This window comes from Dama dama, chromosome 2 (genome assembly GCF_033118175.1).
Source record: "Dama dama isolate Ldn47 chromosome 2, ASM3311817v1, whole genome shotgun sequence".
Lineage (NCBI taxonomy): Eukaryota > Metazoa > Chordata > Mammalia > Artiodactyla > Cervidae > Dama > Dama dama.
In genome coordinates, this window is record NC_083682.1 from 838,043 (window position 1) to 907,630 (window position 69,588).

Sequence of the window (69,588 nt, forward strand, 5' to 3'; positions counted from 1 at the left end):
AAACTCCTTTCCCAAATTTGAGCCAGTCCATTGTTCCATGTCTGGTTCTAACTGTTGCTTCTTGACCTGCATACAAGTTTCTCAGGAGGCAGGTAAGGTGGTCTGGTATTCCCACCTCTTAAAGAATTTTCCACAGTTTGTTGTGGTCTGCAAAGTCAAAGGCTTTAGTGTAGTCAGTGAAGCTGAAGTAGATGTTTTTCTGGAATTCCTTTGCTTTTTCTATAATCTAATGGATATTGGCAATTTGATCTGTGGTTCTTCTGCCTTTTCTAAATCCAGCTTGAACATCTGGAATTTCTTGGTTCACATACTGTTGAAGCTTAGCGTGGAGAATTTTGAGCATTACTTTGTTAGCATTTGAAATGAGTGCAGTTGTGTGGTAGTTTGAACATTCTTTGGCATTGCCCCTCTTTGGGATTAGAACAAAAACTGACCTTTTCCAGTCCTGTGGCCTTTGCTGAGTTTTCCAACTTTGCTGGCATATTGAGTGCAGCAGTTTAACAGCATCATCTTTTAGGAGAAAGGAGGAGCAACCCCACAAAAGACTGAACCAAGCTTACCTGTGAGTGTTTTGGAGTCTCCACTGGAGGTGTGGGTCAACGGCGGCCTGCAGTGGGGTAGGGGCGCTGACAACAGCAGTCCTGGGAGGTGCAGCATGCTGGCCTAAGTCCTTTTGCAGAAGGTTGCCGTCCGGACCCTAGTTTGGCCTCAAGCCAAACTACAGGGAAGGAACACAGCCCCACCCATCAGCAGAAAATTGGATTAAAGATTTAATGAGCATGACCTTGCCCACCAGAGCAAGACCCAGTCTTCCCAGCAGCCAGTCCCTCCCATCAGGAAGCTTGCACAAGCCTCCTATCCTCATCCACCAAAGGGCAGACAGAATGAAAACCACAATCACAGAAAACTAACCAAAATGATCACATGGACCATAGCCTTGTGTAACTCAATGAAACTATGAGCCATGCGGTGTGGGGCCACCCAAGATGGATGGGTCATGGTGGAGAGTTCTGACAAAACGTGGTCCCCTGGAGAAGGGAATGGCAAACCACTTCAGCATTCTTGCCTTGAGAACCCCATGAACAATATGACAAGCCACAAAGAAAGATCCTATACAAAGATACAAAGAGAATGTATCCACTGGGAGGGCATATTTGCAAACTTCATATTCACCAAAGGATTAGTATCTAGAATATAGAACAAACACTCGAAATTCAATTTTAAAAACCAAACAATCCAATTAGAAAATGGGAAAAAGATTTGCAGAACCGCTTCTCTGAAGAGGACACAGAGGCAGAGAAGCACACGAGAAGATGCTAAACATCATTGGCCCGGCTGCTGTCGTTGCTCAGTCGCTCAGGCGTGTCTGACTCTTTGTGACCCCACGGACTGCAGCATGCCAGGCTTCTCTGTCCTTCACTACACCCCAGAGTTTCCTCAAACTCATGTCCACTGAGTTGGTGATGCTGTCCAACCATCTCATCCTCTGTTGCCCCTTTCTGCTTCTGCCTTCAGTCTTTCCCAGCATCAGGGTCTTTTCTAATGATGGGCTTTTTGCATCAAATGGCCAAAGTATTGGAGCTTCAGCTTCAGTCCTTCCAATGAATATTCAGGACCGAGGTCCTTTAGGATTGACTGATTTGATCTCCTGGCAGTCCAAGGGACTCTCAAGAGTCTTCTCCAACACCACAGTTCAAAAGCATCAATTCTTTGGTGCTCAGCCTTCTTTATGGTCCAAGTCTTACATCCATACGTGACTACTGGGAACACTATAGCTTTGACTATATGGACCTTTGTTGGCAAAGTGATGTCTCTGCTTTTTAATACACTGTCTAGGTTTGTCATAGCTTTTCTTCCAGAGGGAAATGCAAATTAAAACCATACTTGTCAGCCTGGCTAAGAAAACCACCACACCAGATGCTGGTGAAGATGTAGAGAAGGTGGCTCACTCATTCATTGCTAGTGGGAATGAAAAATAATACAATTACTTTGATAACACTTTATTGCTGAGTTTTTAAAAATCTAAATATGTAACTGCTATTTAATGCAGAAATTGCACTCAGGCATTTATTTATCCCATAGAAATGAGAACAGATGTTCACACCAAAGCCTGTGTACATGTCTTCACCACAATGGATGGACACGCTATGGTCCAGCCAACCCCCGGAATCTCACTCGGCAGTGAAAAGCAGGGAACACAGAACAGTCTGAGTGAATCACCAGAGAATTATGTGGAGTGGAAACAGCCAGCCCACAAAGGTTGTGTCCTATCCTGGAAACAACAGAATTACAGAACTAGATGACGGATTTGTGGCTGTCAGGGGTTAAGTAGGAGGCAGGGGTGAGAGCAAAGGCAAGGGCAGGCTCCTGGAGGAGCTGGGGATGCTCTGTGTCTCGGCCACGTCAACGGCAGGCATTCTGCGAGATGTCACCCCTCAGGGAGGCTGGGAAACGGTGCCTGGAATCTTTCTGGGTTATCTCTTAGAGCTGCATGAGAATCTACAATTATCTCAAAATATGAAGCTTAGTTGAAAACAAAAAACAACACCTCATAGGGCTTCCCTGGTAGCTCAGTGGTAAAGAATCTGCCTGCCAGTGCAGGAGACACGGGTTTGATCCCCGATCCAGGAAGATCCCACATGCTGCGGAGCAGCTAAGCCCGTGCTCCACGGCTGCCGAGCCTGTGTTCTGGAGTCCGGGACCCACAGCTACCGAGCCCGCGCTCTGGAGTCTGGGACCCATAGCTACTGAGCTCACACGCCTCAACTGCTGAAGCCCGTGTGCCCTAGAGTCCGTGATCTGCAACAAGAGAAGCCACTGCAGGGAGAAGCCCTCTCACTGCAACAAGAGAATAGCTCCTGCTACAGCTGGAGAGACATTATTTTCTCGGGCTCCAACATCTCCTTTCAGGACTTGAAATAGCTCAGCTGAAATTCCATCATCTCCACTAGCTTTGTTTGTAGTGATGTGAACACCATCCTGGTTTATCTGTGTCATTAAGATCTTTTTTTTATATAGTTCTTCTGTGGTTTCTTGCCACCTCTTCTGAATATCTTCTCTTCTGTTAGGTCCATACCATTTTTGACCTTTATTGTGCCCATTTTTGAAAAGGCAAAAAGATAAGATACCAAATTATTTACCAATATTTTCTCAAGGTGAGAGTGGAAACTTTTGATTCATTTCTTCTCTCATTAAAAAAAACCGTGTTGTCCTCTCCTTTGGGGTTGGCCCACCCTCATGCCTCGGAGGGTGTACAATCATTTATTTACACGATAAAACTCTTGAGCTGTTAAAAAAAAAAAAAAAAAAAAAACTGTGTTACTATCTGTGTGACAAAGGGCTTCCCAGGTGGTGTAAACAGTAAAGAGTCCACCTGCCAATGCAAGGGCCATAAGAGACGCAAGTTCGATCCCCGGGTCGGGAAGATCCCCTGGAAGAGGGCATGGCAATCTACTCCAGGGCTCTTGCCTGGAGAATTCCACAGACAGAGGAGCCTGGTGGGCTATATAGTCCACGGGGTCAATAAGAGTCGGACACGACTGAAGCCACTTAGCGCGCATGCACACATGTGTATTTACCATGCTAACCACGTCGAAGTGAACAGCTCAGAGGCAGAAAGGGGCCCGCATCACTGTGCGTCTCGCCCACCGTCCACCTGCAGAATCTCAGTCTCCTGATGAGCCCTCACTGCCCTCCCCCACGGCCCCAGCCCCTGGCCACCTCCCGTGTCTGTGGATGCGATCCCTCCAGGGACCTCCTGTGGGGGGAGTCAGACAGCATCTGTGCTCTGCGACTGGCTTATCTCATCGAGCACCGTGTCCTGCAGGTTCCTCTTGTGCCAGATGTCCTTCCTGCTGAAGGCTGAGTGATGCCCACCGTGTGGACGGAGCTCCGTTCACGTCCCCCTCATCCGTCCGTGGGCCATGGACCCCTGGGCTGTCTCTCCCGGACTTGCTGTGAGCACAGGCTGCTCATATCTCGCTGAAATCCTGCTCTCATGTCTTTTGGGGATACGTCCAGAGGTGGTCTGGTTTACACTGTGAAAAACACCTTGAAATGTGCTGATGCGTTCACCCCCACCCCCCTCCAACTGCTGACTCCTTTGTCCTGGGCTCAGCAGCTGAGCTGGACAGCTGACCCTCAGCAGGCCCCCGGGGTCACAGTCAGAGCCGTTTGGATGGCCTCGCACTTGGCCGTGTCCTCCTGTCTTCCCGGAGGCTGACGGGGCGGTGATGGGGACGCTGCCTGACCTGTGCAGACCCCTGCCTGTGGACGGCGGTGCCCGGGGAGGGGCTGGCACATAGCTCTGAGGGCAGAGGAGGGGCTTCTTCGAGGGTCAGCTGCTCCCTGGCCCCTGGCTGCTGAGGGAGGCAGGTGCCTCCTTGGAATGGTCTCAGCGCTGGGAGGTGGGACATGACTGCTGAGCGGGCCTGGGGCACTGCGGAGGGAGGTGGGGAGGGGGCTGAGGCCTCTGGGCTTCCTGGGGCAGGCGGAGTGAGGAGGCAGGCAGGGCTGAGAAGCTGGGCTGGGCCCGGGGAGGTGAGCGACCCCAGGGCCCGCACTGCCCTCCCAGGCCCGGACGGAGCAGGGCCCGGCTGCGGGGCGCGGACGGGCAGGGGCATCTGGGGTCAGGACTGGCCAGAGCTGCGGGTCGGGGCTCAGGGCTGCAGCTTCCAGGCCAGCTCTCGGCAGGAATTCTGTTTGCCCAGTGACTCAGATGAACAAACACGTGCAGAAAGGTCCAAATCAGTGCAGCCCCACCGTGAAATCAAATTTACTCTCCTTCCGCCCCGCGGGCATCTCTTGGTGTCTCTGCCTCTCGGGCCCCAGGGCCGGGCATGAGGGTGAGGGCACCTTCCTCCTTATCAAGGAAGTCTCCGGGCTGGGAGAAACTCGGGGCTACCCTGCCCTTTCTGTCAACAGCGCGATAATTCCTGTAAGGCTATCGGAGGTTCCCAGCACCTCCAGCCAAGGTGGCACCCACTTCCTCTTCACGGGCTCGAGGGGCTCCATGTGTCTTTGTCCTGGGGTCATCCCCTGCCAGGCGGGAGACACGGCAACCTTTCCCCAGACTGCTGATTCCCCACCTGTGACATCAGGGCCCAGAGTGGCCCATCTGCTGCGTGGCCAAGGCCGCACCCTTGGCCCACAGGGTCCCCTGAGTCAGGCGCGGCTGCGGGTCCCGGATGCTGAGAATCTGGGTCAAGAGTTCAGACGCCGCCAGGCGAGGAAGGCGCGGCCCTTTTGACTGTCACAGTGCAATCTGGCCTGCGCCACACCGTGACTCCAGGCGTGCTAGAATGCACACAATCACAGGGGTTACACCGCGCGGCATCAGGAAGTCTCCTGGGGGGACCCCGTGAGGGTGGTGTGGGCTCTTCTGGGGGCTGGATGCAGCTCAGAAGATGCTCCCCTGAAGTCTGTTCTGTCCTGGGGGCAGCTCGGTCTGTGATCACTGATTTCCAGACGAGGCACAGGGAGGGTGATGTGCTGGCCGGGGGCACACAGCTGATGGGTGTCGGGGGCAGGATACACCTTTTCCCAGGGTCTGGAGCTCCTGGCCCTGGGTTCAGACCCTAGTTGGCCCCCTGAGGTCAGGTGCTTCCCACCTGTGTCACCCAGAAGTGGGGACACCCCGAGACCCTACCTCTCAGGAGTTGTTGGTGTCCTATGGACTGGATTACACGGTGAAGCCTCCGACAAGTGCACCTGGCCCACCAGGGCCCCCGTGATTGTGTCGGAGCAGCTGGCCCTGTACTCAGGGCGTCCGAGATGGGGTTGGCAGAGTGCCCGCAGGGGAGACAGCCGGCCACTCCACCATCTGGGCAGAAAACAGGAGCCGCAGCCGATTGTCTGCTTTACCATCTGTGGCTGGTCCAGGCCTGTCCTTTTCTTCAGGGGGTGGGGCTGGAGGGACCTGGCATTTGGGGTGCAGGCGTCCACCTCTGGGTTGGAGGTGCGCCCCAGGTGTGAGGATGGAAGTCAGGTCTCCCCACGGCGGCCCCTTGAGGGCACTGGGCTTGCGGAGGGTGGCCTGGCTCCCAGCCACCTGGCCACTCTGCTGTGCTCACCTCTCTGGCCTGGAGGGGCAGAGGCCAAGCCCCGAGTCCCACGTGGGAAGGGCCGTGAAGCTGCCCTCTTTTGCTGCCCCGAAGCTGCACCTGTGCCCCCAGACAGAGCATCCACCTTGGTGGGGAGCAGGGAGAGTCGGGGCTGAGGGCAGCTGATGGGACCGCTTGGCGCCCCAGGTCCCACAGCTCCCGCAGAGCAAACCCCAGGCACCTGCGCTGGGACTGCAGCCGCCCCCCAAAACTGGGAGGGGTCCCGGCACTGGGCAGGCAGTGCTGAAGCCGGGGTCCCCTGCCCTGGCCACTTCGGTCAGGAAGAGCTGGGCTGGGCTGGGCCAGGCCATAGTCGAGATCAGGGTTGGGGTCAGGCAGCCCCGGGTCCACAGGGGCGGACGGGTGGGCTGTGTGTCTGCCAAAGGAGAGAGCTGTGAGGACCATGCTGCCCCCGGGTGCCCGGGGTGCTGTCACCCCGGGAGGAAAGCACTGGGCCGGTTCCCTGGCCCCGCTCCTGCGGGATCCTGGCCCACCCATAGGGCCGGCTCCCTGCCCCTGCTCCTGCGGGCTCCTGGCCCACAGTGGGGTCTGGTTCTCGGCGGGCGGGCATTTCCCCATCATCTGAGTCAGTCACTTGTACGTGCAGGGTTGTCTGATGCTCGCCTCCCATCCCAAATCGGACCTGCCGGAGCGAGTCAGCGGCCTGCATCCTGGGCACGTCCCGCCACGGTCCTCTTGTTGCCATGGCAAGCCGTGGGCACTCCTGTCAGGGCGGGATCCCAGCCCTCCATCCACACAAGCACTGCCCTGCCGGACCCCAGTTGACCCACAGTTTATCAGGTCCAGGTGGGGCCGGCAACAGCCCAAGGTCAGCTGACCCTGAGGAAGCAAGGCCTCTGGGGCCACTGCCCTGTGCCAGCCATGTCCCCAGGCGTAGTGCCCTACGTGAGTCCTGGACATGCAGCCTTGCTCCTGCCATGGCTCTGTTCAGAGGGGTAAACTGAGGGCCGACACGTCCAGCTGGGCTCCTTCCCCTGTGTGGTCTCTCGCTGAGCATGGAGGCCCTGAGAGGAGGACGCTGGAGTTTAAGGGGTCCCCCTCCAGTCCCCATCCTTCCAGAGCCCCTAGTGGGCACGTGGGGAGGTCCCAGGGAAGAAGGCCCCTGGGTTCCTGGGCTGGGTCACTGGGCCACTCCGGCCCCGAAGCCAGGCCCTCTCCCCATGGGGTGCTTCTTATGGGGTTCCCCTGCAAAGCAGGCTGACCCTGGGGTGGGGCATACGCTGGTGGCTCAGACAGGGCAGGGGGCACGGGGGGCCCAGGCCTGTGCCCCACGCCAGCGGCGTGAATGCCGGTTGTCCTGCTGCCTCCCGGCCTGCCTGGGGTCACGAGGAGAGTGGGCTCATGTCACCGCAGCCTCCTGCCTCCTTCCCTGACCTGCGCTCCGGCCCCCAAGGCCGACCCTCAAACCTCCCCCAAGGCACGATTGCTCACGTCCGATATCCCAAACACAAAAGCCACAGCCCTTTGGAGCCAGACGTGACCCTTCGACTGTCCCCTAGGGACCCACTCTGCTCAGCACCAGGCTGCCTGTGGTCCAGCTCTAGAGCCCGGCAGCTGCGCAGGGACGATGGGGCCGCGAGGCGGCAGCCGGTGTGTGGGGCCGCTCCCACTGTACCCCTCAGCCCGGCCTGTGTGCGCGGCCACCAGCGCTCATCACTCACCCTCACTCACTCATTCACTCACTCATTCATTCATTCCCTCACTCATTCATTCACTCACTCACTCATTCATTCATTCCCTCACTCATTCATTCACTCACTCATTCATTAACTCACTCACTCATTCACATTCACTCACTCATTCATTCACGCATGCATTCATTCCCTCACACATGCACTCACTCATTCACTTACTCATTCACATTTACTCACTCATTCATTCACTCACTCATTCATTCACGCACTCATTCATTCACGCACTCACTCATCAGTCATTCATTCACATTCACTCACTCATAACTCACTCATTCACTTATTCACTCATCACTCACCCAGATTCACTCACTCACTCATTCACTTATTCACCCACTCATTCTTTCATTCACACAGTCATTCAGTCACACGCTCATTCATTCACTCACTCACCATGCCCCCCGCCCCCACTCCTGTTCTGTGTGAGGTGTTCTTTCTACTAGATACCAGGGTAAATCGGGGGCGTGAGAAGGGAAAGGCTCCGGGACAGAAAGCTAGGTGCCCGTAAGGAGCTCAGGACAGGCCCCGAGAGCCAAAGCAGAAGCTCCGGTCAGCTCCACGGAGCCCCTGAGCCAGGCCTGCCTCAGCATAAGGGACCTGGCCCCGCGGCTCTGCCCCGGGAAGAGCCTCCTGGACGGCCCCCTGTGGCAGTGGGGCCACCAGTTATGGCGGGTGCTGTGTGTGGTCACCTGGGACTGAGATCCAGCCCCAGTGCCCAGCACCCTGAGTGGGTGACCATCACCAGCGTGCTTCCTCAGGCAGAGCCGGTCGTGGCCAAGACCACCAGGCCACTTTCTGGGCTGGTTCACTCGGCATCTCCCCTGCCCCTCAAGGACACAGGCCTGCGTGGGAGGAGCTGGCCCGCAGCTGCTCACCGCCCGCCAGGAGCACAGCCAGCCTCCCAGGCAGCACTGGTCGGGGGGCAGTGTCCTGCCACCAGGAGTGCCGCTCCTAAGCCCCTCTGCAGCGAGGGTGGGGCCGGCCCAGCAGCCCCGGCTGCAGGAAGGACGGCGGTGGCCTCCAGGCACAGGAGCTCAAGGGCTGGCCTCTCGGGAGCCTGCCCAGCCAAGGTTCAGAGCTGGGGGCACAGCAAGAGGACGCCTGAGCCAGGGCTGGGGGACCCCAGGAATCATGTCCCAGCTGCAGACACACCCCGTCTCTGCTGTCTTCAGCCGCTGGCCATCCCAAAGCCAGTGACCACTGTTTACCTGGGCGAGGGGAATTGCAGGCCTGGCCCCGCCCTCCCACGTGAGCCCGGTGGGGCCGCAGCCAGCTCCAGGACTACAAAAGGCTCCTGCTGGCTCAGAGCGTCCTCAGAGGCTGCCCTGGGACTTTCTCCCACACGCCATGGGTGTTGGCCGGAGGAGGCTGGCCCCGCTCTGGGCCCTGGCCCTCACTCTGGCCTGTGCCCAGCACACAGGTAAGGTGCCTGCTGGCATCCCCAGGCCAGCCGTGACCGGAGCCTGGAGCCCCTGCCGCCCTCAAGTCCTAGGGTGGCCCTGGCATCAGGTGGGCAGCAAGCAGCTCGGAGGCCTTGTCCGGGGCTCTGAGAAGCTGAGGGTGTCTGTGGGCCACTTTCCCTGCTCAGTCCCCGCTCCAGGAGATTGTGGGGTTGGGGAGGCGCTTTTGGGGCTGCAGGGTCCAGGTGGGGGCCGGGGAGGGGTTAGCCGGGCATCTGTGAGCTCCTGGCTGCAGGGTGCCATCCTCAGAGGCCTCTCCCACCGGGGCCGGCGTCTCCCCGCCTGCTTCCCAGGGCACAGCTGGGCCCCTGCAGCACTCGGCAGCCCGGGGACCACGCCGTGCAGCTGAGGTGTCCTTGCCCCAGGCGGCTCATGCGCCCTGGTGCCCAGCCTCCTGTGGCCGCCCGCCTGCCCGGGAACCAGGAGCCCGCCTGCACTGCTCAGGCCGAGGCTGCCCCGCTGGGGGCTCCCTGGACGCACCTCAGAGACAAGGCCAGGTTCTTGGGGCGGCCTCTGGGCCTACTCCGCCAGTCCCTGGGTGCTGCCTGCCCGGCCTCCGTGGAGCTGAGCTGAGCTGTGTGATGGCGCTGAGCACCTCGTTTTGGGTGCAGCTCTGTCTGCGCTCTTGGTCCCAGGTCCCCAGCTGGCTCTGAGTCCCTCAGGACCCCAGCTGTCTTTGGAGGGGCTGAGCCAGCACGGCCTCAGGGTCTGCCCCTCGGATGGGCTGCTCCTGGCGGGTGCCCCCGCCTGTTCCCCTGTGTCCTGAGCAGGGAACCAGGGCCTGGCGCCTGGGGGATGCTTGGTGGGCATGAATGCACCGTGCTCCAAGGAAGGGCCCCTGGAGAAGCCGGCTCAGGGCTGGGGGGGGGGGCGGTGCTCACGGAGGCCGTGGTTGAAGGTGCTGCGGCCCAGCGGAGGGCCTGGGGTGACTCAGAAGAGGCCCTCCCAGGCCCCCCGTCCGTGTGGAGAACCCCACCCTCCAGGCCCCCCCCTCTTCTGTTGGTGCGTCCTTCGGGGCCAGCTCCAGCCCAGCGCCCTCTCCTCTTCCCGCAGGCCTGGCCCAGAGCAGCACTGCAGAGCTCAGCTTCAAGCACCCAGACCTCCCTCCCGTCCCTCAGGGACCTGGTGGTGAGTGGACCCCCACCTGTCCGAGCCCACGCCCCGCCCCGGAGGGGCCGCTCAGGTCTCATGGAGAGGCCACTGGCTGCAGAGCAAGGGCAGGCTCAGGGGCAGGCCCGGCCGTCTGGGTCTGCTTGTCCCCGGACGGGGCTCCCAGGGAAGGCGCACCTGGGCCTGAGCTCAGCATGGAAGCATGGTTTGCAGCCATGGGTGTTGATTCAGGCATTTTTGAGATTCCGGGAGCCGGGAACTCCCAGGTGCAAACAATATCAGGGCCATGTGGGCATGACAGTTGACCTCTGCTGAGTCTCCACTGGCCCTGGCGCTCACGCAGCAGGGAGGTCGCACGCACGGCAGAGTCCAGAGCTCGGCAGCGGGGGCCGGGGAGGGGCCCTGCCGCGGCGGAAGCCCTCCTAGGGGTCGAGCTGGGGGTGGGCGGTGAGGGTGAGGGCTCTGCGTCAGCTGCCCGTTCCCTCAGGCACCGCCCTCCGTGGAGTGACCATCCACCCGCCTCTGAGGACCACCCCCGTGGTGCGAGGTGAGACCGCAGGGCTGGGTCGGGGACGGGCGGCCGTGTCTGCGGAGATCTGGGTCTCCAGAGCAGGAGGTGGTGGGCGGGTGCGTGGCTCCCCGCGGGGATGGGGGCCCGGCTTTCGGGAGGTCCGGGCCGTGTCGCCGGTGTCCCTCGGAAACGGCCCGCTCTGCTTGACCGCAGCCCTGAACGCGGCCCACGGCGGGCGGGTGTGCAGCACGTGGGGCGACTTCCACTACAAGACCTTCGACGGCGACGTCTTCCGCTTCCCCGGGCTGTGCAACTACGTCTTCTCCGCGCACTGCGGCTCCGCCTACGAGGACTTCAACCTGCAGCTCCGCCGCAGCCCCGGGCCCAACAGCACCGCGCCCAGCATGGTCACCATGAAGCTGGACGGACTGGTCGTCAGGCTGGCCAAGGGCTCCGTCCTGGTCAACGGCCACCCGTGAGTCTGGGCCCGGATGGCACACGTGCTCCTGGGACCACGGCAGGGTGGCCCCAGGCCCCCAGGCCCCCACACTCGGCCCCAATCTCTCCTGGGGACTCAGGCCCCTGCGCTCGGCCCCCGTCTCTCCTGGGGCTCAGGCCCCCGCGCTGCCCCGGACATGGCCCCCGCCTCTTGCTGCTGATGCTCGAGCTCCGCACGCTTGGGTCTTGGTGACCTTGTCGGGACATGACCTGAGAGGCCTCCCCGCCTGTCCTGACCTCTGCTGCCCAGGCCCTCAGGCCCCATGTGCCTCAGCCAGGCCCTCTCTCTGCAGAATTCAGCTGCCCTTCAGCCAGTCCGGGGTCCTCATTGACCAGAGCAATGGCAACCTGAGGGTGGTGGCCAAGCTGGGCCTGGTCTTCATGTGGAACCAGGACGACAGCCTCCTGGTGAGGCCGGGGGCGGGGCCGGGGCCGGGGCGGAGCCAGGGGTGGGGCCGGGGTCCTGGCACATACCTCCAGCCTGACAGCCCCCCAGGGAGGGAAGAAGGTGCTCTGGGTGAAGGAGGGTGGGAAGACAGACCACACCCCGATGGAGATGCCGTGTGTGGGGGAGGTGTCTCCTCCAGGACACACTCCTGCTCGGGGTCCTGGCTTGGAGGAATGAGTGTCGGGGGTCCTCTGTGAGGAGCTGCAGCCCCGACCTCCTCGGGAGCCTGGTCCATCCTTCTGGTACTGGGGCGGCCCTGGTGCGGCTGGAGGCTGACGGGTCCTCTCCTGGCAGCTCGAACTGGACGCCAAGTACACCAACCAGACGTGCGGGCTGTGCGGAGACTTCAATGGTGTCCCCGTCTACAATGAGTTCTTCTCCCACAGTGAGTCCTCCCGGGCGCCTCCCCGTCCCCCCACCCCCCCCCGCTCCCGGGTCCTCAGTGCTCCGTGAAGGCTGCCCCAGAATCCCAAGTCAGAGATCTCAGTCTGAACACGTGTGCACTGCCCACACATGCACGCAGACCCGAGCACTCGCACACTCCACACACGTGTGCAGACTCCTGCACCCCCTGCAACCCCCACCCCCCCGCAGAGTAGGCAGCCTCCGCCGCATCCTGTTCTCGGCACCGGCCTGCCCCCTCCGCTGAAACTGCAGACCTGCCTCTGCCCAGACCCTGTCTCTGTGTCTCAGTCCTGAGCCTTTGCCAGCGAGCAGTGCCTTTCCTGTGACCCACGCCTGCTGCAGCCCTGAGCTTGGGGTCCCCTCTGCCCGGCCCGTGGAGCCCCACGCAAAGCCCGACCGTGAGGGCTGCTTACTGGAGGCCAGCCCGGGGGCCTGGGGGCGGCCGGCAGGGGCTTGGGCTCACTCTCCAGCCCCCTGGGCTACGAGCTGGCCCCAGGCCCATGAAGCGTCAGGTAAAGGGCCGATCCCATGGCCCTGCAGCCTAGAATGCCCGGGGATCCCTCACTTCATCTCCAGATGCCCTTGTCCTGCAGAGCTGCCACTTAACTGGGCAGTGTGGGCAAGGGAGACAGGCATAGCCGGAACACCCTGAGCGAGGGATGCAGGCGGTCCTTGTCCTTCCGGCAGATGTCAAGCTGACCCCCACCGAGTTTGGGAACCTGCAGAAGATGGACGGCCCCACGGAGCAGTGTCAGGACCCTGTCCCCGAGGATGCTGGGACCTGCTCGAACAACTCTGTAAGGCTCAGAGTGGACAGGGTGGGGGTCTTGCTCCCACATCCCCGGGGCTGAGCCAGGGACGCTCCAGACCGGACTAAACGCGGGGTCTGGGCTCTGCCCCAGGGCATCTGTGAGGAGATGTTGAGCAGCGAGCCGTTCTTGGGCTGTGCCCTCCTGGTGAATGCCAGCAGCTACCTGGAGGCCTGCCGGCACGACCTCTGCCACTGCAGCCAGGCCAGCCTCACCAGCTGCCTCTGCCACACCCTTGCCGAGTACTCCCGCCAGTGTGCCCACGCCGGGGGGCTGCCCCTGGACTGGCGGGGCCCCCAGCTCTGCCGTGAGTGCCCGAGCGGCCCGGGCCCTGCCCTGCTGTCCCCCGGGGCCGGCGGCAGGGCAGGGTGTGACGCGGCCTGTCCTCCCCCGCAGCCCAGACGTGCCCCCTGAACATGCGGTACCACGAGTGCGGCTCACCCTGCGTGGACACCTGCTCCAACCCTGAGCACTCCCAGCTGTGCGAGGACCACTGCATGGCCGGCTGCTTCTGCCCCGAGGGTGAGAAGGAGCCCCTCCCCGGCCCCCCGAATCACACAGATGCATCACGGGTGTCGGACGGAGCCCCTGAGGCGTCCCTTGGCCCCTGGGTCTGAGGAGCCCTCTAGGGCAGGTCCGCGGTGGGCGGGGGGCCATGCCCCTCCCCACGCCCTCTCAGCGGACAGTCTGGCACCTGCCACATGGCCTGCCTGCCTCTGCAGGGATGGTTCTGGACGACATCGGCCACACGGGCTGCATTCCCGTGTCTGGGTGCTCCTGCATGTACAATGGGGCCACCTACGCTCCAGGGACTGGCTACTCCACAGACTGCACCAACTGGTAGGACCCGGGCCCCGTCCTCTGCTCCCTGGACCCGCCCTGGGGGCTGTGGCCAGGTGCCGCGGGTCCGCTCCCACCTGGGGCCCGGGGCAGAGGCCAGTGGCTGTCCGGGCAGGCGCCAAGGGGCTCCAGTCAATATGGGGAGGCAGGCAGGCCTGGGCGAGCCCGCGGTCGGCCTGCCGTCTGGGTGGGGGCCGTGCCTGGGGCCCAGCACGCATGCGGTGCCCCCTGCTCTCAGCACCTGCTCCGGAGGCCAGTGGACCTGCCGGGAGGCGCCGTGTCCGGGGACCTGCTCGGTGCTGGGCGGCGCCCACATCTCCACGTTTGACGAAAAGCAGTACACGGTGCACGGGGACTGCAGCTACGTGCTGGCCAAGGTGCGCCGGGCCCTCCCTGCACGGGCGGCTGTGGCGAACCGTGGGGCTCCCGAGGCCTCCAGGAGGCCACCCCGGCTTTGGGCGGGCGGAGCGGGGAGGCCGAGGCGGGCCGGGGGCCAATGAGCTCTGCCCGGGGGCCTGTGTTTCCAGCCTTGTGACAGTGGCGCCTTCACCGTGCTGGCCGAGCTGCGCAGGTGCGGGCTGACCGACAGCGAGAGCTGCCTGAAGAGCCTGACGCTGAGCCTGGGCGGGGGGCACACGGTGAGTGCGGGCCTGGGCGGGGTGTCCTTCCTGGCAAATGACCTCTGCCCGAGCCATGACCCTACAGAAGCAGCAGCCTGCGGACACCCCCACTGCGTCCCACCTGCACCGTTTGTGGGTCTTCTGAGCGACGGTCCTCAGAGAGACCAGCTCAGAGGCGGGCTCTGGGGGCCTTCACCTGTCCAGAGCGGCCCAGGAACTTTCTCTGCTGAAATAAACTTTTAAAAAACAGTACATTAAAAAAAAGTTTGGCTTCCCCAGGCCCTGGCTGCGGCCTGTGGAATCTTCTCGTGCCACGCGGGTGCCCCACTGTGGCATATGTGTGGGCTCTGCAGCGCTGGCTCAGAATCTGCGACTCGCAGGCTTAGTTGCCCTGTGGCGTGTGGGGCCTTAGTTTCCTGACCAGGGAGCAAACCCATGGCACCTTCTTTGCAAGGCAGATTCCTAACCACTGGACCTCCAAGGCAGTCCTTGAAGTTGACTTTTTAACTTTAGTAAATCTCTTTGCTTTTCATGTCAGTTCAGTTCAGTCACTCAGTCATGTCCGACTCTTTGCGACCCCATGGACTGCAGCACTCCAGGCTTCCCTGTCCATCACCAACTCCTGGAGTTTACTCAAACTCATGTCCATTGAGTCGGTGATGCCATCAAGCCATCTCATCCTCTGTCGTCCCCTTCTCCTCCCTTCAGTCTTTCCCAGCATCAGGGGCTTTTCCAATCAGTCAGTTCTTCACATCGGGTGGCCAAAGTATTGGAGTTTCAGCTTCAACATCAGTCCTCCCAATGAATATTCAGGACTGATTTCCTTTAGGATGGACTGGTTGGCTCTCCTTGCAACCATGAGAGTCCAAGGGACTCTCATGAGTCTTCTCCAACACCACAGTTCAAAAGCATCAATGCTTCAGTGCTCAGCTTTCTTTATGGTCAAAATTTCACATCTATACGTGACTACTGGAAAAAACATAGCTTTGACTAGATGGACCTTTGTTGGCAAAGTAATGTCTCTGTTTTTTAATATGCTGCCTAGCTTGGTCATAGCTTTTCTTCTAAGGAGCAAGCATCTTTTAATTTCATGGCTGCAGTACCATTTGCAGTGATTTTGGAGCCCAAGAAAATAAAGTCTCTCACTGTTTCCATTATTTCCCTATCTATTTGCCATGAAGTGATGGGACCGGATGCCATGGTATTAGTTTTTTGAATGTTGAGTTTTAAGCCAACTTTTTCACTCTCCTCTTTCACTTTCATCAAGAGGCTCTTTAGTTCCTTTTCACTTTCTGCCATAAGGGTGGTGTCATCTGCGTATCTGAGGCTGTTGATATTTCTCTTGCAATGTTGATTCCAGCTTGTGCTTCATCCAGTCTGGCATTTCACATGATGCATATAAGTTAAATAAGCAGGGTGACAATGTACAGCCTCACTCCTTACCCAATTTGGAACCGGTCCATTATTCCATGTCTGGTTCTAACTGTTGATTTTTGACCTGCATACAGATTTCTCAGGAGGCAGGTAAGGTAGTCTGGTATTCCCATCTCTTTAAGAATTTTCCACAGTTTGTTGTGATCCACACAGTCACAGGCTTTGGCATAGTCAATGAAGCAGAAGTAGATGTTTTTCTGGAATCCTCTTGCTTTGCCTATGATCCAATGGATGTTGGCAATTTGATCTCTGGTTCCTCTGCCTTTTCTAAATCCGGCTTGTACATTTGGAAGTTCTTGGTTCATATACTATTGAAGCCTTGCTTGGAGAATTTTGAGCATTACTTTGCTAGTGTGTGAGATGAGTGCAATTGTGTGGTAGTTTGAATATTCTTGGGCATTGCCTTTCTTTGGGACTGGAATGAAAACTGACCTTCTCCAGTCCTGTGGCCACTGCTGAGTTTTCCAGATCTACTGGCATATTAAGTGTAGCACTTTCATAGCCTCATATTTTAGGATTTGAAATAGCTCAGCTGAAATTCCATCACTTCCACTAGCTTTGTTTGTAGTGATGCTTCCTAAGGCCCACTTGACTTTGAACTCCAGGATGTCTGGCTCTAGGTTAATGATCACACCATTGTGGTTATCTGGGTCATTAAGATCTTTTTTGTGTAGTTATGTATTCTCGCCACCTCTTTTTAATCTCTTCTGCTTCTGTTGGGTCTGTACCATTTCTCTCCTTTATTGTGCCCATCTTTGCATGAAATGTTCCCTTGGTATCTTTAATTGTCTTGAAGAGATCTCTAGTCTTTCCCATTCTATTGCTATCCTCTGTTTCTTTTCATTGATCATTGAAGAAGGCTTTTTTATCTCTCCTTGCTATTCTTTGGAACTCTGCATTCAGATGGGTATATCTTTCCTTTTCTCCTTTGCCTTTCACGTCTCTTCTTTTCTCAGCTATTTGTAAGACCTCCTCAGACAACGATTTTGCCTTTTTGCATTTCTTTTTCTTAGGGATGGTCTTGATCCCTGCCTCCTGTACAATGCTATGAACCTCAATCCATAGTTTGTCAGTCACTCTATTAGATCTAACCCCTTGAATGTATCTGTCACTTCCACTGTATAATCTTAAGGGATTTGATTTAGGTCATACCTGAATGGTCCAGCGGTTTTCCCTACTTTCTTCAATTTAAGTCTGAATTTGGCAGTAAGGAGTTCATGATCTGAGCCACAGTCAGCTCCTGGTCTTGTTTTTGATGACTGTATAGAGTGTCTCCATCTTTGGCTGCAAAGAATATAATCAATCTGATTTTGGTGTTGACCATCTGGTGATGTCCATGTGTAGAGTCTTCTTTTGTGTTGTTGGAAGAGGGCGTTTGCTATGACCAGTGCGCTCTCTTGATAAAAGTCTGTTAGCCTTTGCCCTGCTTCGTTTTGTGCTCCAAGGCCAAACAGAGGCCCTGGGGTCTCTGGGGTCCCTGGGTCCTGGTGCGCACAAGATTTAGTCTGAGTCCCCTGAGCGTCTCTGGCAGGTAAGGAGTTTGATTCCTGAGGCGATTTTGCCCCCTTCTGTCCTGCTGGGGCCTCTCGTTTGCCCTGGATGTGGGGTGTCTTTTTTTGGTGGGATCCAACATTCTCCTGTTGATGGCTGTTCAGCGGTTAGTTGCAGTTTTGGAGTTCTCACAGGAGAAGATGAATGCACATCCTTCTACTCTACTGTCTTGAACAGCTTTTCATGTCACCAAAAAAATAAGTCCTGTCCTTGTGGAAACATTAGCAAAGCAGGCTGAGCCTGAGTTGGGCAGGGGGCGGTCATCAGCCTTTCTCTGCCCTGTGGGGACTGTCACGACCCCTGCTGTGTGCTTCTCCAGGTCTTCATGATCAAGGCTAGCGGGGAGGTGTTTATGAACCAGGTCTACATCCAGCTGCCCGTCTCAGCAGGTGAGGGTGCCCACCCCACCCCCACTTCTGACAGTCCTGCCCCTTACGCCCACTGAGATGTGGTCCCCTGTGTCCACAGCCAACGTCACGCTCTTCAGACCTTCCACCTTCTTCATCATTGCTCAGACCCAGCTGGGCCTGCAGCTGGACATCCAGCTGGTGCCCATCATGCAGGTGTTCGTGCGGCTGGAGCCACAGATCCGAGGGCAGACCTGCGGTAAGAGGGTCACCACCTGGCACCCAAGTCCACCCCCCGCGGCTGGGCACGCAGGGGCCTCACACTGCCCTCCACCCCAGGCCTGTGTGGGAACTTCAACCAGAACCAGGCCGACGACTTCCGGACCATCAGCGGCGTGGTGGAGGGCTCAGCCGCTGCTTTCGCCAACACCTGGAAGACCCAGGCCGCCTGCCCCAACATCAAGAACAGCTTTGAGGACCCCTGCTCCCTCAGCGTGGAGAATGGTGTGTGTCCAGCAGCCCCGGGGCCTGCCTGGTGCCGGGCAGCCTCAGACCGCTCACACCCGGTGCCGCTCCACACGGAGGGACTTGGGGTAAAAGGGAGCCGCTCACCTCGAGGGGGCTCCCGCTTGATGTGACTGCCCAGCCCCCCTGACCAGCCCTCCTCCATCCACAGAGAAATTCGCTCAGCACTGGTGCTCCCGGCTCACAGACCCCCAGGGCTCATTCGCCCAGTGCCACTCCGCCGTGGACCCCAGCGCCTACTACTCGGTAATGCCGCCTCCTGGCTCTGCCCCTGGGCCTGGGCCACTCAGGGTCCCAAGGGCCAGGGCAACAGTGTCTGAGCCAGGCTGGTCTCCCCGGCTCTGTCCCCGCCTCCACTCACTCACTCATTCATTCAGTCACTCACTCACTCGTTCACTCATCCATTCATTCATTTAGTCACTCACTCACTCATTCAGTCATTCACAAACTCACTCATTCATTCACTCACTCATTCAGTCACTCACTCATTCATTCACTCACTCACTCGTTCACTCATTCATTCATTTAGTCACTCACTCACTCATTCAGTCATTCACAAACTCACTCATTCATTCACTCACTCATTCAGTCATTCACAAACTCACTCATTCATTCACTCACTCATTCAGTCACTCACTCATTCATTCATTCATTTAGTCACTCGTTCACTCATTCATTCAGTCACTCACTCACTCATTCAGTCATTCACAAACTCACTCATTCACTCACTCATTCAGTCACTCACTCATTCATTCACTCACTCACTCGTTCACTCATTCATTCACTCACTTATTCATCCATTCACTCATTCAGTCACTCATTCACTCACTTATTCATTCATTCACTCACTCGTTCACTCACTCATTCATTCAGTCACTCACTCACTCGTTCACTCATCCATTCATTCATTTAGTCACTCACTCACTCATTCAGTCATTCACAAACTCACTCATTCAGTCACTCACTCATTCATTCACTCACTTGTTCACTCATTCATTCATTCAGTCACTCACTCATTCACTCCCTCACTCGTTCACTCATTCATCACTCACTTATTCACTCATTCACTCATTCACTCACTCATTCAGTCATTAATTACTCAGTTGCTCATTTGCTCACCCACCCATTGTGAGATTCCGAGTCCATCATGTCCTCCTGCCCTACACCCAGGCACTGGGGCAGGGGCTGCTACATGCAGTGAGTGAGTAGCCCGCTGGCCCTGGGGTCAGTGAGAAACTGGTGTCTGGGGCTGACCACACGGGGCTGGACCGCTGGGTCACAGAGACGAGGGACAGTGATCCTTCCGGCAGCCCCCCATCAGCCCAAGGACGTGACTGCAAGATGGTCTGTACGCGTTCTTCTGAGGGAGGGGGAGCCCCCGTGAGCCTGGGGAGGGGTCCTGGGGAGGCAGGGGCTCCGGCCGCGGCGTGAGGAGGGACTGCCGTGACCGTGTGGCTGGGGTCCCTGACGTCCCGGTGCACGCCCCCCAGAACTGCATGTTCGACACCTGTAACTGTGAGAAGAGTGAGGACTGCCTGTGTGCGGCCCTGTCCTCCTACGTCCGGGCCTGTGCCGCCCGGGGCGTGCTGCTCGGCGGCTGGCGGGACGGCGTGTGCAGTGAGTGTCCGCCAGCCGGGCGCGGGGCTTGAGCAGCACCGAGCCCACGGCCCCGGGACCCTGTCGGGGGGCTGTGGGGGCCAGGGGCGCCTGCCAGCTCTGGCCTGAGTGCCGCGCTCCCTGCATCCACAGCAAAGGCCATGGCGACCTGCCCCAAGTCGCTCACCTACCGCTACAACATCAGCACGTGCCCGCCCACCTGCCAGGCCCGGAGTGACGAGGACGTAACCTGCGGTGGCGGCTTCGTCCCCGTGGACGGCTGCACCTGCCCCGACGGCACCTTCCTGGACAACATGGGCGCGTGCGTGCCGGCCGCTAGCTGCCCCTGCTACTTCCAGGGCTCCGTGGTCCCCAATGGGGAGTCACGGCATGAGCAGGGCACTGTCTGGTAAGAGCCAGAGCGGAGTGGGCGGGCGGGGGAGGCTGGGGGCTCTCTGACTGCGCTCTCCCGGCAGCTCCTGCACCCAGGGTGCACTCACCTGCATCGGAGGCCACACCCCAGATCAAGGTGAGCTGGGGCGGGTGGGGGGCCCTCGGTTATCTCTGCACAAAGCTTCGTAAGTACCTGCGGGATGACACGCTCGCAAGGCAGCGAGCTTGGTGGCGGCGTTGGGCTCCCCTGAGCGCCCCCTCCTTCCCCAGTCTGCGTCCCGCCCATGGTCTACTTCGACTGTCGCAACGCCACGCCTGGGGCCAGCGGGGCCGGCTGTCAGAAGAGCTGCCAGACCCTGGACATGGACTGTGTAAGCGCCCCCGCGGCCCCTGGGGCCCCTCTGCAGGCCCGGGTCATCCGCTAAGCGGGCTCTGTCCCCCGCCACAGTACAGCCCCAAGTGTGAGCCCGGCTGTGTGTGTCCTGACGGGCTGGTGGCCAGCGGCGACGGCGGCTGCGTCCCCGTGTCCGACTGCCCCTGCGTGCACAACGAGGCCAGCTACCAGCCAGGCCAGACCATCCGCATCGGCTGCAACACCTGGTACCGGGGAGGGGGTGCTCCGGCAGCGGGAGGGGGCGCGGCCCGGCCAGCCGCGGGGGCGGGCAGCTGGGGCCTCGAGCAGGGAGGTGTGGGCTGATGGGCACCCTCTCCCAGCACCTGTCGCAGCCGGACGTGGCAGTGCACCGACCAGCCCTGCCTGGCCACCTGTGCGGTGTACGGGGATGGCCACTACCTCACCTTCGACGGGCGGGACTACAGCTTCAGCGGGGACTGCGAGTACACGCTGCTCCAGGTACACGGCCTCCGAGCTCCCCCGCCCGCCCCGAGGCCCGCTCACGGCCCCGGTGCACGCTCACCCCAGCGGGCCGCTCCTCTGCCCACAGGACCACTGCGGCGGGAACAGCAGCGCCCAGGACAGCTTCCGCGTCATCACCGAGAACGTGCCCTGCGGCACCACAGGGACCACCTGCTCCAAGGCCATCAAGATCTTCCTGGGGGTGAGCAGGGGAGGGGGTCGGGGCAGGGAACCCCCCGGGAGGCCATGCTCCCATGACTCGGCCAGGACAGGGGTGGCCGAGTCACGGACCCACCCAGGCGGTGGCCAGGGTCCTCAGCCAGACCCTCACTGTCCCTGCAGAGCTACGAGCTGAAGCTGAGCGACAGGAAACTAGAGGTGATCGAGACGGGCCCGCGGCCGCCCTACTCCATCCGCCAGATGGGCATCTACCTGGTGGTAGACACGGAAGTTGGCCTTGTGCTGCTGTGGGACAAGGGTACCAGCATCTTCCTCAGACTCAGCCCCGAGTTCAAGGTGAGGCCTCGCCCCAGACCCGCGGCGACTGGTGATGGAGGTGCAGGCAGGGGAGAGACAGAGACCCCAAAACAGAGACAGAAAGAGACAAGCAGAGGGACACAGGGAGAGACAGAGAGACAAGAAACAGGAGAAAGAGACATGGAGAGGCGGAGGGACAGAGAGGAGCTGGCAGCAGGCAGCAGGAGACCCTCGGCCACGTCTGGGTCCTGCAGCTGCTGGAAAAAGACCACGGACAGGGGGCCCTCCTCCCCAAGGCTGCACGCTGAGTCGGTCGAGGAGCCCCAGGGCTATGGGCCTCCTGAGGCCCGAGGCCTCCTTGCTCCATGGCCCCAGGTGGGCCTTCACCCCAAACTCTGCCCCCCCCACGTCTCTGCACAGTCTTCATTCCATGGACCCTTGTTCCATAAGGCCTGCAGCCAGCAGATCAGCCATCTCAGGCCAGGGAGCCCTCATGGCAACTTGGTCACGCCCGCAGAGACCTCACTCCCACTCTGGGCTGTGCGGGGGTCTGGGATGAGGACCCGAGCCTGTCTTTGGGGGCACCCCATGGCTGCTACGCCACGTCGCCTGTACCCTCTGCTCCAGGAGACGCCAGTGCCCAGTGGGCTGCACGCAGGGCCGCCCTCACACTCACTGGGGCTTCTCCTGGGGGCATCCTGAGGGAGGTGCGGGCCAGGGGCAGTGAGTGGGGTCCCAGGGCCCCTCTTGCACTCGCCCGGAGCTGCTGCCACCTCCTCGTCCGTCTGTCTGCAGGGGAGGGTCTGCGGGCTGTGCGGGAACTTTGACGACAACGCCCTCAACGACTTCACCACGCGGAGCCAGTCCGTGGTGGGCGACGTGCTGGAGTTTGGCAACAGCTGGAAATTCTCCCCATCGTGTCCGGACGCTCTGGCCCCCGGGGACCCCTGCACCGCCAACCCGTACCGCAAGTCCTGGGCCCAGAAACAGTGCAGCATCATCAATAGCGCCACCTTCAGCGCCTGCCATGCCCACGTACGCGGGGCGCCTCGGGCACCTGGGGAGGGAGGGATGGAAGTGGGTCCGGGCTCCCCACCGCCCTCCAGGGCCAGCGGTGGCCGCGCGGGACCCTGTGCTCCAGGGGAAACGGGCCCAGGCAGATGCCGAGCCGCGCGGGTGCCCGGGCGCCTCCTGGCGTCTGAAGCCTCTCTCCCCTAGGTGGAGCCGTCCAAGTACTACAAGGCCTGCGTGAGCGACGCCTGTGCCTGCAACTCAGGGGGCGACTGTGAGTGCTTCTGCACGGCCGTGGCCGCCTACGCCCAGGCCTGCCACGATGCGGGCGTGTGCGTGTCCTGGCGGACCCCGGACATCTGCCGTGAGTGCTCTGAGACCTGCCTCCCCGGGCGGCGCGGGGGCGCTGGGGGTCACGAGAGCGGGGCTGAGAGTAGGAGGGGAGGCAGGGAATCAGCAGAGCTCCCTTCCTGCCCCAGGGCCCCGGGCGCAGGGGGCGGGTGTCCCCAAGAAGCTGGCCACCTGCCCCCTCTTGCCTATGGGCCTCCTAGGCCCACACCCTCCGAGGCCACATTCGGGGGCACAGAGGAGAGACATGTCTTCAGAGCAAGGATCGTGGTATGGGGGTGGCCCCGGGCTGCCCTTCCAGGAGCAGCCCTCTGCCTTGGGCCCCCCGGGCCGAACGCCTGGCCCTGAGCTGACCCTTCACCCACAGCCCTGTTCTGCGACTACTACAACCCCCAGGGCCAGTGCGAATGGCACTACCTCTCCTGTGGGGCGCCCTGTCTGAAGACCTGCCGGAACCCCAGTGGCCAGTGCTGGCACGACACCCGCGGCTTGGAAGGTGGGCTGCCCTGCTGGTCCGGGGCGGGGGGGGGGCATGCTGGGGACCCTGGGTTGGGGCTGGGGTCCGTCCTGGCAATCCTGGGACCGTTGACCCAGCTGGACCCCCCCAGGCCCATCGAGGTGCCTTTGTGGCCGTAGCCTCGAGTTCCCCGCTGCCTGGGGGGTGAGGTCCAGGGCTGGGGGCTGAGCCGAGGTGGGAGCGAGGTAGTGGGGGATTGGCCCGGCTGGGACTCACGTCTTTCTGGCCCGCAGGCTGCTACCCCAAGTGCCCACCAGAGGCCCCCATCTTCGACGAGGACCAGATGCAATGTGTGGCTTCATGCCCGACCCCATCCCCACCACCAACCTGCCATGCCGGAGGCCAGTCCTTCTGGCCAGGCTCCAAGGTGCCCTCGGACAGGAACTGCTACTCCTGGTGAGTCTGGCCGGAGCTGCGAGGACCTGGAGCATGTGGGGGATTCGCCCGGCCGCCTCCCAGCAGGGACTCCTTCCTTCAGGGCGAGAGGGGTGCCCCATTCTGGGTCTCGGTGGGGGTCCATGGGGAGTCTCCTCTCTGCTGGACGAAGGGGGGAGGCCTGGAGGTGAAGGAAGCGGGCAGAAGGGAACCTGGGCCGTGACACCACCCGAGGAGCCCTCCCCAGGAAGAGGCCCTGGGGAGGAAGTGGCCTGGAAGGTCCTTGGGTCCAGAGGATGTGCTGGAACCACCTCCTCTGCTCATTGGCTGAAAGGCTCCCCGAGAGGGCGTGACCTCTGGGCTGAGGCCTGGCCGCAGGGACCCAGCGGGGTGGCTTCTGCCTGCCTGCCCCCCGGCACAGGCCAGGGGACACCTGGCACGCCGACTCACCTTTCTCCTGTCACCAGCATCTGCACTGAGGACGGCGTGCAGTGTGTCTATGCCGCGAACGGTGAGCAGTGGACAGCCCTCCTCGCACCCGGGGCCTGGGGCTCCTGTCCACGTCCCTGCCCCATAATGCTGGCACTCTGCTCCCAACAGCTTGCGTCTGCACCTATGGCGGGAAGCAGTTCCATCCCGGGGACGAAATCTACCGAACGACGGACGGCTTGGGGAGCTGCATCTTGGCCCGCTGTGGGGCCAACGGCACCATCGAGAGACTGGTCTACCCCTGCAGCCCCACCACGCCCACCCCCCAGACCATCTTCTCCTTCTCGACATCCCTGCCGGGTAAGGCAGACGCGTGGGTACCGCGCAGGGCTGCTCCCCCACCCCCGCCCTGAGTCAGGAAGGAGCCGGGACCCAGCAGAGCCCGTGCCCCTGGGCCAGTCACCCTGCAGCCAGGAAGGGCCAGCCTCCTCAAGGCCCCCTGGCAGGACTGATGCCCCTGCCATGCTTTCGGGGCTGAGGCTCCCAGCGAGGGGCAGGCGCTGTAAGCAGAGGTGTCCCAGGACAGTCCCCGGGGAAGCCCAGCTCGAGCAGACCTGCTGCCCTCGAGGCCCCTCTGAGTCCTCACTCTTCCAGGGGCACCTCAGGGCCTTATTAGAGCTTCCCCAAAGGGTGATGAGCCTCTGGAACTCTGGGCTTAAGTTCCAGGGAGCAGGCTTCCTTACACAAGCTCGACTCACCTCTTGACTCAGGAGCGGTGACCTCCACACCTGCCAGGTGTGGCCGCCCTGCCTCCCAAGCCCCTGTCGGGGCAGACAGATGTGGTGAAATGCCCTGGCAGCTGATGCTGACAGAGGGGTGGGGCGGGGTGTCCTCGAGGGCCCAGGAACCCCTACACCTGTACGAGGAAACACTATACCTGTCCCAGGCACCTCACCCTCTGTCCCAGGACCCTCTACACCCAGCACAGGTCACTCGACTCCTGGGAAAACAACCCTCTTGACTCCTAGCCTAGTGCCAGTTTCAACAACTATTTCAAGCACAACTTCTGTGTTGACCACAGCTCCAACGTCCTCAGAGCGTCCCTCAACTGAGCCCACCACGGTCACCACGGTCACTTGTTTACAAGTTTTATGCAACTGGACTGAGTGGATGGACGGCAGCTACCCTGGCCCAGGGAGAAACAGTGGAGATTTTGACACTATCCCGAATCTCAGAGCCGAAGGTTATAAATTCTGTGCAGAGCCCAAGAATGTGCAGTGCCGGGCAGAGCGCTTCCCTGACACCCCACTGCAGGAGCTGGGCCAGGACGTGATCTGTAACAAATCTGTGGGCCTGATTTGCCGGAACGAGGACCAGCTGCCCCCCATCTGCTACAACTACAACGTCCGCTTCCTGTGCTGTGAGCTGGTGGACACTTGCAGGACACACACCATTTCACCTGCTACACCTGCCACCATACAGACAGCCCCAACTGAAGCCAGCACTACCTGGACCACGGGAACCCTCTCCACTTCCAACAAACTCAGCACTGCTAGCTCACCTCACGTGACCACAGCAAGACCGGTCACAACCAGCACACATGAGCAATCCTCTCCAGGGACCACCCCCTGCAAGCCAAAATGCAGGTGGACCAAGTGGTTCGATGTGGACTTCCCCATGCCCGGGCCCCACGGGGGAGACAATGAAACCTTCGGCAACATCCTGAGGAATGGAGACCTCATCTGCCACCGACCCGAATCCATCAGCAAAGTGGAGTGCCGAGCCGAGAGCCACCACGGGGTCAGCATCCACGAGCTGGGCCAGGTGGTGCAGTGCCGCCAGGACATGGGCCTGCTGTGTCGGAACCAGGACCAGAAGGGTGAGACCAGGACGTGCCTCAACTACGAGATCAGAGTGCTCTGCTGCGAGCCCCAGGAACACTGCCCTCCACCCACTGTCACAGGAGCCAGCACGACCAGAGTGAGTGTCAGTGTGCACACAGGGACCACCTTCCACGAGGCCATATCCAGTGCAACCTCTGTGCACACAAGCACCACAACGTCGGCTCCTACAACCAGTGCAACCTCTGTGCAGCCAAAGAGCACAACCTCGGCTCAGACAACCAGTGCAACCTCTGCGCACACAAGCACCACAACCTCGGCTCCTACAAGTGCAACCTCTGCGCATCCAAAGAGCACAACGTCGGCTCCTACAACCAGTGCAAACTCTGTCCAGACAAGCACCACAACCTCAGCTCCTACAACCAGTGCAACCTCTGTGCACACAAGCACCACAACGTCAGCTCCTACAAGTGCAACCTCTGCGCAGCCAAAGAGCACAACCTCGGCTCCTACAACCAGTGCAACCTCTGCTCACACAAGGAGCACAACGTCAGCTCCTACAAGTGCAACCTCTGCGCAGACAAGCACCACAACCTCGGCTCCTACAACCAGTGCAACCTCTGTGCAGCCAAAGAGCACAACCTCGGCTCCTACAACCAGTGAAACCTCTGTGCAGACAAGCACCACATCCTCGGCTCCTACAACCAGTGCAACCTCTGTGCAGACAAGCACCACATCCTCGGCTCCTACAACCAGTGCAACCTCTGTGCACACAAGCACCACAACCTCGGCTCCTACAACCAGTGAAACCTCTGTGCAGAGAAGCAGCACAACCTTGGCTCCTACAACCAGTGCAACCTCTGTGCAGACAAGTACCACCTCAGCTCCTACAAGTGCAACCTCTGTGCACACAAGCACCACAACCTCAGCTCCTACAACCAGTGCAACCTCTGTGCAGACAAGCACCACATCCTCGGCTCCTACAACCAGTGCCACCTCTGTGCAGACAAGCACCACAACCTCGGCTCCTACAACCAGTGCAACCTCTGTGCAGACAAGCACCACAACCTCGGCTCCTACAACCAGTGAAACCTCTGTGCAGACAAGTACCACAACCTCAGCTCCTACAAGTGCAACCTCTGTGCACACAAGCACCACAACCTCAGTTCCTACAACCAGTGCAACCTCTGTGCAGACAAGCACCACAACCTCGGCTCCTACAACCAGTGCAACCTCTGTGCAGCCAAAGAGCACAACCTCGGCTCCTACAACCAGTGCAACCTCTGTGCACACAAGCACCACAACCTCGGCTCCTACAACCAGTGCAACCTCTGTGCAGACAAGCACCACAACCTCAGCTCCTACAAGGGCAACCTCTGCGCAGCCAAAGAGCACAACCTCGGCTCCTACAACCAGTGCAACCTCTGTGCACACAAGCACCACAACCTCGGCTCCTACAAGTGGAACCTCTGTGCAGCCAAAGAGCACAACCTTGGTTCCTACAACGAGCTCAACCTCTGTGCACACAAGCACCACAACCTTGGCTCCTACAACCAGTGGAACCTCTGTTCCTACATCTGAGACAACCCCGTCCCTACCGGGGACCACACCATGCAAGCCAAAGTGCAGGTGGACCAAGTGGTTCGACGCGGACTTCCCCATGCCCGGGCCCCACGGGGGAGACAATGAAACCTTCGGCAACATCCTGAGGAATGGAGACGTCATCTGCCACCGACCCGAATCCATCAGCAAAGTGGAGTGCCGAGCCGAGAGCCACCACGGGGTCAGCATCCACGAGCTGGGCCAGGTGGTGCAGTGCCGCCAGGACATGGGCCTGCTGTGTCGGAACCAGGACCAGAAGGGTGACACTAGGACGTGCCTCAACTACGAGATCAGAGTGCTCTGTTGCGAGCCCCAGGAACACTGCCCTCCACCCACTGTCACAGGAGCCAGCACGACCAGAGTGAGTGTCAGTGTGCACACAGGGACCACCTTCCACGAGGCCACATCCAGTGCAACCTCTGCGCACACAAGCAGCACAACCTCAGCTCCTACAACCAGTGCAACCTCTGTGCAGACAAGCACCACAACCTCGGCTCCTACAAGTGCAACCTCTGTGCACACAAGCACCACAACCTCGGCTCCTACAACCAGTGAAACCTCTGTGCACACAAGCACCACAACCTCGGCTCCTACAACCAGTGCAACCTCTGTGCAGACAAGTACCACTACCTCGGCTCCTACAACCAGTGCAACCTCTGTCCAGACAAGCGGCACAACCTCGGCTCCTACAACGAGCTCAACCTCTGTGCACAAAGGCAGCACAACTTCGGCTCCTACAACCAGTGGAACCTCTGTTCCTACATCTGAGACTACCCCGTTCCCACCGGGGATCACACCATGCAAGCCAAAGTGCAGGTGGACCAAGTGGTTCGACACGGACTTCCCCATGCCCGGGCCCCATGGGGGAGACAATGAAACCTTCGGCAACATCCTGAGGAATGGAGACGTCATCTGCCACCGATCCGAATCCATCAGCAAAGTGGAGTGCCGAGCCGAGAGCCACCAGGGGGTCAGCATCCACGAGCTGGGCCAGGTGGTGCAGTGCCGCCAGGACATGGGCCTGCTGTGTCGGAACCAGGACCAGAAGGGTGAGACCAGGATGTGCCTCAACTACGAGATCAGAGTGCTCTGCTGCGAGCCCCAGGAACACTGCCCTCCACCCACTGTCACAGGAACCAGCACAACCAGAGTGAGTGTCAGTGTGCACACAGGGACCACCTTCCACAAGGCCACATCCAGTGCAACCTCTGTGCACACAAGCAGCACATCCTCAGCTCCTACAACCAGTGCAACCTCTGTGCAGACAAGTACCACCTCAGCTCCTACAAGTGCAACCTCTGTGCACACAAGCACCACAACCTCAGCTCCTACAACCAGTGCAACCTCTGTGCAGACAAGCACCACATCCTCGGCTCCTACAACCAGTGCCACCTCTGTTCAGACAAGCACCACAACCTCGGCTCCTACAACCAGTGCAACCTCTGTGCAGACAAGCACCACAACCTCGGCTCCTACAACCAGTGCAACCTCTGTGCAGACAAGTACCACAACCTCAGCTCCTACAAGTGCAACCTCTGTGCACACAAGCACCACAACCTCAGTTCCTACAACCAGTGCAACCTCTGTGCAGACAAGCACCACAACCTCGGCTCCTACAACCAGTGCAACCTCTGTGCAGCCAAAGAGCACAACCTCGGCTCCTACAACCAGTGCAACCTCTGTGCACACAAGCACCACAACCTCGGCTCCTACAACCAGTGCAACCTCTGTGCAGACAAGCACCACAACCTCAGCTCCTGCAAGGGCAACCTCTGCGCAGCCAAAGAGCACAACCTCGGCTCCTACAACCAGTGCAACCTCTGTGCACACAAGCACCACAACCTCGGCTCCTACAAGTGGAACCTCTGTGCAGCCAAAGAGCACAACCTTGGCTCCTACAACGAGCTCAACCTCTGTGCACACAAGCACCACAACCTTGGCTCCTACAACCAGTGGAACCTCTGTTCCTACATCTGAGACTACCCCGTCCCTACCGGGGACCACACCATGCAAGCCAAAGTGCAGGTGGACCAAGTGGTTCGACGCGGACTTCCCCATGCCCGGGCCCCACGGGGGAGACAATGAAACCTTCGGCAACATCCTGAGGAATGGAGACGTCATCTGCCACCGACCCGAATCCATCAGCAAAGTGGAGTGCCGAGCCGAGAGCCACCACGGGGTCAGCATCCACGAGCTGGGCCAGGTGGTGCAGTGCCGCCAGGACATGGGCCTGCTGTGTCGGAACCAGGACCAGAAGGGTGACACTAGGACGTGCCTCAACTACGAGATCAGAGTGCTCTGTTGCGAGCCCCAGGAACACTGCCCTCCACCCACTGTCACAGGAGCCAGCACGACCAGAGTGAGTGTCAGTGTGCACACAGGGACCACCTTCCACGAGGCCACATCCAGTGCAACCTCTGCGCACACAAGCAGCACAACCTCAGCTCCTACAACCAGTGCAACCTCTGTGCAGACAAGCACCACAACCTCGGCTCCTACAAGTGCAACCTCTGTGCACACAAGCACCACAACCTCGGCTCCTACAACCAGTGAAACCTCTGTGCACACAAGCACCACAACCTCGGCTCCTACAACCAGTGCAACCTCTGTGCAGACAAGTACCACTACCTCGGCTCCTACAACCAGTGCAACCTCTGTCCAGACAAGCGGCACAACCTCGGCTCCTACAACGAGCTCAACCTCTGTGCACAAAGGCAGCACAACTTCGGCTCCTACAACCAGTGGAACCTCTGTTCCTACATCTGAGACTACCCCGTTCCCACCGGGGACCACACCATGCAAGCCAAAGTGCAGGTGGACCAAGTGGTTCGACACGGACTTCCCCATGCCCGGGCCCCATGGGGGAGACAATGAAACCTTCGGCAACATCCTGAGGAATGGAGACGTCATCTGCCACCGATCCGAATCCATCAGCAAAGTGGAGTGCCGAGCCGAGAGCCACCAGGGGGTCAGCATCCACGAGCTGGGCCAGGTGGTGCAGTGCCGCCAGGACATGGGCCTGCTGTGTCGGAACCAGGACCAGAAGGGTGAGACCAGGATGTGCCTCAACTACGAGATCAGAGTGCTCTGCTGCGAGCCCCAGGAACACTGCCCTCCACCCACTGTCACAGGAACCAGCACAACCAGAGTGAGTGTCAGTGTGCACACAGGGACCACCTTCCACAAGGCCACATCCAGTGCAACCTCTGTGCACACAAGCAGCACATCCTCAGCTCCTACAACCAGTGCAACCTCTGTGCAGCCAAAGAGCACAACCTCGGCTCCTACAACCAGTGCAACCTCTGCACACACAAGGAGCACAACCTCAGCTCCTACAAGTGCAACCTCTGCGCAGCCAAAGAGCACAACCTCGGCTCCTACAACCAGTGCAACCTCTGTGCAGACAAGCACCACAACCTCGGCTCCTACAACCAGTGCAACCTCTGTGCACACAAGCACCACAACCTCGGCTCCTACAACCAGTGAAACCTCTGTGCAGACAAGCAGCACATCCTCAGCTCCTACAACCAGTGCAACCTCTGTGCAGCCAAAGAGCACAACCTCGGCTCCTACAACCAGTTCAACCTCTGCGCGCACAAGGAGCACAACCTCAGCTCCTACAAGTGCAACCTCTGCGCAGCCAAAGAGCACAACCTCGGCTCCTACAACCAGTGCAACCTCTGCGCGCACAAGGAGCACAACCTCAACTCCTACAAGTGCAACCTCTGCGCAGCCAAAGAGCACAACCTCGGCTCCTACAACCAGTGCAACCTCTGTGCACACAAGCACCACAACCTCGGCCCCTACAACCAGTGCAACCTCTGTGCACACAAGCACCACAGCCTCGGCTCCTACAACCAGTGCAACCTCTGTGCACACAAGCACCACAACCTCGGCTCCCACAACCAGTGCAACCTCTGTGCAGACAAGCACCACAACCTCAGCTCCTACAAGTGCAACCTCTGTGCAGCCAAAGAGCACAACCTCGGCTCCTACAACCAGTGCAACCTCTGTGCACACAAGCACCACAACCTCGGCTCCTACAAGTGCAACCTCTGCGCAGCCAAAGAGCACAACCTCGGCTCCTACAACCAGTGCAACCTCTGTGCACACAAGCACCACAACCTCGGCTCCTACAACGAGCTCAACCTCTGTGCACACAAGCACCACAACCTCGGCTCCTACAACCAGTGGAACCTCTGTTCCTACATCTGAGACTACCCCGTCCCCACCAGGGACCACACCATGCAAGCCAAAGTGCAGGTGGACCAAGTGGTTCGACGCGGACTTCCCCATGCCCGGGCCCCACGGGGGAGACAATGAAACCTTCGGCAACATCCTGAGGAATGGAGACCTCATCTGCCACCGACCCGAATCCATCAGCAAAGTGGAGTGCCGAGCCGAGAGCCACCACGGGGTCAGCATCCACGAGCTGGGCCAGGTGGTGCAGTGCCGCCAGGACATGGGCCTGCTGTGTCGGAACCAGGACCAGAAGGGTGAGACCAGGATGTGCCTCAACTACGAGATCAGAGTGCTCTGCTGCGAGCCCCAGGAACACTGCCCTCCACCCACTATCACAGGAACCAGCACGACCAGAGTGAGTGTCAGGGTGCACACAGGGACCACCTTCCACGAGGCCACATCCAGTGCAACCTCTGTGCACACAAGTAGCACAACCTCGGCTCCTACAACCAGTGGAACCTCTGTGCAGACAAGCACCACAACCTCGGCTCCTACAACCAGTGAAACATCTGTGCACACAAGCACCACAACCTCGGCTCCTACAACCAGTGAAACCTCTGTGCAGACAAGCACCACAACCTCGGCTCCTACAACCAGTGAAACCTCTGTGCAGACAAGGAGCACAACCTCAGCTCCTACAACCAGTGCAACCTCTGTGCACACAAGCACCACAACCTCGGCTCCTACAACCAGTGCAACCTCTGTGCACACAAGCACCACAACCTCGGCTCCTACAACCAGTGCAACCTCTGTGCACACAAGCACCACAACCTCGGCTCCTACAACCAGTGCAACCTCTGTGCAGACAAGTACCACTACCTCGGCTCCTACAACCAGTGCAACCTCTGTCCAGACAAGCGGCACAACCTCGGCTCCTACAACGAGCTCAACCTCTGTGCACAAAGGCAGCACAACTTCGGCTCCTACAACCAGTGGAACCTCTGTTCCTACATCTGAGACTACCCCGTTCCCACCGGGGACCACACCATGCAAGCCAAAGTGCAGGTGGACCAAGTGGTTCGACGCGGACTTCCCCATGCCCGGGCCCCACGGGGGAGACAATGAAACCTTCGGCAACATCCTGAGGAATGGAGACGTCATCTGCCACCGACCCGAATCCATCAGCAAAGTGGAGTGCCGAGCCGAGAGCCACCACGGGGTCAGCATCCACGAGCTGGGCCAGGTGGTGCAGTGCCGCCAGGACATGGGCCTGCTGTGTCGGAACCAGGACCAGAAGGGTGACACTAGGACGTGCCTCAACTACGAGATCAGAGTGCTCTGTTGCGAGCCCCAGGAACACTGCCCTCCACCCACTGTCACAGGAGCCAGCACGACCAGAGTGAGTGTCAGTGTGCACACAGGGACCACCTTCCACGAGGCCACATCCAGTGCAACCTCTGCGCACACAAGCAGCACAACCTCAGCTCCTACAACCAGTGCAACCTCTGTGCAGACAAGCACCACAACCTCGGCTCCTACAAGTGCAACCTCTGTGCACACAAGCACCACAACCTCGGCTCCTACAACCAGTGAAACCTCTGTGCACACAAGCACCACAACCTCGGCTCCTACAACCAGTGCAACCTCTGTGCAGACAAGTACCACTACCTCGGCTCCTACAACCAGTGCAACCTCTGTCCAGACAAGCGGCACAACCTCGGCTCCTACAACGAGCTCAACCTCTGTGCACAAAGGCAGCACAACTTCGGCTCCTACAACCAGTGGAACCTCTGTTCCTACATCTGAGACTACCCCGTTCCCACCGGGGACCACACCATGCAAGCCAAAGTGCAGGTGGACCAAGTGGTTCGACACGGACTTCCCCATGCCCGGGCCCCATGGGGGAGACAATGAAACCTTCGGCAACATCCTGAGGAATGGAGACGTCATCTGCCACCGATCCGAATCCATCAGCAAAGTGGAGTGCCGAGCCGAGAGCCACCAGGGGGTCAGCATCCACGAGCTGGGCCAGGTGGTGCAGTGCCGCCAGGACATGGGCCTGCTGTGTCGGAACCAGGACCAGAAGGGTGAGACCAGGATGTGCCTCAACTACGAGATCAGAGTGCTCTGCTGCGAGCCCCAGGAACACTGCCCTCCACCCACTGTCACAGGAACCAGCACAACCAGAGTGAGTGTCAGTGTGCACACAGGGACCACCTTCCACAAGGCCACATCCAGTGCAACCTCTGTGCACACAAGCAGCACATCCTCAGCTCCTACAACCAGTGCAACCTCTGTGCAGCCAAAGAGCACAACCTCGGCTCCTACAACCAGTGCAACCTCTGCACACACAAGGAGCACAACCTCAGCTCCTACAAGTGCAACCTCTGCGCAGCCAAAGAGCACAACCTCGGCTCCTACAACCAGTGCAACCTCTGTGCAGACAAGCACCACAACCTCGGCTCCTACAACCAGTGCAACCTCTGTGCACACAAGCACCACAACCTCGGCTCCTACAACCAGTGAAACCTCTGTGCAGACAAGCAGCACATCCTCAGCTCCTACAACCAGTGCAACCTCTGTGCAGCCAAAGAGCACAACCTCGGCTCCTACAACCAGTTCAACCTCTGCGCGCACAAGGAGCACAACCTCAGCTCCTACAAGTGCAACCTCTGCGCAGCCAAAGAGCACAACCTCGGCTCCTACAACCAGTGCAACCTCTGCGCGCACAAGGAGCACAACCTCAACTCCTACAAGTGCAACCTCTGCGCAGCCAAAGAGCACAACCTCGGCTCCTACAACCAGTGCAACCTCTGTGCACACAAGCACCACAACCTCGGCCCCTACAACCAGTGCAACCTCTGTGCACACAAGCACCACAGCCTCGGCTCCTACAACCAGTGCAACCTCTGTGCACACAAGCACCACAACCTCGGCTCCCACAACCAGTGCAACCTCTGTGCAGACAAGCACCACAACCTCAGCTCCTACAAGTGCAACCTCTGTGCAGCCAAAGAGCACAACCTCGGCTCCTACAACCAGTGCAACCTCTGTGCACACAAGCACCACAACCTCGGCTCCTACAAGTGCAACCTCTGCGCAGCCAAAGAGCACAACCTCGGCTCCTACAACCAGTGCAACCTCTGTGCACACAAGCACCACAACCTCGGCTCCTACAACGAGCTCAACCTCTGTGCACACAAGCACCACAACCTCGGCTCCTACAACCAGTGGAACCTCTGTTCCTACATCTGAGACTACCCCGTCCCCACCAGGGACCACACCATGCAAGCCAAAGTGCAGGTGGACCAAGTGGTTCGACGCGGACTTCCCCATGCCCGGGCCCCACGGGGGAGACAATGAAACCTTCGGCAACATCCTGAGGAATGGAGACCTCATCTGCCACCGACCCGAATCCATCAGCAAAGTGGAGTGCCGAGCCGAGAGCCACCACGGGGTCAGCATCCACGAGCTGGGCCAGGTGGTGCAGTGCCGCCAGGACATGGGCCTGCTGTGTCGGAACCAGGACCAGAAGGGTGAGACCAGGATGTGCCTCAACTACGAGATCAGAGTGCTCTGCTGCGAGCCCCAGGAACACTGCCCTCCACCCACTATCACAGGAACCAGCACGACCAGAGTGAGTGTCAGGGTGCACACAGGGACCACCTTCCACGAGGCCACATCCAGTGCAACCTCTGTGCACACAAGTAGCACAACCTCGGCTCCTACAACCAGTGGAACCTCTGTGCAGACAAGCACCACAACCTCGGCTCCTACAACCAGTGAAACATCTGTGCACACAAGCACCACAACCTCGGCTCCTACAACCAGTGAAACCTCTGTGCAGACAAGCACCACAACCTCGGCTCCTACAACCAGTGAAACCTCTGTGCAGACAAGGAGCACAACCTCAGCTCCTACAACCAGTGCAACCTCTGTGCACACAAGCACCACAACCTCGGCTCCTACAACCAGTGCAACCTCTGTGCACACAAGCACCACAACCTCGGCTCCTACAACCAGTGCAACCTCTGTGCACACAAGCACCACAACCTCGGCTCCTACAACCAGTGCAACCTCTGTGCAGACAAGTACCACTACCTCGGCTCCTACAACCAGTGCAACCTCTGTCCAGACAAGCGGCACAACCTCGGCTCCTACAACGAGCTCAACCTCTGTGCACAAAGGCAGCACAACTTCGGCTCCTACAACCAGTGGAACCTCTGTTCCTACATCTGAGACTACCCCGTTCCCACCGGGGACCACACCATGCAAGCCAAAGTGCAGGTGGACCAAGTGGTTCGACACGGACTTCCCCATGCCCGGGCCCCATGGGGGAGACAATGAAACCTTCGGCAACATCCTGAGGAATGGAGACGTCATCTGCCACCGACCCGAATCCATCAGCAAAGTGGAGTGCCGAGCCGAGAGCCACCACGGGGTCAGCATCCACGAGCTGGGCCAGGTGGTGCAGTGCCGCCAGGACATGGGCCTGCTGTGTCAGAACCAGGACCAGAAGGGTGAGATCAGGACGTGCCTCAACTACGAGATCAGAGTGCTCTGCTGCGAGCCCCAGGAACACTGCCCTCCACCCACTGTCACAGGAACCAGCACAACCAGAGTGAGTGTCAGTGTGCACACAGGGACCACCTTCCACGAGGCCACATCCAGTGCAACCTCTGTGCAGCCAAAGAGCACAACCTCGGCTCCTACAACCAGTGCAACCTCTGCGCACACAAGGAGCACAACCTCAGCTCCTACAAGTGCAACCTCTGCACAGCCAAAGAGCACAACCTCGGCTCCTACAACCAGTGCAAACTCTGTCCAGACAAGCACCACAACCTCGGCTCCTACAACCAGTGCAACCTCTGTGCAGACAGGCACCAAAACCTCAGCTCCTACAACTAGAGCAACCTCTGTGCAGACAAGCAGCACATCCTCGGCTCCTACAACCAGTGCAACCTCTGTGCAGACAAGCACCACAACCTCGGCTCCTACAACCAGTGCAACCTCTTTGCAGACAAGTACCACAACCTCGGCTCCTACAACCAGTGCAACCTCTGTGCACACAAGCACCACAACCTCGGCTCCTACAACCAGTGCAACCTCTCTTCCTACATCTTTGACTACCCCACTCTGCTACTGCAACGCGTCCGGCACGTTGTACCCCCCAGGTATGTTGACTGTTCCCCTGTGTGTGGTTGTGCCCCCTCTGGTCCCGGTGCCCTCCTCTCAAAGCCTCAGTGTGCAGGAGACACAGGTGTGTCTTGTCTGTGATGGGCTAGGTGTGTGCCCAGGATCATAGTAAGCTCTCCATGAAGATGAAGTCTAGACCTGGGTGGGAGGGCCCCAGTCAGGCCAGCTCTTCCCTGGAGTTACTTCCTGGCCTTCAGTGCCTGCCTCTTCCTTTGTCCTGCAGGATCCATCATCTATGAAGTGACCGACCTATCGGGCTACTGCTATTATGCCTTTTGCAGCTTGGACTGCCACGTGGTCAAGCAGATGGCCCCCTCCTGTCCCACCAGCATGCCACCTCCCACCCCGACCACCTCCCCACCAGAGTCCTCCCCTTCTGCCTCTGTGTCGGTCCCTTCACAAGGGTGCCCAAATGCAGTCCCCCCAAGAACGGTAACCTCACCTCTCCTGCCCTTCTCAGGGGCTCAGGGGGCCTGGGAAGGGACCCTCAGTGGTTTCCAACTAGAGAGTGTGACATGAAGCATGGGTGAAGGTCAGTGACTCCTGGGCTGATGCAGGCTGGCCATGACAAGCGGCCATCTGGTCTCCAGCTCTTCTGGATGGGGGCGCCAGGAGCACGGGGCCCAAGGTTGAGATTCTGTTCCCTGTAAAGTGGGCTGGAGCAGGCTATTGTTTCTCGGGGGTGGGTAGAACAGCCAAGGACTGGAGACCAAAGAGTTGGAGGCAGGGGGCACGGTGGAAAGGGGGCCGCCTTCACCAGCCAGAGCTCCCCCTACTCAGCCCTGTGCCCTCTGGGTGGGTCTGGGGAAGGAGAGGCCTGGGGCAGGGCTGGCCCTTAGTCCCGGAAGGGTGGCTCTTCTCCCCAGGGAGACCCAGGCGCATGCTGAGCCTCGTGGGGTAGGTGCCAGGCGGGGACGAGGCCCTGTAGCTTTCTCTGCTTCCACAGAAAGGTGAAACCTGGCCCATGCCCAACTGCTCCGAGGCCACCTGCCAGGGCAACGGGGTCATCACGGTGAGCCCGCGCCACTGTCCGAAGGTACAGAAGCCCACCTGTGCCAACGGCTACCCTGCCGTGCAGGTGGCTGACCATGACAGCTGCTGCTCACACTACCACTGCCCTTGTGAGTACGCGGGGCGGGGCGGGGCGGGGCTCAGCGGCTGGACGGGACTGGGCGTGGCTGGGCGTGGCTGTGCGTGGCGTGGCGGGGCGCAGGGGCGGAGGCGGAGAGGGCAGAATGGAATCAGGCTGGACCCAGGGAGGACACTCCAAGATCAAGGCACTAGTGGTGGCGCTCAGCCTCCACCAAGGTGCCTCGCGGAGCCCTGCCCGGGCCTGGAGTCCCCGGGCCGCGCAGGGGTGAGGAGGCGGAGGGAGTCTGGTCCACTTCGGGCGCCTGCTGAACAGAGTTCTGTGCGGTGCCGGTGCGTGGGCCCCGACGGCAGGGCGGTCACCTGCTCCGCTTGGCGTGGGACCACGTGTCCCTGGGGTGGGGGGCGGCGGTGTGGCCCGTCAGGCGCTGGCTCCTCTGTGCAGGCGTGTGCAGCGGCTGGGGGGACCCACACTACATCACATTCGACGGCACCTACTACACGTTCCTGGACAACTGCACGTACGTGCTAGTGCAGCAGATCGTGCCGGTGTACGGCCACTTCCGCGTGCTGGTCGAGAACTATTTCTGCGATGCGAAGGACGGGCTGTCCTGCCCACAGTCCATCATCGTTGAGTACCAGGAGAACCGCGTCGTGCTGACCCACAAGGCCGTCCGCGGGGTGATGACTAACGAGGTAGGCACGCGGCAGGGCGGCCCCCACAAGTGCCGGGCGGGCTGAGGGCGCTGGGCGCTGGCTGATCACCACCACCCCTCCCCCTCTCGTTCTGTTCCTTGCTGGTCACCGTCCAGATCATTTTTAATGGCGAGGTGGTCAGGCCCGGCTTCCAGAAAGACGGCATTGCCGTCTCCCAAGTTGGCATCAAGATGTACGTGAGCATTCCTGAGCTCGGCGTCCAGGTCATGTTCAGTGGCCTCATCTTCTCCGTGGAAGTGCCCTTCAGCAAGTTTGCCAACAACACGGAAGGGCAGTGTGGTGGGTGCCTGGCTCCCACTCCCCACTCTCCTGGCTCTGGGCCATGTCTGTGGTCATTCAACGTGGCTGAGTGTGTCTGGTGTGAGAAGGGTTGGCCTTGGGTGTGTCTCCCCCCGCCCCCGGAGCTGCACTCGGCCCCGGGCTGAGGCCACTGCGTGGTGCTGAGCCTACAGGCAATTCTGCTTTCTGGTTGCACCAAGAATGTGCGACCACAGAGCCCAGGGCCCAGCCACTTGGCCCACACCTGAGGCCCACTCCTGTCATCCTTCCTGGGAACGGCCCTGGGGTCTGGTTTCTTGGAGGGAAAGGAAGTACACAGAGGTGGAGAGGCAGTTCACACACTCCATCGAGTGCCGCCCGGAGATGCTGGGCCCGACCCTCGGCTTGGGGATGCTGAGCCCCGGGTGGGGCGCAGGAGGCCCCCTGACCGCTGCCCCCACGCTGCAGGCACCTGCACCAATGACCAGAAGGACGATTGCCGCCTGCCTGGGGGCGCGGTGGTGGCCTCCTGCTCCGACATGTCCGGCCACTGGAAGGTGACATACCCTGGCCAGCCGCCCTGCAACGGGCATCCCCCGACGCCTACCCCAGTGGAGCCCAGGACCTCGCCCACCCCGTGCCCACCTTCACCAATCTGCCAGCTCATTCTGAGCAAGTGAGATTCTGGGGCAGGGCTGGGGCAAAGGCAGGGGTGCTAGTAGTCCTGTTGACCCCACGCTGCCAGGCTGGTGGGAAGAGGTGGGCCTGCAAGGGGCTGCGAGGGAGAGGGGGTCACAGCTGCTGGGATGCCGGGCGCAGAGCCCCGTGGAGGCTGGCTGCGGGGCAGCCTCAGGCTCTGTGGCAGCTCATGGCCACAAGTCCTCAGCCAGCATGGCGCTGGGTGGGCAGGCCCCGGGGAACTCAGCGGAGAATTTGCAGAAAGAAAAACTGTTCAGCCAGACACCCACCCCACCGCACACAGATGGCCCTAGGGGCCGGGGTCCCCGGGCACGTGGGTCGGCCCAGCGACATCCCTCCCTCTGGGCCCTTTTGGAGAAAGCCCGCAGCCGAGCAGCCCCTCCCTGGCGCTGCCCACGACCCCCGTGTTTGTGCCGCAGGCCCTTCGAGCTGTGCCACGCGCTAATCCCGCCCTGGCCATACTACCAAGGCTGCACCTTCGACCAGTGCCACATGCCTGGCGTGGACGTGGTGTGCTCTGCCCTGGAGCTCTACGCTGCCCGCTGTGCCTCCCTTGGTGTCTGCGTCGACTGGCGGGCCCAGACCAACTACACGTGCCGTGCGTGTCCACCCCCTCCCCCTCCCTCTGGGCAGTGGCATTCAAGAGGATGGGCGCAGTGTGCGATCAGTGGGTGGGCCTGGGTGGTCAGGGTGGGCTTCTGGGAGGAGGAGGAGGGCTGGGCCCAGGATGCAGAGCATTTGTTTCCTGAGAGACAAGAGGGGGCATCCAGGTGAGAGCGTCTGGTCCTGGGGTGCAGGGGTCAGGGCTCGACCAGCAGGGCCTGGCCCGAGAGCTCCCGGCCCCGCCTGCCAGTGGGACCCAGGCCAGGGCCCCCGGCTGGTGCCCTGCGGCCTCAGGCACGTCCTCCCCCCCCCACCAACAGCCTTCACCTGCCTTGCTGGCATGGAGTACCGGCCCTGCGGCCCGCCCACCCCCTCCTACTGTTGCATGGACAGCAGCACCAGCGCCCCGTAAGCACCTGCCCACTACCGTGGGGACCCCCTCCCTGGCCCAGCCCGTGTCCCCCCCCCCCGGACGGCGCGGCCCGCTCACCCTCTGCTCCCACTCCCCACAGGGCCCTCCTGGGAGCCAGTCCCATCACGGAAGGCTGCTTCTGCCCGCAGGGCATGATGTTCTACAGCTCGAGCAAGGAGGTCTGCGTGCCCGCTGACTGCAACAGTAGGTTCCTGGGCTGGGCTCCCCGGGCTGGGCTCTGGGCTTCCAGGCACTGCCCCTGGCTTTTCAGCCAGACCCCAGGGCTTTCTGCCATGACCTGGGGTCCCCCTGGCCCCAGACTGGGTCTGGCCATGACGGGCTGGGGGCCAAGGTGGCCCAGCAGTGATCTTGCCTCTTTTCCTCCAGCTTGCCTGGGGCCCAGTGGGGAGCCTGTGGAGGTGAGTGTGGGGCCCTCAGGGGCTGGGGGCTTCTCTCAGCCCTGGAGACTCACAGGATAGGCAGGAGGGCAGCCGGGGTTCTCTGGCAAGAGTCAGGACCCCCATGCACGGCCCTGGGGCCGGTGCACCCCATCTTCCCAGGGACCCCTCCCACCCACCCCTGCAGAGCCACGGCGTGCAGGACCACCTCCTGCCTCCAGGCCCTCGTGGGCCTCAGCTGCACCCACACCTCTGGAGACCACTTGCAGGCTCCGAGCCGTGGGTTTCTGCCCCTCCGGCCGTGGCCATGGGCTCTCTTGTCCCTTCCCTGACAGCCCGGCCACACAGTCAGCGTGGACTGCCAGGAGTGCACCTGTGAGGGCAGCACGCGGACCATGAGCTGCCGGCCCCAGGCCTGCCCCCTGGCCCCCACCTGCCCCGAGTCCGGCCACGTGCCTATGCCCGAGGTCCTGCAGACCGGCCAGTGCTGTCCCCAGTACCACTGCGGTGAGCCCCGGGCAGGGGCGGGGGGCGCCGGGCTGGCCGGCAGAAGGGCTCCGAAATGTGGGCTACGGTGAGGTCAGAGCTGACCAGAAGCCTCATCCCTCGGGCAGCGGGCACCGCTCTGAGAGCCTACCCCCTGCCAGAGTCCTCCCCCACTCAGGATTTCTGGAGACCCCCCATAGGGGTGGCACTCAGGCCAGGGTGGGAGGCAGATCCCTGACGCCCTCTCTGTCTGCTGTAGCCTGTAACACCAGCCACTGCCCTGAGCCCGAGGCCTGCCCGAAAGGCTCACACGCCATCCAGACCTACAGCGAGGCAGCCTGCTGCCCGACCTACAGCTGCAGTGAGTGCCCTGGCTAAGCGGTGGCCAGGCAGGGGAAGCGGGGCTGCGGCAGCTGCTCCAGGGGCTGAGGGTGCATCTGCAGCTTTGCTTTCTCCCCCGAGCAGGCTGGAGCGTCTGCAGCATCAACGGCACCCTTTACCAGGTAAGAACTGGCGAAGGTTAGGCCCCCCTGGTGCGCAGGGACCAGAGTCCCCGTCCTGCAAGCTTCTCCGTGGCCGAGGCTGCATCCCTGCGGGGCCTGGGGAAGGTGCACTTTGGAGCAGCAGTAGGCTCTTCTGGGACCACAGCCCTTGTCCTGAACTTGACAAGGTCCCCAGACAAGCTTTCCCCTGGCCAGGTCCTCTAGAGCATGTGATGCAGCCTTGGGACTCTGTCCCCAAGACTGGGACCCCCGGCAGGAGGCACTCCCAAGGGGTCATCCAGGGGGAGGACAGTCCACCAGGCCTGTCCCGCTGACAGTACCCCTGACTCCTGCAGCCCGGCGCCATGGTCTCCTCGAGCCTGTGTGAAAAATGTTGGTGTGAGCTGCCTGGGGGAGCCCCATCAGACACCTTTTCGATCAACTGTGAGACCCAGATCTGCAGTACCTCCTGCCCCCTGGTGAGTGCCCCTGCACCCCGGCCTCCACACCCCCCTCCGCAGTGTCCAGAGGGGCTCAGGCCACGTCTTGCCTCCCTCAGGGCTTCAAGTACCAGGCTCAGGCCGGGCAGTGCTGTGGTGAGTGCGTGCAGGTGGCCTGCATCATGAACACCAGTGAAAGCTCTGCCCACCTCTTCTATGTGAGTAGTGGCCGCAAGGCCTTGGGGTGCGTTCTGGGCGGGGTCAGCCCCAACCCTGGACAGAGAGCAGAGTGCACAGCGATGGTGGGGGTGCAGGGTGAGTAGCATCCTGGCGCACTGGGGACCCTGGGGAGCCGTCAGAGCTAGGCAGCCTCTGGGCAGAGCCGCGGGAGCTCTGGAAGCCTGTGGGCTGGGGGCTGATGGACAGACACAGCGCCCGCCCCAGCTGGAGGGGGCCCTGGGGAGGACCGCTTACCTGCCGGCTGGGACTCCCTGCAGCCGGGCGAGTCCTGGTCAGACCCTGGAGACCACTGCGTGATGCACGAGTGTGAGAAGCACTGGGATGGGCTCGAGGTGGTGACCACGAAGAAGGCGTGTCCCCTGCTCAACTGTCCTGCGGTGAGTCCGGGCAGCCCGCCCGCCCTTCCTGGGGGGCCCACAGTGGCCGGGGAGGATCAGTCCCTGGACAGGAGTGGGTGGCCACGATCAGCAGGTGGGCGGGCATGGATGCACCCTCCTCGTACCCACTCCCCGCCAATGGCACCGTGGTCCACACAGGACAAGGCTCTGCCCAGCGAGGACGGCTGTTGCCTCTCCTGCCCCCCACCCTACGAGAACCGTGAGTGGGCGGCTCTGCCGGGGAGGGGACGCGGATTCCCGCCTGCCCCGGGCCAGGGCTGACCTCTGCACACCCCCTGACCCTCCCCAGAGTTGACCTGCGCGATGCACTACCAGCTCCAGGTCCTCCGGCAGCAGGGCTGCAGTTCCTCCGGGCCCGTGCGCCTCGCCTACTGCCAGGGCAACTGCGGGGACACCACCTCCGTGTACGTGAGCCCGCTCCCACCCCACCCCGCGGGGCCACCACCCCACCCCGCGGGGCCACCACCCCGTGCGCCTGAGCCCCGACCCCGCACTACCCTGCGGGGACACCACCTCCCTGGGCGTGAGCCCTGACCCCGCCCCACCCCGCGGGGACACCGCCTCTAAGCCCGTGAGCCCCGCCCCGACCCCGCACAGAAGGCTACTGCAGGGCAGTGCTCAGTAAGGTTCAGCGGGGCCCGCCCGCCGGGGGCTGCGGGGAGTACCCCCGGGAAGGGACTGGAGGGACCAGAGGCCAGCAGGGGGCTGGGCTGGGGTCCAGGGACGGTGGCTGTTAGCCTGTTTGGAATCACACTCTTTTATTTACTAAGAGGCCCGCTGGGGTCCTGGCGCTGGTGGTTCCGGAGCCTGGCGGGCCCCTCCCTGCGGAGGCGGGACCTCGAGGGGCGGGGCCTCGCGGGGCGGGGCCTCGCGGGGCGCTGCTGAGCGGGCCCCGCCCACAGGTTCTCCCCGGAGGCGAACGCGGTGGAGCACCGGTGCAGCTGCTGCCGCGAGCTGCGCGTCTCTCTGAGGAACGTGACCCTGCGCTGCGAGGACGGCTCGAGCCGCACCCTCACCTACACGGAGGTGGAGGAGTGCGGCTGCAAGAACCTGCAGTGCGACTCCCCCGGGGGCCTTGCCCTCTCGGCGGTGGCGCTGGAGCCAAGCCCGGAGAGCGGGCTCAGGCGCCGCGGGAGAAGGGCCCCGCGGGCCCGGCCCCTGCAGTAGAGGCCACAGCCCCGGCTTGGGCCTGGCGGCCGCGCTCCTCAACAAACCCGCAGGAACGCTTCTATTTGCTGCCAACGGCCTCCAAGGCCGGTGGAACCTGAGCCCCGGGCCAGGGAAGCACCCCCCCCACCCCTTTCGTCCCTCGCAGGGTCCAGCTGTCCCCGTGTGCAGTGGCTCCAGGGGCCTGCTCAGGACCAGCCTCGCGGGCAGGGGGTGGGGAGGCTCCTCTGGCCGTGGGTCCAGCCTCCTCGCCCCAGGCCTCAGCATCACACCGGTCCCTCGATGTGGCGACTGGGGCTGCTCGGCTGGCCGCTGGGAGGCAAGCCTCACCCCCTTTTCCCGCCCCTGGGCCTCAGGAAAGGGCCAGAGGGTTTGTGAATACACTTGGAGCATTTTGCGATTCCTGGACTCCGTGTGATTTTTTAAGCTTGTCCGTAACACCCAGGAGAGGGGCGGGGGGTCAGGCGTGGGTCCAGGGTGTGGGCCCGGGACGGGGCAGGCCTGTTGACTGGTCTTCTGTGCGCTTGGATGGACAGAGGGTGTGCATGAAGGTTCAAGGGCGGGAGTCTCCTGTGTCCGCCCAGCTGAGCCGTCAGACAGGAGGGGCTCCGTTTTCTCCCAGACCTCTGGACTCTACCATCATGCCAGAGCCTAGCTGTGTGCGGTGCCTGTGTGTGTGCGTGCAAGCCCAAGGGAAACCACTGCCCCAGGAGTCCTGTCACCCCTTAAAGCGACCCCTGACCCCCACCTGGAGAACCTCTGTGTTCCTGAACCCAGCCCCTCTTCCTTGGAGGCCCCAGGGGAGCCCCTACCCCTCCAACGACACACTGGCCTCACGCTGGGCCTGGTCCCACAGCGGTGCTGGGAGGGCTCGCAGAGGCTGTTGGATGTGCGGAGGGGCCCGCCGCCCAGACAGGCAGCAGAGTGGGGTGGGGACACATGAATGTGTCCAGCACATGAATGCCCCTGGGGGGTCCAGAGTCCCCCAGACCCCAGTGTTGGGAGGGGGCCCCCAGAGCAGGCCAGCGGACAGCACGCGAATCGGGCCCACTTCGTCCACCTCAGGCTGCCTTGGTTGCAAGCAGCAGGCCCAGGCTGAGCGGGTCTGGGGCCCCGAGTGCTGTGGGTGGGGTAGGAGCCAGGGCTGGCGGCCGGACGTGGCTGCAGTGTCTGCGGCCGCCACCAGGTGGCAGCACAGAGGCCTGCTCTCTCCGACAGACCGGGGGCTCGGGAAGCAGTCGGGGGTCTCCGGGCCCAGGTCCGCGGCTTTTGTTCTCCGAGGCTGGGCCGCCTCTCGAGGCCAGCGGGGCCACGAGGACCCTGAGTGAGGGCCAGGACCGCCCTTTACAGTTCCACAGCCCCACTGGCCGGCGTCGCCCACTCCCACCCCGTCTGCCCCGTGCTGAGCCCCGCAGCCGTGTGGGCTGTGGGGCTAACCCGGCAGGCTGACCCTCCGGTCAGAGCCCAGGGGGGGCCGAGGGGCTCCCGCAGCCATGACCTCATGATCCCCGGGCCTGGGGGACGGGCGGGTGGGGGGTGGACGGACGTGGCCAGGAGGTGCGGGCGGAGAGCTCACTGCCGCCCCCACGGGACGCTCCCCTCGGAAGCAGGAAGTTCCTGGTCCTCGCGGTCTGGGGGCCGCTGCCCCAGTGACCGGCTGACCCCGCAGCCGCAGGCGGCACCCTAATCAGCGCCTCTGCCCCCCGAGGGGCTCAGGTGTCGGGAGCCGCCTCTTCCTCTCTGGCCGGGCTGGACGCCACCGCGGGGGCTAATCCCCACCCCCCACGGAGCGCACGCCGCCCGCGCCCCGGAACTCTGACCCAGCAGCTGGAGAAACCAGATGACGGGCCCAGCCCCACCGCAGGCCCCAGCCGGGCTGTGAGGAGGCGCTCCAGGGCTGGGCGCGGCCCACCGCAGCTCTGCCTCCTCTGGGCAGTGCTGGGCCCCCCACCCCGGGGGGGCCGGGAGTGGGGCGCACCGCCCAAGAGGCTCTGGGGCCGGGACTGCGTGGGGAGGCCCACCACCCCACCTCCTGCGGCCCCCCTTGGAGTCCAGCCTTGGCAGGGCTGTCGCTTCAGGGGCTGGACGAGGAGTGGTTCTGGGTTCTGCCCCAGTCAGATGGAGGAGGGGTGTCTCCGCTCGCGCAGGGGGTCAGGCTGGGTGCAGCTTCTGCCCAGATGAAGGGCTGAGGGGTCTTGGAGATGGGGAAGGGAGGGGGCGAATACGGACACAAGATGCTGGCAGCCCCCTCCTGACTTCTGCCCCTAGCACACCCACCTTACCCAGGGACACCTGGACTCCTATCCTGGCCCCAACCTTCAGGAGAGGGCTGCTTGGTCTGAGGCCAGAGGCGGGGTGCCAGCGGTCGGCTTGGTCCTGCGGACTCGCGGGCCACTCTGTCCTCTTCTGACCTGAGCCCTGGGCAGCGGTTGGTGCTTCATAGCTGGCCCCGCAGGGACATGTGGGGCCCGGGACATCCCGCAGGTGTCTCTGTGAGCGCAGCTCATACGGCTGCATGGCCGGATCTTCAGAGGAAGTGAGCAAACTGGCTGCAGGATCCGCGTGGACGTCAGAGTCCTTGGGTCTCCGGGGGTCAGCGACGACAGAGAGCAAGAGGTGCCCCGGTGACCTCAGAGCAGAGCCGCCCCCGGCGCTGTGCTGCGTGGCGGCCAGGACCCACCCAAGGCACGCCGGGCTCAGGGCCCTGGCCTCTCGGGGAGCCACGCCCAGTGTGAGCCTGGCGACGCGGGCAGAGTGGACAGATCACCCAGGTCACCCAGAATGAGGCCGCGTGTTGGTGCCACAGAAGCAAAGCAGAAACCCCCGTCTGCTGGGAAGTTGGGTGGTGTCCCGCTAAGAGACCAGCACAGGAGGGAGGGAGGGCAGAGGTGCTCCCGCGGGATTTGGCAGGGTCAGAGGTCGGAGCGGCAGGGACACAGGAGTGCCTGACGTGGGTGGTGGAGGGGGCTGGATGGCGGCCGGGCCAGGCGGAGTGGGTCTCAGGGTCACCCAGAACCAGGCCTCCGTGCTGGGTGAGGGGCACGCGGGGCGGGCAGGGGGCCCTGCCTGGTCCCTCAGACCCCCCGCTGGGTGAGGGTGGACACATGGGCTGAGGAAGAAGCCAGCTGGGGGACGGGCGGTGGGTCAGAGGTCACTGGTTGGCGATGGGCCAGGTGTGGAGTGTGGGTGAATGGAATGGACCGGACCCCTCCATGTGGGAGGAGGATGGGGTGGCTGAGGAGAGGGGTTGGGGTGTGTGGGAGTTTGGTTGGGTCGCACTGTGTTTGACTTACTAGATGCCTGATGGAGAGGTCAGGCAGGCAGCTGGACATGAGTGTCAGGGGCCAGGGCAGGAGCCTGCCTTTGATGGACAGTAAAGATGGGAGGATCACAACAAACTGTGGAAAATTCTTGTGTGCACCAGGACCCAGAGACCCCACAGAGACTGAGCCAGCACTGTGTCTGAGTGTCTCCTGAGGAGGCCCGGGTCAGCAGTGGACTGCTGCAGGGGCAGGGGCTCTGGGTGCAGTAGACCTGGGCCTGGCATAAGCCCTCTTGGAGGAGGTCACTATTAACCCCACCATGAGCAGCCAAGACTTACACAGGACTGGGGAAGCAGACTCTTGGAGGCACAAACAGAACCTTGTGAGCACCAGGACCCAGGAGAAAGGAGCACTGACCCTGCAGGAGACTGACCCAGACTTACCCGTGAGTGTCCAGGAGTCTCGGGCGGAGACGTGGGCCATCAGTGACTTGCTGCAGGATCGGGGGCACTGAGTGTGGGAGTGTGTGCATGAGACATTTTGAAGGAGGTCGACATTATCTTCATTATGTCCACCATAGTTTGGCCTCAGGTCAAACAGCAGGGAGGGACCACAGCCCCGACCATCAACAGAAAATTGGATTAAAGATTTACTGAGCACGGCCCCGCCCATCAGAACAAGAACCAGTTTCCCCCTCAGTCAGTTTCTCCCATCAGGAAGCTTTCTTAAGCCCCTTATCCTTCTCCATCAGAGGGCAACAGAGTGAAAACCACAATCACAGAAAACTAACCAATCTGATCTCATGGACCACAGCCTTGTCTAATTCAATGAAACTATGAGCCATGCCGTGTAGGGCCACCCAAGACAGAAGGGTCATGGTGGAGAGTTTTGACAAAACATGGTCCACTGGAGAAGGGAATGGTAAACCACTTCAGTATTCTTGCCTTGAGAACCCCATGAACAGTACGAAAAGGCAAAAAGATAGGACACTGAAAGATGAACTCCCCAGGTCGGTAGGTGCCCAATATGCTACTGGAAATCAGTGGAGAAATAACTACAGAAAGAATGAAGAGATGGAGCCAAAGCAGAAACAACACCCAGTTGTGGATGTGACTGGTGACGGAAGTAAAGTCCGATGCTGTAAAGAGCCATATTGCACAGGAACCTGGAATGTTAGGTCCATGTAAGTAAGTAAAGTCGCTCAGTCGTGTCTGACTCTTTGCGACGCCATCGACTGTAGCCTAACAGGCTTCTCCCATGGGATTTTCCAGGCTAGAGTACTGGAGTGGGTTACCATTTCCTTCTCCACAGGATCTTCCCCACCCAGGGATCGAACCCAGGTCTCCCGCATTGTAGGCAGACGCTTTACTGTCTGAGCCACCAGGGAACTCTGTATGTTTCAAAAGATGATGTAAATCTTTTCTTAAAACCTTGCACTTCTCAACAGATGTTGAAGACTGAAATTGGTGTTTTCCCCAATTTGACTCATGTTGCTCCTTTCTTTTTGCATTATTGTTAGCATTATGTGTAACTGTCTCAACTTCTTTATGTCCATGAACAAGGCAAATTGGAAGTGGTCAAACAGGAGATGGAAGGAGTGAACATTGATATTTTATGAATCAGTGAACTAAAATGGACTGGAATGGGTGAATTTAACTCAGATGACCATTATATCTACTACTGTGGGCAAGAATCCCTTAGAAGAAATGGAGTGGCCCTCATTGGCAACAAAAGAGCTCGAAATGCAGTACTTGGATGCAATCTCAAAAATGACAGAATGATCTCTGTTCGTTTCCAAGGAAAACCATTCAACATCACAGTAATCCAAGCCTATGCCCCAACCAACAATGCTGAAGAAGCTGAAGTTGAACAGTTCCATGAAGAGCTACAAGACCTTCTAGAACTAACACCCAAAAAAGATGTTCTTTTCATCATAGGGGACTGGAATGCAAAAATAGGAAGTCAAGAGATACCTGGAGTAACAGGCAAATTTGGCCTTGGAGTACAGAATGAAGCAGGGCAAAGGCTAATAGAGTTTTGCCAAGAGACCACACTGGTCATAGCAAACACCCTCTTCCAACAACACAAGAGATGACCCTACATATGGATGTCACCAAATGGTCAATATCAAAATCAGTTCAGTTCAGTTCAGTCACTTAGTCATGTCCGACTCTTTGCGACCCTATGAACTGCAGCACGCCAGGCCTCCCAGTCCGTCACCAACTCCCGCAGTTTACTCAAACTCAAATCCATTGAGTCAGTGATACCATCCAGCCATCTCATCCTCTGTTGTCCCCTTCTCCTCCTGCCTTCAACCTTTTCCAGCATCGGGGTCTTTTCAATGAGTCAGTTCTTCGCACCAGGTGGCCAAAGTATTGGAGTTTCAGCTTCAGCATCAGTCCTTCCAATGAATAGTCAGGACTGATTTCCTTTAGGATGGACTGATTGGATCTCCTTGCAGTCCAAGGAACTCTCAGGAGTCTTCTCTGTCTTTAGAAAAGACAGAGGAACCAGAGATCAAATTGCCAACATCCATTGGATCATCGAAAAAGCAAAAGAATATCAGAAAAACAACCACTTCTGCTTTATTGACTATGCCAAGGCATTTGACTTTGTGGATCTCAAAAAACTGGAAAATTCTTAAAGAGATGGGAATACCAGACCACCTGACCTATCTCTTGAGAAATCTGTTTGCAGGTCAGGAAGCAACAGTTAGAACTGGACATGGAACAACAGACTGATTCCAAATAGGAAAAGGAGTACGTCAAGGCTGTATATTGTTACCCTGCTTATTTAACTTATATGCAGAGTACATCATGAGAAACGCTGGGCTGGATGAATCACAAGCTGGAATTAAGATTGCTGGGAGAAATATCAATAACCTCAGATATGCAGATAACACCACCCTTATGACAGAAAGCAAAGAAGAACTAAAGAGCCTCTTGGTGAAAGTGAAAGAAGGAGTGAAAAAGTTGGCTTAAAACTCAACATTCAGAAAACTAAGATCATCGAATCTGGTCCCATCACTTCACGGCAAATAGATGGGGAAACAATGGAAACAGTGACAGACTTTATTTTTCTGGGCTCCAAAATCACTGCAGATGGTGACTGCAGCCAAGAAATTAAAAGATGCTTGTTCCTTGGAAGAAAAGCTATGACCAACCTAGACAGCATATTAAAAACCAGAGACATTACTTTGCCAACAAAGGTCCGTCTAGTCAAAGCTATGGTTTTTCCAGTGGTCATGTATGGATGTGAGAGTTGGACTATAAAGAAAGCTGAGTGCCAAAGAATTAATGCTTTTGAACTGTGGTGTTGGAGAAGACTCTTGAAAGTCCCTTGGACTGCAAGGAGTTCCAACCAGTCCATCCCAAAGGAGATAAGTCCTGGGTGTTCATTGGAAGGACTGATGTTGAAGCTGAAACTCCAGTACTTTGGCCACCTGACATGAAAAAGTGACTCACTGGAAAAGACTCTGATGCTGGGAAAGACTGAGCAGAGGAGGAGAAGGGGACGAGAGAGGATGAGATGGTTGGATGGCATCACTGACTCAATGGACATGGGTTTGGGTGGACTCCGGGAGTTGGTGATGGACAGGGAGGTCTGGCGTGCTGCAATCCATGGGGTCGCAAAGAGTCGGACATGACTGAGCGACTGAACTGAAAGATGGGAGGGGGAGGGCAGGGGGAGATGCCCTTCACCCTGGACTCCAGGAGCCTCCGCATCACACAGGTGAGGCCCCCGAGGCCACAGGGAGACGGGAGGTGGGGAGCGAGTCTTCCGTGAGATGTCAAACACCAGATACACACCAGACATTGGCAACGCCCCTGGGCTCTGATGACATTAACTCCCTTCACTGTGGACAGGGTGACCGACCTGGGATCACTGTCTGCCTTGGCGGCTGTCTCACGGCTCATGTAATTTCCCTCAAGGTGCCTGCCAGGGTTTTATTTCTTTACGGAATAGAATGAAAACAGAGCATCAGCATGTTGCCATTGTAAAGCCCCTGTGTCCTGGCTTCTGGAGGAAAGCGTGTCCACGACTAAGGTTTCAAAGAGCGTGGTTCCCAGAGCCAAGTGAGGATGGACAGAGGGACATGGGAGACACCTGATCTGCCAACAAAGCAGGCCAGAACCACGACGACGGCATGAATGACCCAAGTGTTCTGAACCGGAGCCCGGGGGCTCTGTGCGGTCAGCCTGGGATCCAGGGCCGCCCCCCAGCGCCCATCCCAGGGCCCCCGCTGCCCAGCAGGGGTCTGCCCAGGCAGGGTGGGCAGGAGAGCCCCCAGGGCAGGTCAGAGCTGACGCGGCTGGACTTGGACTGCAGTAGCCTGGGTGTTGCCTCCACGCCCTGCAGGGCCCGGGGACTCGGTGCCCCACTCCCCAGTTGACAGGCCCTGAGGGCACGCAGCACCCGTGGCAGGCTCAGGGCTGCCCCGTCCTGTGAGTGCTACAGCCCCCACCCCACGCAGAGAAGGAGCAGATGGGCACCCTCAGGGGCACGGCCGTCAGCAGGTGCCGCCCGCTTCAGGAGACCCTTCTGCATGGGGACTGGGCCACTGGAGGCCATGAGGGGCTAGAAGCCCCCGGGGGCCTGAGACAGCCCCTCCCACGCCCCACCCTGGCCCCTCCTGCCCAGCTTCCTCCAGGGAAGCAACCTCAGGGGCACCCGTGTCCACGGAGCTGGCGGCCCCCAGCAGCCTGGGTGTCTGGAGACTGTCCTCCAGGTGAGAGGGGTGGCATGGGCCTCATGGGCTCAGCCTCAGCCTCACAGACTCCACGCTGAGCCCTTGGTGGAGGGACTTCCCATCCTGTCTCCAGACCTGCTCTTTCCTGGACCCCCTCCCGGCCCTTAGCCTCCAGGACCAGGAAGTGGGGCCTCGGCTCCCCGCCTGGGGTGGGGTTTCTGCTTCCTGCTGGCTGTGTGCACGCCGTGTTCTCCACCAACCGCCGAGCCTCCATGGCTCTAGGAGGGGGCTGGTCAGTGAAGCCAGCAGGGACCCGCTCCTGCTGAGAGCGGCGCGCACGGGACTGCTGCCCCGGGAGACTCCACGCTCCACGGGGCTGTGCCCGGCCCAGGAAGCCCCCAGGAGCTCCCACCAGTGCCCCCTGCTTCCAGGGATCTTACCACCGCCCCCCCCAGGTCCCACCCAGCCCCCCCCCCCCCAGGGCCCCTGCAGACAGCTGTCCCAGGACGGCTCTGGGCATTGGGAAGACTATATTTCCAGCCACGGCTGCAAGTCTGGTGCCTGTGTCTCTGCTCACGGTGCACCTGGGCGTGCGTGTCACTCACACAGTCTCTGGCCTGATGTGCAGACGTGGATGACAGGCCCAGGGGGTGGAGGGGGGGACCCCGGAACCCTGGGAGCCCCGGGCAAGGGCTGCGCCGCTTGGCAGTAGACCTTCATCCAGAGGCCAGGCAGCCTCCCCAGGGAAGGGGTCCTGGCAGGGGCTGTGGGGGAGGGGCTCTAGCCACTGCTGCCCCCCTGCTGGCCCCACCATCCTGCCAGCCAGGAAGGTCCATACTGAGCCGCCCTGAGCTCGAGGGGGCCTGGCAGTGCCCAGCAGATCTGCTGGGGGTGGATGTGGGGAGGTGGTCCAGCGGGGTCCAGCTGGGGTGCCTGAGAGGACTCCATCTGACCCCCTGCTAGTCCAGCTCACCCTTCAGCGCTTTTCCTGGACACAGGACCCCTGCTGTGAGCCCCCCTCCTGTTACAGGACAGAGTTCAAGTTCACCAATCTCTGGGGTGTCTCCCCACTTACTGCATTGACCACATCGCCGATGGGAGAGGCTGGGGTCCTGACAGAACACGAACACCGCATCCGAGTGGGAGGGAACCCTTCAGCCTCCCCAAGAAAGCTCGGTGGAATGAAGTCGGGGGGCCTCCGGGGGTCACGGATGAGGTCTGGGTCTGTGACCCCCAGGAGGGCTGTGCCCGGCAGCCCGGCTTCCTCCACCCAGGGCTGAGCCCAGACCCAGGACAGCGGTATGCCTCCCAGCCGCCCTCTCCAGTCACTGGGCACCTCTGGGCCCTGCCCGGGGGAGAGGTCAGCAGGCGGGCTTGGTTGTGGATGGCTGGCCTGTGCAGCCTCAGGGAAGGCCAGGCACCCCTGGCAGCGCTGGTGGGGGGGGAAGCTCCGGGCGGCACGGGGCTGCGCTGGGGCTCCTCTGCCAGCCTGTGGTGCTGAGTCAACACTGGGCTTCCTGGAGGCAGGAGGCACATTGCCCACTGACACCTGGTCATCTCTGCTGGCATCCAGGACATCCCGCCTGCCACTGTTTATTCTCCCTCACACTGTCTTAATCCTGAGCAAACGTGGGCCCAGGGGCCTGACCTTTTCCGCTGTCCACATCTGCCTCCCATGCTGGGCCACACCTGCTCCCTCGCCTGGTCTCTGCCCCTTCAGGGGGACCCCACGACCCTCCCCAAGACCCTGGCCCTGTATGGGGTGATGATTCTCCAGGAGACTTAGCAGGGCTGGGGAGAAGTGGGGGAGAGGGGAGTGGGGAGGCCCCTCCTGCACTTGCCTGGGGGCCTCCCGCGTCACAGGGCCCCTGCGCAGGCCGGCTCTGTCCAGGGGCTTCCTTCGCTCTCCCCCACCTCTGACCCCCGCTTCCCCCTCTCCCCTTGGTCCTCTCCCACCTCACCACCATGTCCCCGCCATGTCCAGCTGCAGTGGCGCCCCCAGTCCATTCTCCAAGCCAGAGCCAGCATGGAGCTTCCTGGAGCGCTCTGGGGTATGATTTCCAGTTTGTGGATGAGCTGCAGAAACAGCGTGAAGAGCTCCTGGCTGTCATGAGCCCAGATTCTCCAGTGTTTGTGTTTGGCTCCCTTTGGTGAACTGTCTGCTTCTGGGCTGTGCTGGGCCTGCCCTCTCCTCTCTCTGTGTCTACACATTTTTTTCTGCAACACTGGAGTTTGAGAAGCCTTGCTCTTTCATCCTGAAGAGACAGGCGTGTGTCTCCCAGAAATAAGGTGGGGCCCGCCGTGACGCAGCACCGCTGTCTCCCCGAGGTCTGTAGGCTGCTGCGCCCGACTCTCGTCCTGCTCTCGTCCCTTCCTCCTGGTCTGGGGCCTGACCGAGGGCCGCGTGTCACACGAGCACGGCCTCCTTGGTCACCTCTAGCCTGAAATCTGCCCCAGCCTTGCTCTGGGCTCCTTGACCGCACCCTTCCTGAGGAGTGTGGGCTGGTGACGTGGTGAAGCGCCCCCGCGTCTGGGTCTGCCTGCAGCTTTCTTTGTGCTGAGGTTGGCGTTCACACTCAGATGAGTGGAGCTGTGTCCTTCTCAGTGCCCTGTATCCGGGTGACATCCCAGATGACATGATGACATGTCAGGTGACAGATCACGTGATACGGGGCCACTGTATCATGGTGTCAGTTGGACCCACCACTGGGAGTTCACTTCGGCTCAGGTGAGGCTGTCAGATTTTCCACTGGAAAGCAATTCCTCCCCACCCTTGGAGTGAATAGGGCCTTGTGGGAGAAGCTTGGGGACCATGTAAGGTGTCAGCACCCCCGATGCTTTTCTAATTGCTCCCACTCTTGGCTGCATCCTGCAGTAGGAAGACCTTCCTCTACTCCCCCATTTATCTATTTCTCATTTACTCATTTATATCTGTTTAGTCTCACACTCTGTATTTTCAGAATGCTCTGTGATGGGCTTGGAATCTCTGAGATCTTGTTCTCCACAGAAAGACTGAAAAAGATGGGACACTGTCAGGACTAACTTTGTCAGAACTCTAGAAGACAGGCAGTGGTTTACAAAAACCAAGCTGATGTCCAACCCAGAAAAAGCCATCTTCGGAACAGCAGGGAAGTTTATTGGCATTTTGCTCACCCTTGCCTGTCTCCAGAGCAGGGGCAGTTTTGGGCTTAAATTGCCAACCCAGTTCCATTTCCCTCCCCACCCCAAGTCAGAAGGAGCAGGGAAAATCATATTTGCAAATGGCTGTGAACATCTGGAGACTACATGAATGAATGATGCAAGGCACCCATTTCTGTTTTGCTTAATCTGAAACCCAAGTAGCAAAAATGGCATGCACAGTTCATAAAAGCTGTGAGGTGACTATAGACCCACAGACTCCTGTGGCAGGAAACTATAGTTGGAGAAATATAATGGACCATCTCGGGACTGAGGGAATTGAAACATGACTCTTTGAGAAATTAGGATGTTTGAAAGCAGCCATGCACACAAAGGAATTTAGAAAGACACATTCATGCCTGGCGAGATTTCATCTTGGGCTTGTCCCCAGGCTCAGAGCAAGTATACCTAAGTGTTGAAGGACAGACCCAGGCTGTGAAGACTGGGAAAGCTCCTATTACTCAAGGAATCCCTGTCCAAACACCAGCTGAACACAAGCTAAAGGAACAGAGAGTCAGTGATCACATGCAACAAGCAATAGTCTTTATAACAATTGTTTGGAAAAATTTCAAAACAAATGGACCAGTACAGTCTTCAAAATGACAAAAAAGAAAGAAAGAAAAGAAAAAGGATATCAAATACTGGGAAAGGGAAGAATTTGATTTCCAGAGTTACAATATGGTCAATTCTCCAATTTTCAACAAAAAAATACAAGGCCTCCAAAAAACAAGAGAATATGGCCTATTCAAAGGAGCAAAATAAATTTATAGAAATCATCCACGAGGAGGTGACAGTATCAGTCTTACTAGACAAAGACTCAAAAAGCAAAAATAAAACGTGGGCAGAAATAAAAGAAATCAGGAAAATGATCTGTGTACAAAATGAGAATATTAACAAGAAGATAGATGTTAAATAAAAAAAAAAAAACAAGCAGAAATTCTGGAGCTGAAAAGCACAGTGACTGAGATGGAAGATTCACCACAGGGGCTCAATAGCAGATGAAAGGTTCAGTGAACTTGAAGACAGAACAACTGAAATGATCAAACCGAGGAGCAGGAAATAAAGAATAAAGAGAAATGAATAGAGCTTAGGGGACTCATGGGTTATCATCAACATAAGCATAATGAGAGTCCCTGCAGAGAAGCAAAAGGGAGAAAAATATTATGTGAAGAAATAATGGATGAAAACTTCTAATATGCTTAGCCAGCTCCAGACAGGATAAGCTCAGAGCTCCACATTGACATACATTATAACCAAACTGCTGAAAACCAAAGAAAAAAATCTTAGAAACATCAAGAGAAAAGAGGCATGCAAGTCATTCTTAGTAAGATTATCAGCTAATTTACTACCAGAAAACTTGGAAGCCACTAAGGCACTGAATGATACATTTAAATGGTGAAAGAAAAAACAGTCAACTCAACCAAGAATTCTATATCTGGCCAAGTTGTCCCTCAGTAATGAGAGAGAAATTAAGACATTTCCAGATAAACAAAAACTGAGAATTCATTACCACTAAACCTGTTCTATAAGTAAGTGAAGGTTGCTTAGTCATGTCTGACTCTTTGCGACCCCATGGACTACACAGTCCATGAAATTCTCCAAGTCAGAATACTAGAATACTGGAGGGGGTAGCTGTTCCCTTCTCCAGGGGATCTTTCCAACCCAGGGATAGAGCCCAGCTCTCTCACATTGCAGGCAGATTCTTTACCAGCTGAGCCTCCAGGAAATCTATTCTGTAAGAAATGCTAAAGGAAACCCTTCAAGTTGAAATGAAAGGACACTAGACAGTAAATCAAAGCCCTGTAAGAAAGTAAAGATCTCCAATAAAGCTAAATATGTGGCCAAATATAAAAATCGGTATTATTGTAATCTTGCTTGTAACTCCAGCTTTTATTTTCCATGGTTTAAAAGATAAATGTGGGAATTCCCTGCCTGTCCAGTGGTTAGGACTTGGCACTTTCATTGCTGGGGACCAGGTTCAATCTCTGGTCAAGGAACTAAGATTCTGCAAGCCAAGAAGGGTGGTTAAATTTTTTAAAAAAGATAAAAATAATTATGTCTGTTATTAGGACACAATCAATAAAGATTTAATTTGTTGCAACAGTAACATAAAGAGAGGATGGATTATATGGGATTAGAGTTTTGCATGCAATTTAGCTTGCCTAAATGTGATTAAAGGGAATACTATGAACAATTACAAGCCAACAAGTTTGATAACCTAGAAGAAATGGACAAATTATGAGAAACATAGAGTTTAACAAAACTTACTCATGAAGAAATAGACAAACTGCATAGACCTTTAAATAGTTGTTGTTGTTGTTGTTCAGTCACTAAAGTCATGTCTGATTCTTTGCGAACCCATGAACTGCAGCATGCTAGGCTTCTCTGTCCATCACTATCTCCCTGAGTTTGCTTAAACTCATGTCCATTGAGTCAGAGATGCCATCCAGTCATCTCATCCTCTGTGGCCCCCTTCTCCTCCTGCCCTCAATTTTCCCCAGCATCAGTCTTTTCCAATGACTCAGCTCTTCACATCAGGTGGCCAAAGTATTGGAGCTTCAGCCTCAGCATCAGTCCTTCCAATGAGTATTCATTGGGTTGATTTGAAAGAGATGATTTCCTTTAGGATTGACTGGTTTGATCTCCTTGCTGTCCAAAGTACTCTCAAGAGTCTTCTCCGGCACTACAGTTTGAAAGCATCAATTCTTTGGTGTTCAGCCTTCTTTGTGGTCCAACTCTCATGACTCAAAGCATAGCTTTGACTCTACAGACTTTTGTCGGTGGGATGACAAAGTGATGTCTTTGCTTTTTAATACACTGTCTATATTTGTCATAGCTATTCTTCCAAGAAGCAAGTGTCTTCTAATTTCATGGCTGCAGTCACCATCTGCATTGATTTTTGGAGCCCAAGAAAATGAAACCTGACACTGCTTCCATATTTCCCCCATCTACTTGCCATGAAGTGATGGCATGAGATGCCATGATCTTAGTTTTTTGAATGTTGAATTTTAAACCAGCTTTTTCACTATCCTCTTTCACCTTCATCAAGAGACTCTTTAGTTCCACTTCACTTTCTGCCATTAAAGTGGTATCACCTGCATATCTGAGGTTGATATTAATTAAATAGTAAGGAGATCAAATTAGTAATCAAAAACCTCTCAACAAAGAAAACTTCGGTCCAAGCAAAGAAAATTATGGGCAAATATCTCTTATGAGTATTTATGCAAAAATATTCAACAAAATACTAGCAAAAAAATTCAGAAGTGTATAAAAAGGTTTCTACACCATGACCAAGTGAGTTTTATTACTGGAATGCAAGATGTCCAACATACAAAAAGATGTCCAACATACAAAACCAATCACCACCTTAATAGAATGAAAAGGGGAAAACCCCACATCTAAATGCAGAGAAAGAATTTGCCAAAATTCAATACCTTTTCATGATTAAAAAAAAAAATCTCAACAAACTAAGAATAGAAAGAAACTCAATGTAACAAAGGCCATATATGAAAACCTCACAGCTAAATCATACTCAATGCTGAAAGGTAAAATCTTTCCCTTTAAAATCATTAACAAGACAATAATACATACATTCACCACTTCTATTCAATACAGTATTAGAGGTTCTAGCCAAAGCAATTAGACAAGAAAAAAAAGTAAAGGTACCCACGTTGGAAAATAAAGAAACTATCCCTGGTCACAAATGGCATGAAATTATGTGTATAAATTCCTAAAAATTCCAAAAATTATTCAACCTTGCTGTGATGTGAATGTTTCCCTCCAAAATCCATATGTTGATATTCTAACCCTCAACAGTGATGGTATTAGCAAGTGCTTAAGTCACAAGAGTGGAGGCCTCCTGAATGGGACTGTGCATTATAAAAGCAGTTCCAGAGAGATCCATAGCTCCTACTGACTTTGCAAGAAGTGGATAGTGTGAAATCAGGAAGAGGACTTTCACCAGAACCCAATCATGATGGCTGAATTCCAGTCTCCAGCACTGTGAGAAATAATTTGTATGTAACCCAGTCTGTGGTAATTTTTTTATAGCAGCTGAAATGGACTAAAACAGATCTAATAAAGGAATTCATCAAGCTGCTATACACTAGCAAGGAACAACCCAAAGAACAAATTAAGAGAATAATTCCATTCACAATACCACCAAAAAAACCCTTAGGATTAAGTTAAGCAAGGAGGCAAAAGACTCGCACAATGAAAATTATGAAACTTTGCTAAAGGAAATTCAAGAACACATAAATAGTAGAACATCTTATATCCATGGATTTGAAGACTGAATACTGATAAGATAACAATATTACCCAAAGAGATCTACAGATTTTACATAATCCCTATCAAAATCCCAGTGGTGCTTTTGCAGAAATACAAAAATCCATCCAGAAATGCATACGGAATCTCAAGGGAGTAGACAAAATACTCTTGAAAAAGAAGAACAAAGTTGAAGGACTAATTCTTCCTGATTCCTGCTTTCAAAACTTATTACAAAGCTACAGTACTCAAAGCACTGTGGTACTTCCATACAGACACGTAGACAGATGGAATAGCACAGCCAGAGCAGCAGTGAGCCCTGGCACACACAGTCAGTTGGCGTTGATTGGTTTTTGATCAGTATGCCAAGACCATTCTGTGAGGGAAAGAACGGTCTTCTCAACAAATGGTTCTGGGAAAAAAATTGATATCCACAAGCAAAAGAGTGAAGTTAGACTCTTATCCGACACCATATATGAAAATTGGATCAAAGGCTTAAATGTAAGACCTAAACCAATTAAACTCTTAGAAGAAAATTAGGGGGAAATTCTTGTGATGTTCTTTTTGTCAATGATTTTTGGATATGATACCAAAAGCACAGGTGGCAAAAGAAAATTGATAAATTGGACTACATCAAAATTAAAACCTCTTTGCATCAAAAGACAAGACAAACAAAATGGATAAGATATTTGCAAATCATATATCTGATTAGGGATTAATATTCAGAATATTGCTGTTCAGTTGCTAAGTCGTGTCTGACTCTTTGTGACACCCTGAACTGCGGCACGGCAGGCCTCCCTGTGCCACACTATCTCCTGGAGTTTGCCCTAGTTCATGTTCACTGAGTCAGTGATGCCACCCAATCATCTCATCCTCTGTTGCCCTCTTCTTCTGCCTTCAATCTTTCCCAGCGTCAGGGTTTTTTCCAATGAGATGGCTGTTTGCATCAGGTGGCCAAAGTATTGGAACTTCAACTTCAATGTCAGTCCTCCCAATGAGTATTTAGGATTGATTTCCTTTAGGATTGACTGGTTTGATCTCCTTGCTGTCCAAGTGACTTTCAAGAGTCTTCTCCAGCATCAGAGTTTGAAAGCATCAATTCTTCTGCACTCTGTCTTCTTTATGGTCCAACTCTCACATTTGTACATGTCTAGTGGAAAGACCATAGCTTTGACTATGCAGACCTTTGTCGGCAAAGTGATGTCCTTGCTTTTTAATACACTGTCTAGCTTTGTCATCGCTTTCCTTCCAAGAAGCAATTGTCTTCTAATTTCATGACTGCAGTCCCCATCTGCAGTGATTTTAGAATCCAAGAAGAGAAAATCTGTCACTCGCTTCTACATTTTTCCCTTCTATTTGACATGAAGTGATGGGGCTGGATACCATGATCTTAATTTTTTAATACTGAGTTTCAAGTCAGCCTTTTCACCCTCCTCTTTCAACCACATCAAGAGGCTCTTTAGTTCCTCTTCACATTCTGCCATTAGAGTGGTATCTTTTGTATATCTGAGTTCTGACAAAACGTGGTCCACTGGAGAATCAGAATGTTAAGAACTCCTAAAACTCAATAACAACAACAACAAAACAACCCAACTTTAAAAAAAAAAAAAAAAACCTGAGCCAGGGACTTGAATAGACATTTCTCCAAAGAAGATATCCAAATAGCTAATTAGCACATGAAGAGATGCTCAACTTCAACAGCCATTACAGAAACACACATCAAGACCTCGTTGAGAGGCCACTTCATACATGTTGGGCTGGCTATTGTCAAAAAGAGGGCTCCCCAGGTGGTACTGGTGGCAAAAAATCTGCCTGACAACGCAGGAGACACAAGAGACTCAGTTCGATCCCTGGGTCAGGAAGATCCCCTGGAGGAGGAAACGGCGACCTGCTCTAGTATTCTTGCTTGGAAAATTCCCTGGACAGAGGAGCCTTGTGGACTATAGTCCATAGGGCTACAAAGAGTCAGACATGACTGAGTGAGTGAGTATATCTTGTTTATTAAAAAAGAGGGGGTAGGGACTTCCCTGGTGGTCCCAGGGCTAAGATTCTATGCTTCCAATGCAGGGAGCCCAGGTTTGATCCCTGGCCAGGGAAACAGATCCCACATGCTGCAACTGAGTTTGCATGCTGCAGCTAAAAAGACCTCGAATGCTGCAACAAAGACCTGGTGCAGCCAAATAAATACTTAAAAAATAAAGAAGAGGAAAAATAGCAAGTGTTGGCAAGGATGTGGAAAAGTTGGAACCTTTGGGCACTGTTGCTGGGAATGTAGAATGCGTCTGTGTTTGGTGATTCCTCAGAAGGTTAAACATAGACAATATGATTTATTATTCCTAGGTACACACCCAGAGGAATTGAAGGCAGGGGCTCCTATATTTACACCCGCCTGTTGATAGTTGCCTTATTCACAACAGCCAAAAAGTGAAAACAACCCAAATGTCCATCAAGAGATGAATGTGTAAAGTGTTGCATATTCATACAGTAGAGTATTATTCAGCCTTAAAAGGGGAAATTCTGACACAAGCTACCCCGTGGATGAAACTTACATTGTGCAGAGCAAATAATCCAGTACCAGGAGGACCTAGAAGAGTCAAATCCACAGAGACAAGAAGTAGGGTGAGGCCAGGGCCTGGGGGAGGGGAGGGGAGTTGTTTAATGGGTACAGAGCTTCTGTGGGATGATAAGAGTGTTCTAGAGATGATGGTGGTGATGGCCACACAACACCATGAATGTACTTAATGCCAATTAATGTACACTTAAAATGGCAAATTTTATATTATGTATGAGTTTGAGTAAACTCCAGGAGACAGTGAAGGACAGGGAACCCTGGCATGTTGCAGGGCAAGGAGTTGCAAGCAGTCGGACGTGACTTAGTGACTGAGCAACAACAAACAACAACATGTCATAGATGGATGGAAAAAAACCCGAGATCCCCTATGGTTTCCACACTTTAAATGCTCCAGTAACTTGTATGCCACATTCACAGGAAGCCCTGACTCCTCCCCTCATCCGACCTTGCCCACCGCGTTCCGCCGCCTCTTGCAGGTGCCCTAGCCATACCAGGTGCCTCCAGACCCTTCAAGGGCCACATTCACGTCTGCCACAGGGCCTTTGCATCTGCTGCTTCCTGAGCGGAAGGCTGCCTCCTCTGTGTCCTTCATCTCAATGCAAGCTGCCCCACCCCACACAGAGCGCTGTGCTGCTCCCCTACATGGCCCGTGTGCTGTGAGCTCCAAGGGGACCTCTCTCTTCCTTGGCAGCGTCAGATCCCCAGGGCCCAGGGAGGTATGCCTCAGGGTGCATCAGAATTTGCTAGAAGGCAGACAGGAAGGCTGGAAGGAGGGTGGGAGGGGAGAGGAATCAGGCAAGAAGAAGGGTTTCTGTGAAGATGGGAGCGGCGTCCTATCTCCTGCAGCCCTGGGCAGGGCTAAGGGGGTGGGCACAGCCCTCCAAGGGGGGCCTCTCTGGGGACAGGGTCTCCCAGGGAGCCCTAATCTGCCCCTCTCCCGCCTCCTCCAGCATAGACCTAGGCCTTCCAGACCCCGTCTGGTCTGAGAAGCTGGGGGTTTCCATTCCACAGACTCCTGGTGCTCTGGGGAGCAGAAGTCTGCAGCCCCAGACAGCCGGCCAGGCCCTGAGCAGGCCTAGAGTCAGCCAGGCCTTCGAGCCCCCAGGCTGTGGCCCACCATCCGGACCCTCAGAGCGCGGTGCAGAGCAGGGCAAAATGCCAGCACTCAGCACGTGCCTGAGGCCTGATGCCTCCCGGCGCCCGCGGTCCTGACCTCGCGCTGCTGTGGTGGAGGGCAGGTGGGCAGGGAGGGCTGAGCGGAGAAGGGCCCCGGCCTTGGAGATGATCCCTTCCCGGGGCTTCCGACAAGGCCAAGGGACTGGCCGGGGCAGCTGGCTCCGGGCTCTGTCTGTGGGGGTCTCTTCTGCGGGTGGGATCGGGGCCGCCTGAGGCCCGCGGGCTGAGCGCGGGGCAGGGTGTGCCCGGGGCAGGCCAGGCCTCTGGCACGTCCCGTGGCCTCCCCGAGCCCCGGGAGGCCTGGACCCGGCCCCCTTCCCGGCAGGGCTCACCCCGCTTCCTTGTTCTTCTGTTCTCAGCTCTCTCAACTGTGAAGGGGCAAACTCACTGAGCAAACAGGCTGGGCTCTGTGGCCTACATCCGGGATGTCTCAATCCCGCGACCCCGCCCACGGCGACCCTGCCCAAGGATGCTGATGACGTGGGGGGGGGCACGGGGCAGGTCGGGCTCACTCTTCCGGTGCATTACCGAGTGCCTACTGCGTGCCAGCCGTGAGCAGATGAGCCAGGGCCCGGCTACGTGGAGCACTCCTTCCGGGGTGGGGCGGGGTGGGGGCTTCAGAGGATAACCTCGAAGCTTAAAGAGAATGCCCTCGCGCGCCCAGGCGCTCAGCTGCTCCCACGTGGTGGGGGTGGGGGCCATGGGCTGCCCCGAGTGGCTGCAGGATTCTGGCCACACAGGACAGTTGGAGGGGTGTGCTAGCTCTGACGGTGCCCAGCTGGGCTCAGGCTTGGGGACACAGACCGAGAGCCAGGCCTTCGGGGAGGCGGGAGAAGGCTGGGCACGGGGGCTCAGGCCTGGGGCCAGATTCCCGCTTCCTTCCTTCCTTCCTTCCTTCCAGGGGTCCGCAGTGTGCCCCCCCCCACACACACACACAAGGGACCAGGCGCAGAGCCCCGTGTTTGCAGGGAGGCAGGGCACAGCCGCAGCCTGAGGCCACAGGGGTGGTGGGGGCCCCAGCGCACCCCCAGGCTGGTCCTGTGGGGCCCCTGCCCAGCCCTCCCCCAGAAACCCCTCCAGCTGTGCTCTCTGCCGCCAGGGCCCCTGGGTCTCTGAGGGAGCACTCTGGAGACCAGGCAGCCCCAGACACAGCCCCGGACAGTGAGCATGGGGAAGGGGTGGTGGGAGGGCAGCCTGAGCTCCCGCTGAGACCCAGGGCCCAGGTCGGCAGGAGGGCCACCCCCCAACTCTTGCTGGTGCCGGAGACGCTCCGGAGACACCAGGAGCCAAAAGGAGAAGCAGGGCCTGCAGGGCCCTCGGCCAAGCTGGGGCTGGCGGGGTAACGTTGGCCAAAGACGCCCAGAGCTTTAAGGGGGGCTTTCCGTTTGCCCCAGAAATTCCACGTCTACGGACTCATCGGGAAGACGAAGGTGGGGTGGCTGAGGGGAGTGGGTCCCAGGTGCTGAGAGTTCACCACGCAAACCTAGAAACCACCCCCCCGCCAGCAGGCAGGTCAGGCACCCCAGGCCTTCTGCGCTCAGACACCTCAGGTGTGGGGAGCCCAGCGGCGGGAAGAGCCAGAGGAGGAGACCCGGGGAGAGGGGTGTGGCTGGGCTGGAAGAAGGGCGCTGCAGGGCGAGTCGCTGCAGGGCGGGGGTCACCACTGAACCCCCCACCAGCACCAGCCACGCCGGCCTAGGGAGCTGGGCCTTTGGGCTCTCATCTGGGGGGCACTGGGGTCTGGAGACCCTGGGCCCCACTGTGCCCTGTCAGCCCTGCTGGGGGCCAAGCATACGTCCCTGGGTATGTGAGTCCCTGCTCAGCCTGTTGCTGGTGCCCTGCCCCCCTGGGGACGAGGCTGCAAGGCCCCGAGGATGGACACCTGGCCAGCACCTGGGGATTGGCACCTGGCCAAGGCAGGGCCGGGGGCTCCTGGCCTGCGTTCTGTTTGACCCTCACCTCACTCCCAAGGCCAGTTTCCCCTTGAATTTGAACTTGGTGATGGAGAGGAGCCCAGAAACCTGGATGGGTCCTGCTGGCATGGCTGGGGCCTCTGGGACCCCTGCGAGCCTGGGGCTGGCACCCACCCCCCCATGGCCTCCGCACTCCTGAGGGGAGCAGACGTCTGGCCCCTTCCCGGGCTGAGCAACGGCCTTGCAGTGCCGCCCCCCACCCTGCGGGAGCAGCGCCCCCACGGCCTCCTCCTCTCCACGGGAGTGCTGCCCGGGGCCCAGGGTCTGCCCTCACCCTGCCCGCTGCCCTATCGAGAGCAGGCGCGGCAGCAGCGGGCCTGGGTGGTCACAGCGACCCTGCTGCGGGGGGGGGCCCCGCCAGCCCCACTCCCTTCCTTCTGACTTTCAGATGCTGCTGGGGTGGGTAGGGCAGGGAAAAGTGGGGGGGTCCTGCATCTCTGGGGCCCAGAACCACAAATCCTTCCTCCTCCAGGCTTGTGCGTGCCACGGCCCTCCCCAAGAGCAAACACACGCGGCTGTTGTCGGGGATGACGGTGCCCTGCGTGGCCTGGGAGCCGGGCTCGGGGCCAAGGCCTCCTGCTACATAAGCCCCAGGGCCCCCAGGGGAGCGAGCATCGCGCCCCACTCCCTCTGGCCGCCTTCCCACCGCCGCGCCAGCCCCAGAATGGGTGCCCCGAGCGGGTGCCCAGCGCTGCTGTGGGCCCTCATGGCCCTGCTCTCGGCGGGCACGGCAGGTAAGGGCGCAGCCCCTCACGCTCCCCGCACAGCAGGGGCGGCCTCTGCAGGCCCGTAGTGGACAGCGAGTCCGCCGCGGGCCCTGCATGTCATGGACTCCTGGGCAGCCTGAGCTGGGAGGGAACCGAGGGTCTCGGCTTCGGGGATGGCAGGGGCTGGCGCTGGGTGAGGGGCCCGGGCCGGGGGTCCCTCTGGTCCCTGTGAGGCCCCCCCCCCACCGCGTCGGAGCAGGGCGGGCAGAGTCGGCACAGGTGCCCATGGGGGGCTGCATTTCCCACTCCGCCCTTGGGGCTGGCCCAGGCAGTGGCCTCCAGGCAGCCCCATCAGACACTCAGCTGTTCCCGGAGCCACACCCGCCCTGCGGCCTTTCTCGCCCTCCTCACCTGCAGCCGCCCGTCCAGCCCTGGAGCTGGGGAAGCACCAAGAGCCCTAACACTCACTGTCCACATGAGGAGCGCTGCCCCCGGCGGAGGCGACACCCAGCGGGGCTGGCCTGGGCCCCAGGGTCACTCCTGCCGGCCCTCTGCAGCGCCTTGCCCCAGGCTCCGGGGTCTGGGCAGGTGGGCACCACCCGAGGCCCTCTCCACCGATGGAAAGGAGGTGGTGAAGCAGTGGGGAGACAATCTGGTAGAGCCTCTTCCCTAGGCCACCTTTCTTGGAGGGTGGGCAGGCCTGGGCTGGGGGCTGAACTACGGCGACTCCTGGTGTGGGTACCAGATGCCGCCCGGCATCTGCTGTACGGTTTGGGTGCCTGGCCGGCCTGTCTGGCCAGCTGTGGCCCTGCTCAGCCCTGGGGCAGCAGGCCTGCCGTGAGCCCACTCCCCTTCTCTTATTGGGGGCGAGTCCCTCGAATGGGGCTCCTTCCTGCCAGAAGGAGACGCTCACTGTGGTGGCTGTGATGTGGGAGAGGCTGCAGGGAGATCTTAGTTCCCTGAGGACCTGGATCTGGGTGGCCTGGATGAGAAGCAGGAATCCTGGCCACGTGTCCACCAGGGCCTCGAGGCTGGACGCAAAATCCCCTCAGCCCTTGCCTCCAGTGAAAAATGCATTTCTCAAGGAGGCGAAAACTGTAAATGAAAGTAGAGTTTATTGTTAGAGACAGCACAGTGGGAGAGCAGCCAGAGAAATGGTTCGTTTAGTCAAGAGAGAGACCAGGCAGAGGCTCCACACGACCCCACCCGGGAAGGGAGTGGGCGGCCCTGCAGTGAGGCGCGTGTCTCAGCCACGTGTCCCACCCTTTGCGACCCCATGGACTGCAGCCTGCCAGGCTCCCCTCCGTCCGTGGGATTCTCCAGGCAAGAAGGCTGGAACGGGTTGCCACTCCCTTCTCCAGGGGATCTTCCCAACCCAGGGATCAAACTCGGGTCTCCTGCATTACAGGCAGGTTCCTTACCGTCTGAGCCACGAGGGAAAGAGGCAGTTAGGTCATTTACGGAGGGCAGATCTTCCAGGCCTTTCTTCACCTTTGGCCAATTATCTGATTTCTTTCTCCACACCCTTAACTGCCCCAGGACCCTTCCTGACACGCATGCACAACTTTCCTCCAAGACAGATTTGAGTCGAGGCCTAGGGAGAGAGTGGCATCACCCCTGGTGGGGGGCGCCCCTCTGATGGGGGTGCCCCTCTGACGGGGGTGCCCCTCTGGTGGGGGGCGCCCCTCCTCTTTCACCCTCAAGGAGCCTTTCTGCATGTGTGCAAGTGTCTTGCTTGCCCCAAGGGTGGGAAATATGTGACCCCTGATCTTTCAATCAGACGGGGCTTGGCCCCTCTGTTGCTGTGATGACTGTTTCACAGTGTCCTCAGGACACAAAGCCTGTTCCTGTTGTTAATCCATCTCCAATGCAGACAGGAGGCTGACAGAAATGTCAGCCTGGATCCCTTGTATCCATCGCCTCGCACTGGTGTCCCCTGGGCTGAGCCCCCGTGGGGTAGGGGGTGAGGTTGACCCTGAGTGGAGGGGCTTCCCGTTGGGGGATGTGTGCCCAGACGGCAGTAGATGGGGTGGTTGGTGGTGGGCATCTCCCTGGCCGAGCTCTGGACCAGCCAGGTTCACAGTGGTCACCTGGCCCTGGAAGGGGTGCCGTGGGAGCCTGTCCGTGTGAACGCCCTGGTTTCTCGACCAGGGGCTGGGTAAAACAACAGGCACATGTGGGAGAGGCCATAGGCCTGGGGTCAGGGCCAGGGGTCAGGGTGGGCAGGGAGAAGTGTGGTCAACAGGGCCCTGAGGAGGAGAGAGAAATGCCGGGCCAGTGCCCACGGCCTCCGGGTCAGCGTCCCGGCTGGAAGGTTGCGTGGGGAGCCAAGCCTGGCATGGTGGCTGCGGAGCCGGGCAGCACCCCTCCAGGGACATGCGGCCCCCTGGGCCTCACTGTCTGCCCGCGTGGGGCAGGCTGGGCGGACACGGGGAGCCCTACCGACGCGAGGAAGGAATTCCAAGGCGGTGTGTGCGGCATGTCCCCGGCCAAGCCTCACAGAGATGGGCCTGGAGGGGGCTCAGTCTTGCCCCCTGAGGTGGTGGGGGCACCTGGACCCGGGAGGGGCACCCCTGGTGGTGGGGGACACAGGGTGGCCTTGGGCCCCCAGGCCTCCTGCCTGCCCAGGGCTGGGGGCTCGAAGGCGGAGCTGGCTGTAGTCTTGGGTTTCTGCTAAGTCACGCCCGGGAGCCTCTCCAACCTGTGTGTCCTTCTCCCCACAAAGCCAGGCTTTGTCCTTCTCCGAGGGGTGTGTGGAGGGGGCCAGACACGTTCCCTGCGGGTGGCCTGGGGTCAGCGAGCCAACACCCTTTCCCGATTCCTCCTACCCCAGCACAGTGAGGTGTATAGATGGGGGGGCTGTGGTCAGCTCCGGGCACGGAGCGCGCCTCCTGTGGCTGCCAGCCTGCAGCCTCAGAGACCCCGCCGCCCCGGGGCAGGGTCCTGGCGGCCAGCTTCTCATGGACTCCCGCTCCCCTTCCCTGCAGAGACCCAGGACGGCGGGCAGCAGAGCGGGACGAGTCGGCGGCCTGAGATGACTGGTCAGAGGGTGGGCGCGGCAGGGAGGGTGTGCATGGGGCCAGCAGGGGGTCCCCTTTCCACATTGGCTTCGTGCCACAGAGACCCTCCCCCCCCCCCGGACCTGTCTGCCCACAGGAGGGGGCAGCAGAGGGGCCTGAGG

General features: G+C 58.8%; 1 protein-coding gene across 1 annotated transcript; it reads left to right on the plus strand.

Moving 5' to 3' along the window:
* Positions 1–9,160: 9,160 nt before the first annotated feature.
* MUC5AC (mucin 5AC, oligomeric mucus/gel-forming) lies at positions 9,161–44,583 on the plus strand. The gene is made up of 61 exons (XM_061120944.1): positions 9,161–9,233; positions 10,327–10,401; positions 10,871–10,930; positions 11,108–11,369; positions 11,686–11,800; positions 12,135–12,225; positions 12,933–13,042; positions 13,148–13,361; positions 13,451–13,576; positions 13,777–13,894; positions 14,133–14,271; positions 14,422–14,532; positions 17,819–17,888; positions 17,968–18,105; positions 18,186–18,350; positions 18,523–18,617; positions 19,862–19,988; positions 20,121–20,376; positions 20,444–20,496; positions 20,631–20,731; positions 20,809–20,960; positions 21,075–21,213; positions 21,305–21,418; positions 21,559–21,732; positions 22,489–22,728; positions 22,912–23,068; positions 23,420–23,548; positions 23,803–23,965; positions 24,412–24,455; positions 24,545–24,733; positions 25,470–26,365; positions 26,795–27,086; positions 27,317–27,442; positions 27,554–27,770; positions 27,844–28,177; positions 28,417–28,524; positions 28,586–29,779; positions 30,215–30,940; positions 31,085–31,534; positions 31,886–32,427; positions 32,485–35,283; positions 35,761–36,716; positions 36,909–37,172; positions 37,418–37,626; positions 38,141–38,315; positions 38,729–38,979; positions 39,096–39,279; positions 39,727–39,934; positions 40,377–40,555; positions 40,881–40,968; positions 41,073–41,176; positions 41,360–41,391; positions 41,706–41,877; positions 42,116–42,217; positions 42,322–42,359; positions 42,695–42,817; positions 42,898–42,996; positions 43,276–43,395; positions 43,555–43,615; positions 43,706–43,820; positions 44,319–44,583. Exons 1-61 carry the CDS (start codon positions 9,161–9,163, stop codon positions 44,581–44,583), a joined length of 15,429 nt encoding a protein of 5,142 aa, XP_060976927.1.
* Positions 44,584–69,588: the final 25,005 nt, after the last annotated feature.

Excerpts from the sequence above, each read along its gene's own strand:
- MUC5AC (XM_061120944.1), top strand. The coding sequence starts at position 9,161 with ATGGGTGTTGGCCGGAGGAGGCTGGCCCCGCTCTGGGCCCTGGCCCTC. Across the intron at positions 13,362-13,450 it reads GCGGGGCCCCCAGCTCTGCC|CCCAGACGTGCCCCCTGAAC; the intron begins GTGAGTGCCCGA and ends CCTCCCCCGCAG. Across the intron at positions 28,178-28,416 it reads CAGGAGCCAGCACGACCAGA|TGCAACCTCTGTGCAGACAA; the intron begins GTGAGTGTCAGT and ends TCCTACAACCAG.